General features: G+C 42.1%; 5 protein-coding genes across 5 annotated transcripts in view; 2 read left to right on the forward strand and 3 right to left on the reverse strand.

Moving 5' to 3' along the window:
* Positions 1-2246, forward strand: part of LOC127596831 (neuronal acetylcholine receptor subunit alpha-2-like) — a 15651-nt gene extending 13405 nt beyond the window's left edge. Inside the window, exon 7 of the mRNA XM_052059776.1 lies at positions 90-2246. Within this exon, the coding sequence (XP_051915736.1) occupies positions 90-215 (126 nt within the window). The 3' untranslated portion in view covers positions 216-2246. The remainder of the gene's footprint in view (positions 1-89) is intronic.
* A 5977-nt stretch (positions 2247-8223) lies between these two features.
* Positions 8224-15017, reverse strand: zgpat (zinc finger, CCCH-type with G patch domain). Its single transcript, XM_052059797.1, has 7 exons — positions 14877-15017; positions 13691-14334; positions 13019-13152; positions 12442-12600; positions 12190-12309; positions 9829-10246; positions 8224-8541 (listed from the first exon to the last, which is right to left on the reverse strand). Exons 2-7 carry the CDS (start codon positions 14287-14289, stop codon positions 8403-8405), a joined length of 1569 nt encoding a protein of 522 aa, XP_051915757.1. The 5' UTR covers positions 14290-14334; positions 14877-15017; the 3' UTR covers positions 8224-8402.
* A 238-nt stretch (positions 15018-15255) lies between these two features.
* On the forward strand, positions 15256-27861 carry tti1 (TELO2 interacting protein 1). The gene is made up of 14 exons (XM_052059725.1): positions 15256-15406; positions 15832-16576; positions 16723-17060; positions 17145-17427; positions 17932-18103; positions 18184-18452; positions 18691-19080; positions 20125-20284; positions 20597-20764; positions 21121-21272; positions 21854-21994; positions 22257-22461; positions 27041-27128; positions 27381-27861. Exons 2-14 carry the CDS (start codon positions 15851-15853, stop codon positions 27580-27582), a joined length of 3294 nt encoding a protein of 1097 aa, XP_051915685.1. The 5' UTR covers positions 15256-15406; positions 15832-15850; the 3' UTR covers positions 27583-27861.
* Positions 27862-30465: 2604 nt separating this feature from the next.
* Positions 30466-60168, reverse strand: LOC127596863 (V-set and transmembrane domain-containing protein 2-like protein). The gene is made up of 4 exons (XM_052059829.1): positions 59801-60168; positions 37788-37957; positions 36226-36270; positions 30466-32940 (listed from the first exon to the last, which is right to left on the reverse strand). The coding sequence occupies exons 1-4, from the start codon at positions 59904-59906 to the stop codon at positions 32536-32538; spliced, it is 726 nt and encodes a 241-aa protein (XP_051915789.1). The 5' UTR covers positions 59907-60168; the 3' UTR covers positions 30466-32535.
* A 3060-nt stretch (positions 60169-63228) lies between these two features.
* The window catches only part of ctnnbl1 (catenin, beta like 1), a 29995-nt gene continuing 21630 nt past the window's right edge, over positions 63229-71593 (reverse strand). Inside the window, exons 14-16 of the mRNA XM_052059796.1 lie at positions 69022-69159; positions 67759-67831; positions 63229-63885 (exon numbers count right to left, since the gene is read on the reverse strand). Coding sequence (XP_051915756.1) covers positions 63797-63885; positions 67759-67831; positions 69022-69159 — 300 coding nt within the window. The 3' untranslated portion in view covers positions 63229-63796. The remainder of the gene's footprint in view (positions 63886-67758; positions 67832-69021; positions 69160-71593) is intronic.

Below are 71593 nucleotides of genomic sequence, written 5' to 3' on the forward strand. Positions count from 1 at the left end.
AGGGCAAAAACTGACAGCTGACTAACAGGATGTTGGTGTCTCGGAATAAGTGTTCAATGTCCCTTTTTGCTGTTTTCCCTGTCTATTAGGTGAAAGAGGACTGGAAGTATGTCGCCATGGTCATCGACAGAATATTCCTCTGGATGTTTGTACTTGTGTGTATACTTGGATCAGTGGGACTCTTTCTCCCTCCTTGGCTGGCTGGAATGATCTGAAATCTCCCCGCCCAAGAAAAGGGAAGACAGTTATTTAACCTGTTTTATTTATTTATTTATTTGTTTATTGTATTTTTGACCAAGAAGCTTCAAGTGTTGTGTCCCAGATTAACATTGAGTCTATGGACAAGGTTGAGGCGCCTATAATCAATTCCTGAGAGCACATAAATACTTTATAAGGTAGTGAAAACACCCCTTTGTACTTCTCTGTTTTGACATTGAGCTTTGCATCTCTAACTACTACTGCCTCTGTCACTTGAATGTCACTCGGCAGGGTGCAGACCTCCTCCAAGGTTGAACATTGCTAATTTTGATCACCTTCATGGAGGCACACTTACTTGTATCTGCCTAAATGTATCATTAGGATTGGTACGTTATTCACTGAGAAGTCAAGGTAGCTATTGAAATCGCTTGCATTTACAGATGGGAAAAACAGTATTAGTCAACTTTTCTCTATATTTTTAGGTGCTAAATCTGCCCTCATTTTTCATAATATTAATAATAATAATAAATAATACTTTTACAAGCTTTTATAGGTCAAACAAAAATGTAAAAAATGAAAATATCTCAAAATCAAGATGTGCTAGAAAAAAAAAGTAAAGACTTTTTTTTAGACAAGCGTCAGTCAACAAATACGTTGGGGAAAATTAATTAAATTAAAATTAATTAAAATTTGCTGTGGAGCAGTGTCATCAATCAATAATTGTACAGTTAGAATTCTGGCCCATGATGAAAATGTCAATGAATCTTGAAGCAATTTGGTTGCAACGAGGAGTGCTAGGGCTCAAGAAGATCTTGACAAGCTATGCTACTGTAACTTCCCCAGACAGCGTAATTATTCTCGGGACAACACCAGCACTCAAATAGATAATCAGAATATTCAGAGTGGTAGTTGCCATTCTATTCAAAGTATTTGAAATATTCTTTCATTGATTCATTTTCCTCCACGGTCGATCAAAGAAGTCGATTTAAATGCCCATAGCCACATGCTACGGTCACAAAAAGCGAAATAAAACAACCTTGAATCTGCAACATTATCCCCAAAACTTTTATTGAAATTTAAGTTAAAAATGTGTAAAAATAAATAAATTAAAAAGTTACACATGAAAACAATAATAATAATAATAACCAATAAAACACAAATGAAAGCGATCTACCATACCAACAATCCCATCGTGTTATGGTTTGCACAGTAAAGCACTCTACTAATAATTGATTGAACATCATATTTCTTTGGATACTGATCATTCAAAAAATGTAACATACATTCGGATTTTGTAATAGTGATGTGTGAGTGTGTTTGCTTTTGTGTACATGTGTGATCGTGTGTGTGTGTGTGTGTGTGTGTGTGTGTGTGTGTGTGTGTGTGTGTGTGTGTGTGTGTGTGTGTGTGAGATAGAGAGATGCAATGTTGTTGCCTTGTTAGCAGTTGACTTAACACGTCTGTTAGATTTGTTTCAATCGTTTTAGTTTGACCTTTCACAGCCCTTGCGGTAAATAAGGAGGAATGCTGCACTGGCCCACTGTAGATGTGATGAAATAAAAAGCTGGATGAGTTTTTCCTCACATGCCACTTGTGCTACTTGCCAAATGACAATGTTGAAACCGATTTTCTTTCACTCCAAAGCCTCCACTGGATCAAAATACTGCATGAAACGATGTATGAACAGTTTTGAGATTTAAAGTGTGAGTAGAAGCCTCACAAGTCAGCTCCAAATGAAAAATACCGCCGATAATATCCCAGCACAGTTGATCAAGTTTGTTTAGCCGTCTAGTGAAGAGCCAAGGATGAGGACAAAATGTGTTATTCAAGAAACCAATCTTAAGAACCTTCGCTAAATTGCAGGAAACACCACGGATTGTGACTGGGATGTTGTTTCTATAACCTTGAAGTCTTGATGGAATGTTTACAGATTGAAATATTCAATGTACAAGAATTTGACAGAAAATGAATTTCTTGTCATATGGATACTTGGAAACCTTGTGTTGTAGATTCAAATCTCACATCAACACTCTTCAGCTTTACACGCATACTGACCCGTATCTTATTTTGTTTTCAATGTCAATTACCTCCCGAGGTTGACTTATTCCCGAGGTTGTGGTAACACTTACCGAAGAGGTTGTTCTTCTCACTCCACCATGCCATGCTGTCTCTCTGAAGTCAACAACTGTTTTGCCATTAGCGAACTTGACCACCAAGTTCAAATAATGTGTGGACACACAATGGTGGCTGTATATGGAATACGGTAGGGTGCTCAAGACGCACCCTTGAGGAACTACCATGCTCAGCGTCAGGGGAGCGGAGACGATGACCATTTATCTACATACAATATGTTTAATAGTCAGTATCTCTTGCGGATGTACGGACATGCGGATGATTTTTATTTATTTTTTGGGTGAAGTCATTAAATAGAATATTGAGTCAGAGGTACTCCAGTCAGTGCTCCAACATCGATGGTCAAGTATTGGTTAGTATAAGGGTTTCTACAGTATAATTGCGACATGACATTTGTGGTAATAAGGTTAGTCAGGTACCAAATGCATGGCACCACCGATATACAGTGAGTGCATTTCAAATCACTGGATTTGAAAATATGTCCGCTTCATGTGCCACACGTGTGGCTCAGCACACTAATTGGTGAGTGTAACTTGGAAGTAACTAAGTGCCGATTCCAGGAGTGAAAACACAATCCGGGCTTTGAATTGTAATTATATTTATTTATTTTTTGATGGCTCAAGGGCAATATCTATTTCACACTAGTTTATTAGACACTGAGCTCAATAAGAGACCACTCCCTAGCTCAGCTCCGACTTGTGATGGTAATGAAAGCCATTTTTTGTATTGCCACACTCCGCAGCACAAGGTCGGAGTGAGTAACGGCAACAACATGAAGTAGATTTTGCAGACACTTCGTAGCTTGACACAAATTGACAGAATAAAAATGCACAAAATGAGAATAAATTAATTAAAAAAACAGTATGTGCTATCCCTGAAGGTATTGCATTATACATTAGACAAAAGGCCACCTGCTATTATACGTATGATCAAAGAAAGTGATTCATTTCAGGGTGCTTCTATAATTGAAAAGCTAAACCATCCTGACGATAAGATCAGAGGTCAGTTAAGTTTCTTTCTGATCACAGTGTGGGTTATTTTCATTTTTTTTCTTCTGTCTAAACTGATAGAAGTTTGTTGATCGTAATTAAACTGCCGTTATTAATTTACATACGAGATAATCTGCATTAATAATCTTGGCTAATGCAAATTCTTCAAAATAAGATCAGATCTTTTGACATATTCCTTGTCAAATCTATTGTGACAGTATGGCAAGATATGCAAATGTGACATGGCATGCGAGTAATAATGTAAAAACAAAAGCGGTGCTGTGCAACCTTGTAGAACCATTAGCACAGCAGCAGACTTTAAGGTTTGCGGATTTCCATCACTTAAAGTCCCATTTGTCAGAAAAATGTCCCCAACTTCCTTTTCTTTCTCTTCCAAATGTTCAATGCTCAGTTTTTTTTAATAGTGTATGAATGCATGAAATATGTTGAGATTTACTGTACCTTTCAAAATTTTAAAAAGCTGTTATTGACTAACAATTCTTCAAATTTAGTCATTTTAGGCATATTTTTTGTGAAGATATCAAAAAGATAGCAGTACCAAGTGGTGATGAAGTCACTTCATTTTATGGGCTCTGGTTACTGTGAGTCATTCTCTAAAGTGATATGGTTCACTTGAGTCACTTATGCCAGTGAAATTCGGTTCAGGTCAACGCATTTGTGCAAAAACGCAGCAGCACTTTCTGTCAAGAACAGTTCAAGAGGTAAGACAGAAATGCAAGACTCAGTGCGACAAAAACACACGATTGAATTGAATAACCAGCTTGGTTTGAGGACAACAGTTGCCGGTCAGTGAAGGCAAAAGTATCAAATACGTGAGGCAAAAAGGCAAGGTCAATAAACAATCAGGGTCAGAGCTTAGCTGAGTCAACAGCAAATGCTAGAAAGTGATGGCAAGATACGTTGTACAATGAACGGGTGATAGGACAGAATGACACACGAGGTTCTAAATGGAGGTGGGGAGGAGGGAGCACGATCAGTTGCAGGTGAGCACAAGCAGGGGCAGGAATCACACACACACACACAGGCTTGACTACATATATACTGTATATATATCGTATTTGCCGCAATATAACGCGCTTGAGAGTAGAAGGCGCACCTTCAAAGAATGGCCTCTTTTAAAACGTTTCATATATCGGGAGCACTGCATTATAAGGTGCATAGAATAGAAGCTACAATAGTGGCTGAGGCTGCATTATGCATCCACTAGATGGAGCTACGCTAAAGGGAATACAAGGGAATACATACTTTATTTATATCGTACTTTCACAACCGCTGCAGCTGTAACAATGTGCTTTGCAGAATATTTAAAATAGGACGACCAAGAAATCAAAATATTTACCCATATATAAGGCGCATCGGATTATAAGGCGCATTGGCAGCTTTTGAGAAAAATGTAATGTTTTTAGGTATATACTAGCTGGTTCGCCGCCCTCCGGGCGGCTCATCAGCTAGTTCCTGCGGAAGGCTGGTAAGGTGGGCCATCGGCCCACAAAAGTGTTGTTGCTTGGTTTAACTTTTTGTTCATCTTCATTGCTTATCGCGAAAATAAAGAGATGTTTAGCTCTACTAAATAACTAACAATTTCATTGCATTGCTTGTGGGTAGACAACATTTTTTCGCTAAGATGCCCGCGCGATCGTAGTGAGCCACTGCCTGAGCGGCGCAGTGGCGCAGCGGTGAAGTAGGTACGTTTTGAAAAGGGACAGACGGAAGGACAGACCGCGTGCGGGACGACGCGCAATATATATATATATAGATATATATATATCCCTGCTGGTTTTATTTGTAATACTTCAGTGGTAATTTTTTTTTTTGGTCCGGAAGAAAACTCTTTTGGAAAATTTTGGAACTCTTTCACGCTCCCAAGACTTTATCTTTATTTTATTGGCAGCTCACACATCAGCATGCTGCTCAACCAACAATGTGACCACCACACCCCCACCCCCCACTTCCCTCCATTGAAACAGATTCTATTTAACGGCATGTGGCGTTTTCACTTGATCGCCCGCCACGGTGACCTTCCCTCTGTCCTCAACTACCAAACTATTGTATTGTGTTTCCACTGGCTCAGCAGAGAAGCTATTGATTTTTTTTATGGTGAAAATACAGATGGGAGACAAGGGCAATTCTGCAAAAATATGGAAACGCAGCAGTTAACAAGGGGAGATGCTCGCTGCGCCGCAAAGTTCTTCATTGATTTTGGCGCAGACAGAGTCTAATTGATTCGGGCACGTAATTTGTGGTATGCCTAACGATAGACTGAAATAATATTAAACAGCATTTGTGATTAATAGGTGTAGCAAATTAGCTCAATGAATAAATTAGAAATGCTCCAAGCATTTTTGGTGCTACTCGTACTCGTTTAATTGACAAAAAAAAAATATTCTGTACTTGTAATACATTTCAGTTTATATTTAGTTGACTTTGACTAATAGGAGGTGAATCAGTACTTTTACCAGAGCTTTTTGGTGTTATGTTATGCAAGCATCCGTACATTTACATCTGTAGAGTGTCACCCCCCCCCCCCCCCCCCACCCTTTTCACCTCTGCTGCTCCACAGCACAAGTAGACAGCTCGATCTGTCACAAACATTCATAGCCTAACCCTTTCGCTCAAGACCCTTTGGCTAAACAGCTTCTGGTGAATTCCCAGAGTAAAACATCTGTCAAGGTGGCCTCCGAATCAATGGGTCCATCACACCTCCTTAATCACATAATCCAGGACCCAATCAGTGCTGATTGGCGGCCAAGGCTTTCCTAATAGGCCGCTCCCAATCCATATGCGAGGCGCATGTCTGCAGATGGTGTGCAGAGCATGTCGACTCACACTCACACACAAAAAAATGGTCCAATCTGGCTTGGAAGGGGAAAGCTTCAGAGAGATCAGGCTCCAAAATGACTTAAAGCATGGTGCCCAGAGTCCAGCTCCCTTGGGATATCATTATATGGAACCACACTGCATTTGTGCCACCTTCTATGGTCTGGCAAAGATTCTCCAGACCCCAAGTGTTGCTTGGGTAGAGTCTTTGTGAGCCTTTGTAAGGTAGATGAAAAAAAAAAAAAGAACAGCACATACAGTAAGTTTTTTTTCGAAAACCTCAACTTAGTTCTGCTGAAATTGCAGACTAGAAAAACACCATACTTGCGTTTGGGTTTTAGTTTCTGTCCACAGGTATTTGCTGAGATCATAAAGGCATTATAATCCCATCTGTCCATGTGGAGCCAGATCGAGAAACTAATTGGATGGCGCCTCATGTCGTTGATCTTGACCTTTCCTCGGTTGCAGTGGGGGCAGGTGTTTTTTGAAATAAGTGAAAGCACGGTTTTGGTTGGTCATCATAAACTCTATCAATTTTCCTCTGTTAATTACTCGCTAGCAGCCCGTGAGAATCCCCGCTACGGCCCAAGATGGCAACCCGGTATATAACAAATGGAAGAATTGAGCCGACAACACAGACAACGTTGTTGGTAGCCTTCTATTAAAAGTAGAAAAAGCCACAATGATGACTGAAGTACTTGGACAGTAGACAAACTGGAGACTTCTTGCACTGAAAAAAAGAGTTTTTGTTGAAATGAAGTGGCTGCACTTAATAATTACTAAAGTAGACAGTACTTCTTTAGAGTCTCCAGTTGGAGACTTCTTGCACTGAAAAAAGAGTTTTTGTTGAAATGAAGTGGTTCCACTTAATAATTACTAAAGTAGACAGTACTTCTTTAGAGGGTATCTGGAACCAGATGATTTGATTTTGTGTAACTACTTGACCGAATAAAATGGGAGTAAAATTCAACACTGCATTTTTTTCAGTGTGGCAAGTCAAATCAGACATTCCTGAAGAGCCCCGGATTGTATTGAAAGATTGTGGCATGGAACTGAAATGTGCACTATAGAGAAGGCACCTTTCAAATGATCATTTTTCTCCAGGTCATTTTTTTTAAATACAATATCTGCTGGAGCGCAACAAATTTAGCCTGCTTTTCATTAGTTACTTTCTTTTATTTTATTCTATGATTCATTTTGTCCATTTAATGTTATCTCAGTGACAAAAGTGTTTTTTTTTTCTTTCTTTAACAGTAGAGTGGTTACATTTCATTTTCATCCTCCAATAACCGAGTAAAGCGGACATGAAATGACCTTTTAAAAAATATAATACCCAATAATTGTCCGGATAGTGCACAGTAAAAATATAGTGGCACTGAAAACCTCGACACACACAAATTTAATTACCGGTAGTTTAAAATATAGGGATTATGCCTTTTTTTAATCAGTATAGACCAGGTGTCACCAACATTTTTGAGGGTGAGAGCAACTTCATGTGTACCGATTGTGTGAAGGGCTACCAAATTGATACAAGTCTGAAATAACATATTTGTCCAAAATACCTTCAATAATATGAGGATGTGTTATTTTTAATACTTGATGATTTAAATTGTCAGACTTTGATCGTGTTTCGAAATGTCTCACAGTACTGCCAATGTTTGCATTTTTAAATCATAATTTCTACTAGCAAATCACAATGTCCAGGCACTGGCGGGCTACTCAAGTGGTCTTCACGGGCTACCTGGTGCCCGCGGGCACCATGTTGGTGACCACTGGTATAGACTGACCATTTGCTAGCTAAAATTGAACAAATTAGTTTTTTTAGCTTTCTTTTTCTACCCGCAATGAGAATGCTGTAAAGCGATGTGGGCAAATTCTAAATCCTTCTACACACGCATTACTTTTTGTATTTGTGAGTTATAGCTACAGGAAGGAATTAGTCATAAATATCTTGTGTTGCACCTGTACTGTAAAATTGAAACTGGAAGCCACGATGCTAGAAGCATTCAAAATAATTCCATTCAAATTCTGACAATCTAGAAGGAGGGGAACTGCTTTTGCAAGGAACATTCTCCAAATCATGATTTTAGTGAAGAAATTAAAAACACACGACAAACAAAAATGAGCATCTGATACTTTCTGTACACACCAAAATCCAGCAAATAGTGACAGAAAGCAAACGAGCTCTCATTTTGCTGTTCTGTTTGGTTTACGATACAACTCCTAAAAAAAGTTGAAGAGAGCTTAGAACTCGGTCATCTTCTTGTGTGTGTTCGCTTTGTTTTGTTCTCTCTGGATGCACAGCTCCTGGGCCTTCTGCTGGGCCAGCAGCCGACGAGCGTCCGACAGCTTCTGTTCCAGCTGCTTCACTCTGGACGCGTCCCTTTTTTGTTTTTTCCCAGGACAGAGACAACAAACAGATTAGGAGGTGGGGAGAGAGACATGCTGGTTTTCCGGGCTGCACTTTCCCCAATGAGTTGGCCGCAAGCGCCAAGTCTCACCTTGAATCCCTGCATCTCATTTTCACTTTTACCACAGCCCTGAATTCCAATGAATCATCACTTCAAAATAACAAATGGGATGCATTGCATTGAGATTAGGGATGAGTAGCATCACCGATTTGCTCCATGTACAGCACTTTGTATGCAGCGATGGCTGTTTGAAAGTGCTCTATAAATACTATTGAATTGACTTGACAACAATCATAATCAGTCATCAGTTAATCACGTCTTGAGCCAACCGAGGCCCGGTTGGAGTGTGTTCCGTAGCTTATTAAAGCTTTTCATGTTTAAGACAATTCCATTCGTCTGGCATCAGAACTAAGTAATTAATGTCAACACAAAAAGGTTTGCGTTTGCTTATAGGTGCCACAAGATGAGCCATGCACTTATATTGTAGTAGGCAAAGCTAACCAAATGAAGATCACTTCAACAAACATCCTTGGCACCAAGATGCCACCAGATGATGCCAATGTAAGATGTTTTCCGTACAATAAGGCGCACCTAAAAGCATTCAATTTTCTCAAAAGCCGACGGTGCGCCCTCTAATCCGATGCACCTTCTATATGGATCAATCTTCTGATTTCTTGGATGTAGTATTTTAAATGTTCTGTAAAATGCTTTGTTATAGCTGTAGTGGTTGTAAAAGCTCTATCGAAATAAAGCTGTATTGTATTGTATTTCCTTTAACATAGATCCACCTAGTGGATGCATAACGCAACTGCAGCCATGATTGTAGCTTCCATTCTATGTGCAACATTTTTATGAAAACTGTTTTAAAAAAGGTGCGCCTTATACTCCGAAGCGCCTTATAGTGCGGAAAATCCGGTGATATTTTCATAATTGATACTGATGGTCAAACCTTTGCATCATCATTATCAATCATGATGCCGCCATCTAGCTGTGGATTTCCTGAAGCTTGCTTGTAAGTCACATATTTCCTTGCAACCCCCCCCCCCACCCCCCCAAAAAAAACCTGAGTCAGCAACAACTCGTACGTCAGGGCACTCTTAAGTCAAGGCCCCTCTTGGATTACATCTTTGGATGTGGAACGCAAATTTGTACCACATTTGAAAATTTCCAAATCCAACTTTGCCCTGAAATGTTTATTCGTAAAACATGGAGGAAAATTCCCAGAAAGTATCGCAATTTCCAAACCCAGCAATACTGACCTGCCCGTTTGCCTGCTGAGCGACTGTGTCAGGTTCTGGATCTCCCTCTCAGTCTGTGACACCTTCTCGGCAATCTGGAACAGCTTCACATTCAGACTCCTCTTGGTGTTCTTTCCACCCTTGTAGGCCTCCACCCCGTTAAATGAGGACGACCCAGCGGCCGTTGCCGCCCCCTCCTCGGAAGCGGCACGCTCCTTGGCGCCGAGCTTGCAGTTAAGAAAGTCAAAGACAGTTCTGCGCTCACCGTTGGCCTCCCGCGGCTTCCGCCGACGCTTTGGTCGGCCTGTTTTCACGCCATCGTTTGGTTTGCTCTGAGCGCGTCTCAGAGTTAACTCGGCACAGTGGTCCAGTGATTTCCCTTTGGGTACGAGCACCGCCATGACGGGCTCCACTCGACCTTCCTGCGTTTTCCCCAAACCTGCGAAAACAAGCGAGACGGACTTGCGGTGAAAGTTCGGTTTATGGTTTCGATTTGTATTCATGTCTGCTTCAATACGTCGAGACGCTCAAAAGATAAATCATGTTCCAATTTAGATTGAGGTGGATGATAAAGCGGGGCACTGTTTTAGGCGTGGCTTCTTTGTGATTGATATGTTGCAACCGCACCGATGTGGGAACGCATATCAATGGCACTGGAAACAGAGAAATAACCAATATCCGCATCTCATCTCGAAACCGCCGACCCTGTCATGTTCTGTTTTCAATTTCAAATTGATGGCTCAACACCGCCTACGAACATCAGGGTGGAAACATCCTGGACAAAGAACGGGTTGTAATTCACATTTCTGGCTCTAATCGGATACACAACCTCCTTGACTTTGTCTTGGTCATGTTACCTTACATTAGATGGGGGAATAAAATAAAATAAAAATTGGCTGATGCGGGCAGCCCGGTAGTCCAGTGGTTAGCACGTCGGCATCACAGTGCACAGGTACCGGGTTCGATTCCAGCTCCGGCCTCCCTGTGTGGAGTTTGCATGTTCTCCTCGGGCCTGCGTGGGTTTTCTCCGGGTGCTCCGGTTTCCTCCCACATTCCAAAAACATGCGTGGCAGGCTGATTGAACACTCTAAATTGTCCCTAAGTGTGAGTGCGAATGGTTGTTGGTTTCTGTGTGCCCTGCGATTGGCTGGCAACCGATTCAGGGTGTCCCCCGCCTACTGCCCGAAGACAGGTGGGATAGGCTCCAGCACCCCCCGCGACCCTAGTCAGGATCAAGCGGCTCGGAAGATGAATGAATGATGAATGAAAAATTGGCTGATGCCTTATGTCGCAACTTTGACCTTTACTTAATAGCAACAACAGCTGGTGGTTTTTTGAGATAAATGGTTACAGGCTTGTGACATTGATCAATTATCAATTGTATTACCTTAACTCGCTGAAACTATTTGTCCCCCTACGGTCCAATTTGGCTAAAAACTGAAACAAACGAGGAATATTTGGATGTTGCAGTGGGACCTCGAAGGTCATATATCTTCTGTGCTGGGAATCTAGTTGACCACCGATTTGTTTGAATTAAAAATATAATAAGAATAATTCCCATGGAAAATATAAATAATGTGTTCCAAGGTCAAACTGGCTTCATTAAAAATGTACTCACTATACAGACATTGTTGTAAGTAACACTAAGTCCAACGTAACATGTAGTGTCAAGGTCAGATTTTTAACACTCTTTTTTTTGTAAATCGAGCGTAAAAAGAACCTAACCACGTGACATATGGCGACACTGAAGTTTTATTGCTGTGAACGAGAATCCGCTTACGTCGCTCCACTTGTAGAACGTTCACATTTTGAGCTGTGGCTTAAGAGCCGTGGAAAATTTAGCCTTCAATAAATAACATTAGCTTGCAATAAAGGAGAATATGGTTATGGTGTTTCCATGATAACCTTGGATCGCTTGCTTGAGAAATTTTAGTGGACCGTTCCATTTTGTTTTGTTACTAAAATTATCTGTCCCCCCCCCCCACCCCCCACCCCTCAAGACTTGATGGTATAACACTCAGACTTGTGTTAGCATGTACATTGATGGCTTAGCGTCGTTAGCTTTAGACCATGACATGTCAGTTAACACAATGAACAGGAGGGCGAACCCTGAAGCAGAAATCTCATTGCAAATGCTTCGGTCTCTCGCAGGAATTTGTGTTCTTCATTTAGTGAGATTGATTGATTTATGTGCGAAATTGATAGCCTGAAACAAAAACTTCGGGATTGAATTCAGCTTCTTCCGAGTGTGACATGTGAAAATGTCTTTTCCTGTGGCTAGATAAACATTCCTTTTCCATTCTTCCTCCAAGCAAACGCCGAGTAGCACGGGTACATCAAAATTATTCAAAATCGTAGTGTATCAAGTCGATTTTCACCCACCTTTGCCATATTCATAGCCCATCTTGAGCATTAGCTTGGATCCGATGCCTCTTGTGTGAGCCTCCCAACCTCCAAAAACGGAAGCGTTGTTTGCAGTCGATTCACCGCCGGAGCCCAAAACTGTTGGGAAAGAGATTTCAATCAAACACAAAAACCCACACCAGAAATGTCTGAAAAATAGGAACAATGCACTTTGACAAAACTGTGCACCGCCAAGACAAAGGTCTTGTGTAAAATCTGATTGAAAATGACCTTTCGCATACGCTGCATCATATTCGGCATCGTCCTGGTCCGAGTCAGAGGAGAGTGGGTCTTCTTCTCTCAGCGGTGGAATGATGCAGTCGGCTTCAACGACAGCATCTTTGAGCAGCAGTGAGTCAAACTTCACCGTGTAGAAACCGTTGTCGATGTCTACACGAGGGAAACAACAAGCATGCAAGGTGATTCTGTATCTGCTGAAAATTTTTGCCAGTGTTTAAAGGTCAACTCAAATTCATCTTTTGACGTTAACCCTTTCAGGGACAACATATCACGTTATCCGGTTACAGGATATGATTATTGGTGCATGAAAGGGTTAAGGTGCATTTAAGTTCATCCAGAAATGTCACAGAGAAGTCCAATATCTCGACCTTTTTTTAAGTACTCACTATGAATACATCCAGTCGATTTACTGTGCATACTTGTTAATTTGGACCCCTGATGTAGTGTCAATCAAAACCGAGCTCGATCATTTTTAGCCAAGGGACCTTTTTTTTTTTACACAGCTCTTGATGTCATTGGCTTGTGAGGCTTTAAGCTTAACTTGTAAACTCTTAAACGAGCCCAGTACCTGTGATTCTGGCCGGGTACCAGATGCCATCCTCATGTCGAGTCAAGCAGGACGAGCCTTCCTCAAGGTTACTGAGGTCAAAGTCCTGGAAGTCTCTGAGCTCTGACACGTATACCACTTCACCATGGGAAAACCTTTGCGGACCGTGAATAAAGAAACAAGGCAGGGATTCTACAGCTGTGATATTAAGCATTGGGAATTTTTGATTTCATAGTAAACCAATGTAAAAGAATGTTCCCACTTGGCCAATTCAATTTTTACAATAATAATAATAACCATCATCACCGTTAAATATAGTTATCAAGCTGATTTGATGTTGATAACAACATGGTTTTGCTTCCACCTGCTGGACAGTATTTGCAAGCACAAAATGATTGAACTGAATTAGAAATATATAATAAACAACTCAATAAATAAGTAAATAGATACACACACACACACACACACAGTGAGATAGAGAGAGAGAGGGAGAGAGAGAGGGAGAGAGAGAGAGAGAGACTTCAGGATTACTCACAGAGAAATTAAGAAATTATTAAAATCAGATAGTGGTAGCACAACAAGCGGGAAAATTGTAGGTCAACACCTTTTCGGACCTTCTTAGGCTCACCGGAAATTCTGATTGCAAATGCATAAATACACAATGATGAAAGTCGAGGTAAAAAAAAAAGGCACCTGCAGTTATCCTGGAAGCGACATTTGTCCTCGAGATAAAATGGACATGGTTTCATGGACTTCTGCGTGGGATAAATGTACAAAACTCGAACTTGTGCCTCCTCTCCATCTGGTTCCTCTGCCCCGACCACCATGGCATTGTGGTACTCCAGAGTCCCCCACGACGTCCTGTAAGGTGCTCTTACTTTGGTACCACTCAGTGTGTCTACCTCATCCCCGTCCTCTTCTTCACATTCATCTTCTACAAAATCATCAGTGTCCTGTTCTTGTTCCTTCAAATCAGAGCTATTCCCCGAAAACTCCCCAACTTCATTGTAGAAAGCAGCAAACTCAGATTCCAAAACGCCATTTGTGTCAGCCGGAGGCTTTTGCGCATTGCCCGGCACTCCACTAGTGTCCTCCAGGGAAGCCAGAAGCAGACTCTTTCTGAAAGACAGCAGGCTGGCCTTGGTGAGTTCTATCAGTTGACACAGGTCCTCTTTCAGTTTGAGCAGGTCACTCTGCTGGGAGGGGTCCAGGCCAGCAGCCAGAGTGGCATCCACTTGCTGCAGCTGAGCTTCATATGTAGAGATGGCGCCCTCCAGGGTTTCCTCATCCATAGTGTCACTCCAGGCTGGGCCGAACAGGAAAGAAAGGCATCCAGCCTTTGGGGAAAGTGTGCAAGAGAAATGCAACGAGTTACAACCACATGTCGGCAAGTTCCAGCCATCCTTCCATTTTACAAACCACTTGCTTATCTTCACAAGGGTATCAGTAATAAACCGTCCTTGAATCGGATTGGCACCCCATGTATTGCGATACGTTTCGAATAATATTTTATTGGAGAGACGCGCACCCCTGGATAATACATACAGTATAATAATAATAATAATAATAAGTTACTTGACAATATCCAAGCATTGGGGAGAATGATGTACACTAGTAGAGTGGTGAAATAGCGCAATCTGTCCGACTCGACTGTACAGTATTTACATGGTCATTGCAATTCCCATGCGGAGCGAACTCATTTCATTCAGTTGCATTCATATTTTTTGCACACTGAATCTTTCTATTTCGAAGTCAGCTACGACAGGATTTTAGCAAATTCGATAAGCGCAGCAGTAAATGACATAGGACTTAGTGTGGCTAAAATATTAGCCACCTTCAAGCTAGCTCTTAGAATTGGTCATCATCTGACTGGCATTACCTTCGTTATCTGGCTAATTATTTGAAACCAATGTCGCGACTGGAAGGGCGAAGACAACCCAAAAGATGTGCCGTACAACTGAAATGCTTTTCACAAGACCAAGACAGTAGAGAAGTTACCGGCTGTATCAAAATATATTTCCTAAATAGTACTTCCGTTCTATACTTTTCAAAGTAAAAATATTAATGGCTGAGATAAGATTGTTAAATAATTTTCTTTTGCACAGTAATATTTACTCTACTTAAATTTTTTACATTAATTACTTGTCATTTTTATTGGATTTTTGAACGACATTATGATTTTAGATTGAAATTGATGTCCCTTTATTTTTTAAGATAATCAGAAGTAGATCCTCTTAACCATCTGAGCTATACTTCATATTCGTCTCACATAAAATGAGTCATCGTCGCAAGAAAAGAACGTCATCTAACATTGGTTTTATGTCAGCTGGTTGCCAGTTCGCTTTTCTTGTGAAACATTTTATGCATTTTGCGCCGTAATGCGGGTTTTCTGAATTAATCAAATTGAAGGTATGTTTTCAGTCTTTTTCTTTTTTTTATGACGCTAACACAGCATCTCGATAGAAAGTTGCTACATATCTCGATTTGATTTCTCCGATACTGGACGTCAACAACGTGGTTCCTACTTAAGCATATACTGTAGTACAGTATATTGTACTGTATAACGTTTATGAACATTGGACTCTGCGTTTTTAATGCGAATGCAGTTTTTAAAGTCTCATGCTCTTCTCAGTACACATATTGCTCGTTCACAGTTATCAACTACCGTTTTAAGTGACACCAACTGTTATTCGTGAGATTGTCAGACGGACTGTATAATAATTTTGGAGGTGACCCTGGTGAGGACAAGCAGTTTGGATTAGAATGAATTCGTGAAATATTGAAGTTATTCTATATTTGTAACGAGTCCTCTCGTTTTTCTTCCTGCTTCACAGAGAACGGGCCGCAGCTGCGATGCCGCCAAACACGGCCCTTATAAGCGATCCAAAGATCGCTTTTGCCTACCTGCGTCCAGCTTGTGTCAGGCTGACCCGTGTGCCGACTTTCAACCATGTTGAGACATTGAGTGCACAGTTAAAGGAGGTCAACTCTGCTACCCTGCAGCAGCTCCAAGAGTATGTCCTCTTCCCTCTCCGCTTTGTGCTCAAAGTGCCCGGATCCAAGAAGGAAAAAGTGGTGCAAGCTGTGGTTGAAGCTATGAGTCACATCCTCGATAATACCTGCGTTCAGAGCTGGCAGACCCTCCATGAACTCTTCTCAGAGCTCTGCCTCTGCCTTTGTTCACCAGACAATCCTGGGAAACCTGCAGATACATCAGAAGAGCTGAAATTAATAGTGCTGAGATGCCTGAATGCCTTGTTTCATGCTGCATTTGAAGATATTGTATTCAAATTTTTCGAAACCACAATGCTGCCTGAGCTGGGAACTGCCGTTTCACTACTTCTGGCTTTGGCTGAAAAGGAGAAATCCAGAGATGTTCAAATAGCATCCTTGAAAGTCCTTCAGGTGTTGACTCTGCAGTGTGACTGCAATGCGGATCATGTAGTACCCTCCTCACAGGAGCGGGAAGCTGTAGGCAATGCCCTGGCTTCATTCTTACCCGGAGTTACAATGACCGTGACCCGAATCATTACAGGAGACGTCAGACAAGGTCATGGAGTCACAGTTAGGGCTGTAAAGGTACCATAAGTTCTTGTTCTTCTTAATACTAATCGTCAAGTCTACAAAGGCAACTTTTTTAGCCATTTTTTTTCTGGACTGAAGTTTAACGATTGATGGTGTATTTTAACAAAACACGTCTCATTTCACGCTATTTGTCATTTGAGGTTTGGTCCAGGACTGTCGGTCTCGTCCTGGAAGATGCTCAGCTTCAGTCCAGTGAGCCAGTTAAGTCTCCCTCCGTGGACCTGGGGAGGATTGGCCAGCTGATGGTTCATCGCACACCGGACTGGGTGAAAACCACGTCAGGAAAGCTCTGCTTGCTCCTGAAGAAGATCATCTCGAGCACGGTGGCACATCAGCACTGGAGAGTTCGACTAGAGGTAGTGGAGCTGGCAGAGTACCTGCTGGACAGGTGCAGTCAAGCTTTGGGCGAGTGTGTTGGGCTGCTTCTGGAGTCGCTGGTCGGAGCCATTAATGATGAAGAGCCCCGAGTCAGAGAGAGGTTTGTTTTGATTGGAAATGGGGGAGCGGGGCGGGCTCAGCAAATTGTATTTGCTTATTCCTGGCAGCCTCTCTCCTTTTTTAGGTGTGAAGTTGCACTCAGAAAGGCTTCCCAGAAAAATCAGATGTGTGTCAACGCCAAGGATCTCAGTTGTAAAAACGGCTCTCAAACCTTCACTGACGTCCTGTCAGAGAATCTCCACTCTTTGGCCACTTCACTGCCCAGACTGATGCGCACCTCCGATGACCAGAAGAAGTTGTTTGTCCTGAATGTCTTTCTGGGTTATTTAAAGCTCCTCGGACCACTGGTCTCTGTGGTGCTGAACTCAGCGGTGCATCTTGAGAGGATTTCCAAAGCTCTGATGCAGGTAACTGCCGGATATTTCATACCGGATGAAAGGATATAACGTGGGTGGAACCTGTCTCCAAATTACACCGCGTTCTAAATGATTATGCAAACGATCATGTTTTTTCAGATGACGAATGATAAATATTTATAAATGGTATGTGTAGATGGCACTCGGCATAGTTTTCAAGTCATCAGCTGTAATTATTTGACTTTTTTTCTTTTGAAACAAGCCTCCCAATGATAACAGTATTTTTTTTTTTTTCAAAAATAGAAAACCACTGTTCCAAATTGTTCCTACAGCATTAGGAGCTGTATTTGTATTGTAGGAAATGTGAGAAAATGCGCTCAAGTAATGACTCCATTAAAATGTAGTCCAATTCTAAAGTGTCTTCAATACCCAGATTTTCCCTGCTGTCATCGCACAAACACCGTCGCCAATGTGAAAACGGTACAGGCGATTGTACTCGTATACAGAAACGCAAGATTCCTACCGAGCTGTACAAATAAATTGCTGTTTCCACAGGTACTGGAGTTGGACGTCACCGATGTCCGTATTGTCGAAGAACGAGGTCACAATGCCCCAATAGAACCAAGCTCAGGTTCCCAGCACTCGGCTCACATCCGGAGGAAGCATTTTCTGTTCTTTACAGATGAGAAAATCTTTTCTGTGCTGACGGAGATCTGTCAGTTATTAGGTATGAGGGTTATTCTGTCGCCGCCACCCGTCAGTCGACATGCAAACCCATGGTGTCATTTTCCTGTGTTGGACTTGTAGGTTACTATGGCAACATTTTTCTGCTGACGGACTTCTTCTTGGATCTGTACCGCCAGTCCTCGGCGTACAGGAAGCAGGCCGCCATGGTTCTCAATGAAATCATCCGAGGAGCTGCCGGCATCACAGAGGGTGAAGGCGGGGGACTTCCTCGCTCCCCGGAAGACCTAAAGGCAGTTGTGATGGTGGTCATGGAGGAATACGTCAGTCTGAACAACTGGCATTTGATCACAGTCAATAAGGAAACTGACCAAAGTGGACAGGACCAACAGGTAAGGAGGCAGACGCCTTTCCATACAGACATATTATTTTCTTTTTTGTTGTTGTTTTTTTTTTTTTTTACCCATACAGAAAGGTAAGCGTACCCCTCTTGGTGCATGTGTATTGCTTTGCCTGAGGAATCTCAAATTCATGGAGTTGTGTTGCAGGTGCCGGCCAATAAATAAATAAAATAAATTTAAAAAACCAAACCACAGTCATGCATCACGATTGCCCATTTTCCATCCGTAGCTGCTGAAGCCGCCCATCCTCCTTCCCATATCCAACAGTCGTGCCAACCCTCTCCAAGTCATCTCTTCCGCCTGTGCCCCCTCGCCCACCTCAACCGTCCGCCAGCTCAATAGTAACATCTGGCAGCTGTGCATCCAGCTGGAGGGTGTGGCCTGCTTCGCCCAGGCCCTTGGACACGACTTCCGTCCCCTGCTAATGACATCACTGTACCCCGTGCTTGAGAAAGCGGGCGAGGAAACACTTTTGATCCGTCAAGCAGCTCTGGACTCCATGTGGGACATCAGCAAGGCCTGTGGCTACTTGTCCCTAAAGGACCTGATTAATGAGAACTCGGACTATCTGCTCAATGACATCTCACTTAACTTGCAGAGGCTCAGCCAGCATCCGCAGGTAAGTCGGAACGTATTTTTGCCCTTCAAGTTTTTTTTCTCCCTTACGACCACCGCTAGTAACACAGAACTGGTCGTCGTTTTTGGCGTTATTGTGAACAGTCTGGACTGAAGGTCTTTAGAGCAATAGAACACTACAAGGCCCACCTAAAAGCATTCAATTTTCTCAAAAGCCAACACTGCGCCTTCTATATGGATCAATATTCTGATTTCTTGGACGAATTAATAAAAAATTTCTATAAAGTGCTTTTTTACAACTGCAGCTGTTTTGAAAGCTCTATTTAAATAAAGCTGCATTGTATTGTATTCCCTTTAGCGTAGCTCCATCTAGTGGATGCAGATCGCAATGTCAACTACCATTGTAGCTTTTGTATGCGTCTTGTAATGCAGTGCACCCTAGATATGAAAACAGTTTGAAGATAGGCCATTTATTGAAGGTGCACCTTATCGTACGGAAAATACCGTATTGGCCCAAATATAAGACAATGTTTTTTGCATTGAAATAAGACTGAAAATGTGGGTGTCGTCTGATGTTCGAGGTCTAGACATTATACACATTCACGACGTTAGATGGCGCCAGATGTCATTGAAGCGCATGTTAAACTTGACTCAGGCCAAAAATCACGAAGAATAAAAATAAAAATAGTGTTAGCACGAAGAAAAAAAATAAAAAATGGCAAAAAGAAAGAAACGAGAAGAAAATAATAGAAGAGATAACAGAAAATGGAGATACATAGCGACAATCTGGAGAAAAGTGGGTCGAAGATCGCCCAGGTTAACCGGCAGCTGAGGAGAAGTTATGAGTTATTTAGATTTGAATGAGGCAAAATCACATGCCTTTTCTCTGAAATATATTGTTATAATCATTTGTTTCAGATGTACTGTCATGATTTTCTGTATAAAAATTTATTTGGTGTTCAATAAGTCTTTTTTTTCAAACTTGAGTCTTGAAAAAGAGGGGGTGTCGTCTTATAATCAGGGCCATCTTATATTCACAGCAATACCGTACTATTTTTTTTTTCCGTTACTTTGTCCTGTTGTCCAGGCTCCACGTGTGCTGACTGTGATGTTCACTCACTCCGACGGCACTTTGCTGCCTCTCGTGCGAGACATCATCCAGGACGTGCTCACAGCTCTCGACCTCAGTTACGATCACACAGCCTCTGTCTTCTCCTCGGTTCTGCTCGCACTCATGAAGGCGCTCGGTGAGCTCTCACATGTGATGTCACCCTACTGTTAACAAAAGGGTCATCTTGTCGTTACACCAGAGTAATGGATAAAAATGATAAAAATATCTTTCACAACCTTTTAGCCATCTTTGCATCAAAAAAATGATCTGTAAATTGGTGAGTGTGTCATGAAATTAAAAGGGGCACTATATGAATATATGTCATGAATTTTAAATACCATACTTAAAATGACATATGGAATGAAACATTTTGTCATCCAAAGAAAGACAAAGCTGTTTTCAGCACGCTACCTCATCTAATTTAAATTCCTGTGTGCTTTTCCTCCAGCGAGGTGGTTTCCTTTGACTTCTAGCAAAACCAAAGAGTCTGCACGGTCCAAGCGAGCCCCCGCTGGCCAAGAAGTCTTCAACATCCGCCAGTTCCTGCTGGACTACCGTAAACAGAAAGAGCTGGCAGAAGGCATCGGAATAGAGGAAGATGACCCTCAAGACCTGGGTATGAATCTGCAGCTACAAAACTAGCGCCAATGTTTCGAATGTGTTTGGACCCCTTTCGCGCAAAAGTGCAAAGCAGACCTAAGTAGGCAAGTTTTTCCTGGCTCACTGTTATGTGTGCAAGTTACCAATGGGGGTATGGAGGATTTTCTTATCTTCCGAAGTTGTATCAGTGCCAGTGTATAAGCAGAACTTTTTACCAAGCGAAAAGTTGCTCCTAATTTAAAAATGGCGTGCCGCAGTAAGTAAATAAATTCATAGTAAACTCATCCCTCGACAGAAATGTTAGACCTCTGATGCACTAAATTCTCGCGTGAAAGCACTTACGAAGTGACATATGACTGATTGCCTTTCCAGAGATTCCCCCGCCAACGGATTTTGAAGAGGACGAGGATTCTGATGACTGTGATGTGAAAGCCGAACTGCCCGCCCACCTCAGCATTACCAAAGATGTTATGGAGCGCTGCATTCATCTGCTGTCCGACTCAAATCTCTGCCTCCGACTCAAGGTACTGTGGATTGTACATACCGTATATATTTTTTCCTTTGACTTTTGATTACCGCTCGTAAACATATAACGCATTTTCCACACTGAAAGGCGCACTGGATTGTGAGGCGCACCATCAATGAATGACCTATTTTGTAATTTTTTTTCCACATATTGGACATACCGCTTTATTAGACGCAATCTACAATGCATCCACGAGATGGAGCTGCGCTCAAGGAAATGCCAACAGAACACTCACTACACTACACACTGTTATATAGCAAGCATCAGATGTCAGTAAAACCTAATAAAGTAGCGTCACAGTTCACGTAAGCTATAACATTGACTCGCTAACGTTGAACTCTCTTGCCGCTGCTTTATTTCCGCGTTCAATTGCGAAACCGATAAGTTTGAACTCTGCATTGTAAGCATGTCTCGAGCAAGTAGCCACTTACAGAATATTCACCCTGAATCTGAGGAATATTTTTCCAGGCGTCAAGCCCGTCAGTTCCCACGCCACCAAATCACATGTGACAACTTGACATAAAGCCAAACAGGCGACATTTTTGAGATGTACAGCTTCACCTTGCGTTTTCCCCTCAGATGCTGGATGTACTGGAGCTGTGCATTAGCGTGCTAAGTGAGAGGGAAAACGAATTGCTACCCATGGCCCATCGCTGCTGGCCCGCTCTCATGAAGAGACTGACTGCCGACGACCCGCTCGCCGTGCTCAGAGCCTTTAGGGTACGTAAAGAAGTCATCACGCTCGCTGTGTGTGATTATGCAGCGTGTGTTTCACATCTGCAAATAACCTTCACATTTCACCTTTGCAATTCATCATTAAGGTGAAAACAGTCTGTGGAGATTTTTTGTTTTTTTGCATCAAGTCCAAACAATCCAAATCTGCACAAACGCAATTCTTCATATTCGTTCAAGTCATTAAGCCTCATGACAGAATCATCATTTGGACCAGCACCAAATGGAACAGCCATGTGTTTTCTTCCAGGTTTTGTGTACTTTGGGTCGCACTTGTGGCGACTTCCTGAGGAGGAGGGTCTCCAAGGAGATTTTGCCGAAGCTGACCTCCTCTTTGACTAAACAGGCTCCCATTAGCGCCAAAGCAGGACCCGTCTACACTCACACGCTGGCATACAAACTGCAGCTGGCGGTACTTGAGGGACTGGGTTCTCTGTGCCAGAGCTTGGACCTGGGTGAGTGAAAAGAACCACACACAGATTTACACATAATCCCGGGGCGTGCTTCAGGAACAGTGCACAATTTCAAGCTTTGACACAGTTTCTTTAGCGGCATAAATTGCAAGGCTACAATTGAATAATGAGAGTATCTGGGTAAGAATAACAATATGAATAATTATTGTTATTAACCCTTTCAGGGACAGCGGTTACTACAGTGGACAATTTATCACGTTATCAGGTTACAGCACAAGTGTCAAAGTCGAGGGCCGTCAAGTTCCATGATGCTTGCTAAAGTCTGAACCAAAATTTCAAATTGTCATATGTATTCCACAATAGCATTCATTATTCTTGACTTCTTATTTTAAAACTAATTATTCATCAATTTGTTGTGTGCTGTGTATGTAATATGTGGAAGTGATTAAACAATTTTATGGTTTCCCAAAATTCATAACAGCCCTCCGAGGCAAACCGTAATTACAATGTGGCCCGCGACAAAAATGAGTTTGACACGCCTGGGTTACAGGTTATCATTATTGGTGCATGAAAGAAAGGGTTATATTAAAAATATAAAAATAAAGAAAAAACGTAGTGCCTATACACACACACACACACACACACACATATGTAGTTACACCACCAGATGTCAGACTTGCAGCACAGTGGAAAATATTTCTCTCTAGAACATCCACAGTAAGGAATCTGAATTCACCCAGTGCACAAATAAAAGCTGATGCTATTATATTGGTGCCTGTCTCCAGATGCGCAAAATAGCTGAATAAACAATGCAATTGAATTCAAAATAATTCAGGAAAATTGTGATTTTTGTTCCAACGTTGCATGTCAACACTGTTCCTTAAAAACAATTGAATATGTTTGTATATATATGTATAAAGGATTAGCTTTATTTTGAAAGGTCAAACTCGACACCAACCTATTTATCAATTACGACTGTGACAGGGTGAAACACATAATGGTGGATACAAATGAAAAGTGTGTTTGTGTGGTGGTGGGGGTTGAAGTTGACATCAATGCAACAGATCATGAAAATCCCAGCGTGGCACTTGTAATGTTTGTGATAGCTGTTGAATTTACATAAATGGATAAAACCCACTTGTCACATCCTTGTATGAACCTTTTCATGCGCCCTGTAACCTGATAGCATGATCAGCTGTCCACTGTAGTACCCGCTGTCCCTGAAAAGTGCAAATGTGACCAAGTCATCTTCATATTACATCATCATGTTTCACAATACTCAGTGGACTGTGTTAAAAAACAAAACAAACAAGCACACATTTGTATCCCTTAATTAAAGGAACAGTTGCAAGCAATTGTCTTTCAAGGTCAATTTTGTGCAAGTATAATGAGAGCTGCACCAAAGTCAATCAGCGACATTTTTTTTTCTTTTTTGACTTAATAAAGCCATATTTTCTACTACAGAGGTACCGGGTTCGATTCCAGCTCTGGCCTCCCTGTGTGGAGTTTGCATGTTCTCCCCGGGCCTGCGTGGGTTTTCTCCGGGTGCTCCGGTTTCTTCCCATATTCCAAAAACATGCGTGGCAGGTTGATTGAACACTCTAAATTGTCTCTAGGTGTGAGTGCGAATGGTTGTTCGTTTCTGTGTGCCCTGCGATTGGCTGGCAACCGATTCAGGGTGTCCCCCGCCTACTGCCCGAAGACAGCTGGAATAGGCTCCAGCACCCCCCGCGACCCTAGTGAGGATCAAGCGGCTCGGAAGATGAATGAATGAAATGAATAGTATGTTAACCCAAATAGCTTTAAGGTTTGAGAACTTGAGGATTTTTTTAAAATTATGTCTAATTTGATTTGATGCTGGTGAAATCATTGTTTTCAAAAAGTTAAAAAATAATAATTTACGTTACGTTTAATTTCGTTGATACCCATTGTTTTACACAAATCAACACATACCACGTTGAAACTTCAAATCAATGTCACGTTTTTGTCGTAAGTGCCCAGTCAGTGCCTCAAAAAGATTTTCACTCATCCTGTCAGCACTTCATACAGTGTGCCACATTATTGGTCAGGTCACCAAACAGCAATCTTAAGCCCATTTAGATGCCAAATCATGGTTGGAGAAATTGTAAATCAGACACACTGTTGGTGCTACCTTGTTGACGCAATTCAAAATGGCATTGGGATATACTGTATTAAAAAAAAAAATTGCATTGCATTCACATATTTCCATTCTTGGCATCCCGGTGGTCCAGTGGTTAGCGTGTCGACTTCACAGCGCAGAGGTTCAATTCCAGCGCCGGCCTCCCTGTGTGGATTTTGCATGTTCTCCCCGGGCATGCGTGGGTTTTCTCCGGGTACTCCGGTTTCCTCCCACATTCCAAAAGCATGGATATTAAGTTGATTGAACACTCTAAAACTGTCCCTAGGTGTGAGTGTGAGCGCAGATGGTTGTTTGTCTCTGTGTGCCCTGCGATTGGCTGGCAACTGATTCAGGGTGTCCCCCTGCCTACTGCCCGAAGACGGCTGGGATAGGCTCCAGCACCCCCCGCGACCCTTGTGAAAGAGGATCCGCAATGGATGGATATTTCCAATCTCTTTTTATAACACCACAAGATGGCACCAAAGTCCTGTCTTAATAGGAAAGCAGCAATTGAAGTCAAGGAAGCATTGTTGAAATGGTCCAAGATTTTTGTATGTTGGGGCAGAGCCAAGTTTATGTTGGGTTGTGAGTGGAAATTACGGACAGTCTTCGCCACATGTGCACACCCGGTGCAATTTTCCTCCCTAAATCCAATCATTTGCACACCATTAATTTTTAAGGGTAATGTGAGATGAGTTTTAGACGATATTTAAACCAGTTTGCCATCATCCATATTTATGATTTCAATTAATAATCAATTCAGTTACTCCCAGTCTTTTGCTATTTGCCGCAGGGCTCAAAGAGGGGGGCTGGGGGGTTACTGTACTGGATTACCTCCACCCCCACCATCCCCCACCACCCCACCCCCAATAGCACAAGGAGAGACTTTCTCGGCGAGGTGGTGAGCATGTGACTGAGCGACAGAGGAGAGAAACAGTCTGCGGCCGCATGCCGCCTCACTCATGTGAATACCGATTTGGCTCCGGCTTGCCTTTGGGACGCCTGCAGCAAGCCAATTAGGAAGCCTCAGTCATACAGCGAGCTGCGGACAGGAGCAAAATGATGAAACGCCGCCCCCGGTCATTCGGCTTCGGCTTCAACTGCCACCTTTTCTTCATTTGCCACAGAGCTACGAAGGGTACCTGAGTATTTGTGAGCTCCTCGCGCTTGAATGCCAAGCATCCACAAAGGAAGTGGTCATGAGTGCAAGCAGCAGCCGATAGAAGAGAAGAAGAGGGAATGGGGAAGTGGCAACTGAATAATACCATTGAACTCGGAAATGTGCCCCCGCTTCTTTTCTTCTTGACACGCCGGCGAGTGTGGGGAAATCGACATGTTTTGAAATGAAGCTTGAAAGGAGCCCATTTTGCACCTAAGGGAATGGCTAAGTGTCTCTCGGAGGCACGACATGCGGAGGTTGGAGGGGGGGAGGAGAGGTGGTTGGCTGTCAGAATGAAGAAAGCGAGATGAGTTTGAAGAAAGGCAACATGGGAGGAAAAGAAAAGTGGGCATTTGGCAGGCTTGTGACAGTCCAGTTGGGGTGAGGTAAAATGGCTCGGCGGACTTGAAAGTGCAGCAGGAAGCCGGTGAGATGTGAAAGGGGGTCGGTCAGGTTTTTCCACACCAACCCGACCCTTTTTCACTGCTTCGAAAAAGGAAAGGGAAGCAGATGAAAGCGTGATAAGCACAAGCACCCCACTGTGAGTCTTGCTCCCTCAGCCAGCCCTGCTAAGGCCCTAAAAAATGCAACGTCTCCACAATCCTCCTCTTTATCTCATCGCCGTCTTGGAGGGATGGCAACAGGGATTTCATTATTAGAAACTTTTTGTTTTTTTACAGCGCATGACGTATTATTGACGAGGAAGAATTGCTCGCTGGTATTCCGTTCATACCCGTGTTGTATCGAGCTGAATAATTCAGCCCGCGAGCAGTTTTGCCACGATGGACGTGGATGGAGCGCATCTTCCCATTGCATGTTGCATTCTTCTTCTTTAGGTGGCAAAACGGTACTAAATGGATGGATGGATGAATTAAAACCTCCTCTTCTGCAGCCATGTACTGCACTTCATTTTGCCCCATTGCTTCAAGATATAATTAACCGGCGATCAGTTAGTGGAACGTCTAAAGTCCAACAGAATCTCGTCAGTGACGCGAGTTTACAAGTTGTTTGAATTCCAAAAAACACCTTTCCCACCCATATTTGCAAAATAATGAACTCCACGATAAAGCAATCGCCAGCGTCTCCACCGCATGGTCTTGCATTCAAACAATCCCGATTGGCATTAAGTCACTACAAAATGAAATTAAAGCAAAATAAAGAAAAACTACTGATGGCCGTCTAAACTAAGCAAAAGTGCAGTCGTGTCTTCAATTTTTTTTTCCAGGTTCAAGTTTTTCCAAATATGTACAATACTTTCTGATAGTTTTTTTTTTTAATCTTGATCTTTGTCCTATTTTATTTGCTGGCCTGTGTATTTCCAGCTGAAGCGGACTTGGATGTTGTTTGTGAAGCATGCCTGCCCTACCTGAGCTGCAAACAACCCATCCGACTGCAAGAGGCTTGCTTGAGGTATAACCAAACATCAGTGTATTGCCAGTGTCGAATCATTCGTTTTTGCAAGGAGAGCGATTCAGTTGTAAGTGGGGCAAGTAAAATGTTAAGTTACCTAAGTGTATACTTGAGCTAATCATGACATTCAAAGGTCTTGGTCCCTCATCACGTCAACAGTACTTTATTGACAGCAATTATTACTTTTCTGAAAAAACAAATGTTGCCGAATGCATCCCAGATTGAATTTTATGGGGTTTTTTTCCTCCGCAGCGTTTTCCACCACTTGACCCAGGTGGACCCCGATGCTTTCTGGTTGATGTTAAATGAGCTCCACTGCCCGTCCTCCTTCGTCCCACCCCACCCCGACCTGCAGCCCGTGTGGCTGAGCGGGATGGGACGCCCCAGGGACGAGTACTCGGATAATGTGCTCAAACTGCTGAGGGAGGAATATGGCCAAACGGGTGACGAGTAGAGCCGATTGTGACCAAAGTACTCCCAGGGAACAGTTCAGTGCAGAAGATCGACGCGTGTACAGATGTTGTAGACATTTTTACCCAAGCTATAATTTTATATAACTTTCCAGGTAACCGTGTAATGTTCGGACTCTGGCACAGGAGTTATTTTGTTCTCACTTTTGCCCTGTAATCCGCCCACTTCATCACGACTACAATTAAGAAAACTAACTTGCATACAGAATGTTTGTTTCAGTCAAACTTGAATACAGCACATGAGGAATAAATGTTTTGTCTCATGAAGATTTGTTGGCAATGTTTTTAGAATAGGCACTGGTCGACAATTAACTGTATGCATGAATTGTTAAAACGTTATTTTGACAAAAACTTATAAATAGTATTTCTCACGACCACCATATCCACTGCTCTGAGTGTATAGTGTCCATCAAAAATTATTGAAGAGCCTTGTCAAGACCAAACTATCAAATGTAATACCGACGAAGTTGTGAGGCTACGAGTGTCCTTCTTCAGGGCCTGCTGGAAATGACCAAGATCCTTTAAAACAGTGGTTCTTTACCTGATTAGAGGTACCGAACCCAACCAATTAATGCACATTTACCGAACCCTTCGTGAGTGACAAATAAATACAGTGTGTGTGTGTATTTTATATATATGTGGTTTTTTTTTACAAATTTAAGATATTAAAAAAACGCATTTATTAAAAACAAAAAAGTAAATATAATTTCAAGAGGTAAGTACAGTACTTTTTTTTAGTTTACGACATACTATCACGACAGTCACAGGTTGACGACGAAGCGAAGTAAATTTCCCACAGCACTGATTGGACAAGCAATGTCACGTGATCATCTGTAGCCAGTGATGGCCAATCGGGCGTGTCATTACTAATTAACCTCATTGAGTCGCGTGTGTCTTACCCTCCACGGCAGGGACTCCGTCGAACCATCTGAGACCAACTCACCGAACCCAGTTTAAGAACCACTGCTTTAAAATGATACAAAATAATATTTCTTCATTAATCAGATATGTGCAGGTGTTACAAAAAAATCGCAAATGACTGAATGACAAGATGTTCCGGTAAAAAGTAACGCATTCCCCAAATAGAAATTCACTTATTCAACATTCTTTGACCTGACTGAATGTATCATCTTGTATTTCAAATCAATTACCTTCTTGTTACAACCATGATTGAATGATGACTTGCAGACGGTCCGCGACTCAATGCCTTTTCATAGAGTCACAGGCTTTCATGCTCAGAAGTGTCATGGGCCCACCAAGCAGGTAGTATATCCAACAAGGGGAAGAATGTGGTGGTAGTCTGTGAAAGGCTTTTTTGCTGCTGTTATTCACAGGCAGCCGACATATCACCCATCACAGTTGTTATTGCTCTTAAGCCTTCGCCATTCAGGTTGTGTTTCAATAAAGGAGGCCCAGTCGCTCTCTATTATCGCATCACCTCTCTGGTCGGGTGGCGTTGGGGGGGGTGGGATGGGGTACCCCAAGCCTCCCACCTTCAGTGTGTCGTAATGAATGTACGAGACCTCCGCTGTGAGGAAACAAGGACGACACCTTTTCCATTTAGGTGGCCCGACTTAATGTAACGCAAATGTGGCACGCCGTCTCTTTATCTCATTGTGTGCCGCGGCTATTTATCCCCCTGCCAGCGCCTGACAACAGCCCCATTAGTCATCAGCGTTGACGCAGGTGGGTGGGGGGGCCTCAGATACGCATGCACCTGCAAAGGGTGCTGCTGCCTTAATACCCTCACAGCATTTTCATGACACATTATAATGTTATATATGTGGTATAGAAAAAAGTGAAGGATGCAAATAAATAAACTGGGTTTATACATTCTAATCAAGACAGTCCTTTTACACACACTGTACTACATTTGGTGCGGACAGGTGTCGACCTCACAGTGCAGAGGTACCGGGTTCAATTCCAGCTCAAGCCTTCCTTTGTGGAGTTTGCATGTTCTCCCCGGGCCTACGTGGGTTTTCTCTGGGTACTCCGGTTTCCTCCCACATTACAAAAAACATGCATGGCAGGCTGACCGAACACTCTAAATTGTCCCTAGGTGTGAGTGTGAGCGCGGATGGTTGTTCGTATCTGTGTGCTCTGCGATTGGCTGGCAACCGGTTCAGGGTGTCCCCCGCCTACTGCCCGAAGACGGCTGGGATAGGCTCCAGCAACCCTCGCAACCCTTGTGATAGGCGGGTCTGAAAATGGTGGAGTGATCCCTCGCTGCTTCGCAGTTCGTTTATCGCGGGTTCAGTGCATCGTGGATTTTTTCAAACATTAAAAAAAAAATATATATATATATATATATATATATATATATATATATATATATATATATATATATATATATACACACACACACAGTATAGATACTGTTTATATACTTTTGCGGACCTTTACATTCTTATTTTTTTTAAACCTGTTTGTTAATTGGACACTACTTCGCGGATTTTCGTTTATCGCTGGTGGTTTTGGTCCCCATTAACCGCGATACATTTTTTATTTATTTTAAAGGGCGGGGCAATTGACATCTGGAGCACCAACTCCATCTTATGTAGGTGTCTTACCACACAGTTCGTTTAGAATTAGTCCTGCTCCATGCTCCATGGCAGTGAGTTCATTTTGCATTAAAGTGTTTTTGCTGTTGAATAAACGCAGCAGAGCAATGACTTTTTGTCTCCACTTTGCTCAAGTAGCAATGTATTTAAAGCTAGCTACTCTAAGCCTCTCCCTACAAAGAAAGAAAAATAAACAAAGTCATTACGTTCGTACAATTTGTCCAGCTCCATGTAAATGTTTTTCAATGTGTGTTGTTTAAAATGCTGCAACATTTCCCTTCGGGCAACAATGACACAATACAGTAATTGATGTTTGTAGGCTATTTATTTTCTGTGAGGCATACATGTTAGCATGAGCTCAAACTGTGCGCATAGCAATTTTACATGTTCCTTCTTATTTCCTGGACTAGCCTTCATATCATAACAACCGGTGGAAAGAGTCCAAAAGAGTGTTCTTCAGGGACTGTTGTTGAGCAAAACCTTCCACAAGGTCTTTGAGGCGAAATAGGCTGCGCGCTTACTCATCCGCATCGTCGCAAAATATTCTCTGTCTCGTTGGATCCCTTTGGAGCAAAGTCGAGACCTGTGTGGGCTGATGACCAGGCTCCATTCAAGCATGTACACGAATAAGATTATTACTAGTGGTTACAAAAATGGCAGAGATGAAATGAAGTCTCTTAAGCCGTTACCAACGTTCCCAAACTGCTCAGAATCGTGAGCCAATCTTTTGGCCGTTGGCAGACAGGTACATACTAAGATAGGTTATCTCAAAATGTCATTCATCTGTCTGTACAGCACCTTTGGAAAAGCTGAGAAATAAAAACAACAAGAAAAAAATCCAACTGAAACAAGTAACGCAGGCGATCAAATACAACAAGATAGTTTTAACAACCAAACAATATTTGGAGAGGGAGGAAAGCAAATGCGCCATCTTTGTATGTTTTTTTTGAAAAGGCTTTTAAGAAAACAACCGAACATGCATTCGCTTCATGTTATACAGTGTCATTATTTACAAAGTAGTTTCGAGGCTTACCGCCCAAAGGATTGAGGCTTTTTTTCATGGCTGATGAGCAATAGAAGAATGTCGTTGTCATTATTATGAAAATACAAGGCTGAATATACCAATATTGTACCTTTTTTTCTAAGAAAGTCTCCTAAACAAAAGAGCACATTCATAATTTTGTATGTACAGTATATATTTAGTAGGTGAGATCCAGTAGTTACAGTAAATGTAAACAAATGCGTTGCTGCCAAATCACTATCGCTTGTTGACTTTGTTCGCAGGATTATGCAAAACTAACAGCACCAAACTTTTTCGTGGGGCGGCAGATGGGTCAACAAAGTAGACGCATTGGAGATTAAATTATCCCTCAGCGCGAGTGGTTGTTTTTCTAGAAGTAGCTTGCGATGTATTTTGCATCACGCTCAAAATTCAGCTGGGAGGGGCTCCAGCTCACCTGCAACCTTTGTGAGGACAGAAAATGGGCAGGTAGGAGGACGTTTAGCCTGTACCAACTATGAATTTTGCGAGATGTTGTTTTGATGACGCTTTTCCTCAAAAATTGTTTCGAGAGGCAAGGAAAAACTTGTTACATGTTAATGTAAATACAGTGAATAGCAGTCCACAGAATACACTGTAAAAAATGGGGGAGGGGCTAAAACAATAATTTAAGTTGGACAACTTTTAAATGATAAATCATTGTTTGCTAGCACAACAAAGCAACAACAAGCGGAGTTTAAAAAAAAAAAACATTAGTTCTTTAAACTATTTCTTTGTTGCAAAATGCGGGGAAAACACTTGCACAATTTAAAATGTTTTGTTGAATTGTCCAAATTTTTCGATTTGTTGCCTTGAAATTTTCATTCCCCCCCCCCCCCACACCACCCTACTGTGATTACACTGTTTTTTTTTAAACAGTGTCATCAGAATGTCACCCCCCGTTCTTGTACAATGTTTTACATTAATCCGCAATGAACCAAGACGTCTGCTAACTAACATGGATTTTCATCATTGGTGAAATGTTCTGTCGGCACATGTTTGCACTCTACTGAATGCAAGTCTGTTTTTTTGTTTGTTTTGTTTTTGCGGGTTTTTTTGTTCAATGGATTGAAAGTGCAGGTTTGTGTCCACTTCATGCAAGGTAAAATGAACTCAAATTGGTCATTTTAGAAAAAGGGCACGTCAGACACAAAACAAAACTGATTTAAAAAGGAAAGCTACACATTCCCGGCACAGAGCCCTCAGCAAGCCGAGGTTATCATTTAATGCGAATGAGATTGTGGATTTGGCACTGTTTGGAAAGTGTAGCTTTTATACGCATCATACATTGCAATCTAATGTGCTTTATTTTATTTTATTTTTCAGATTCAATCAGATTACAGCACGCAGCTGGGCTCATTGGAGCAGTCATTGTTGCTATGGTTACTGTCCACATCCCGCTTCCTCAGCTTTCTGCCGCCGCTGGGATGGCTGTGCTGCGAGGCAGAGGAAAGTCGCTTGCCGTGCTCCTGGGAGCGCCCCTCATTTTGGGGGTGGCTGTGAGCATGCTTGAACCCCGAATTGCCTTTGGTGTCATCCAGCACCTGGAAGTTGTCATACTGGTTACTGGTGATGATGTCGCTCTCGGCTACTACCTGCAGGTAGGCGCGCACGCGGTGGTGGCGCGCCCCTTCTCCGTCACTGAAGTCGATGACTCGACATTCGTAAGTGCCCTCGTCGGATGACTTGACGCGGGAGAGGCGGAGCTTGTGGGAGATGTTACTTCCCACAACCTTCACTACCTGGTAACGGATGACAACAAAAAGCACGGTGAGTGAGGTGAGGAAAATCATGCTGCGCGGTATCCAAAATGCAACTTGAAAGTGTCTGTAAAGTGAATAGAAATATACTGTACATTGTAAATTTGACATACCACATAGAAGAATGTTAACAACCCTACAAAATTTGAATGATGAAAAAAATCAGCAACTACTGTCCATGAAAGGAGTCTTCAAAAGCGTGAAGAATCAAGCCTTTCACGCCGCTCTCAATCTCTGTTGGTGTGTACACTGAATGTGTACACTGTCAACCAGCAATCAAAAATCTACAGTGATCACTCGCCACTGAGCGTTTCAATTTATGCGGCTTCGGAGTTTCGCTTTTTGTTTTGTTTTTTCAAAAAGTAATTAAAAAAAAAATAACAGCCATAATGCGAAAAGACACGTTCAGAATCACTCCTAGGGACGATTTAGAGTGTTCCATTAACCTGCCACGCATGTTTTCAGAATGTGGAAGGACCCGGAGAAAACCCACACAGACAAAGGGAGAGCATGCAAACTCCACACAGGAAGGCCGGAGCCGGAATCGAACCCTGCACCAGTGGACCACCGGGCCGCCCATGTAATAAGAAATATTTTTTGAATCTTGTAAAGTATGTTTTGCCATTCACGGTCTGTGTCTCCATGGGCGTCGCCATTGTTGGGTGACATCAGGCGGATATTTTTTTTCCCTCTGATTCCGAGTTTTGAGTGGTGTTCTTTTCCTGGTCCGACGCAAGTTCACAGCACGTATCTCACGATTAAACATTCTCCACATGCGCATTAGGAAAAGGCGTGCGTGCACGTCTGTGAGCGTGTGCGCGGCTTTAGTGTAATTTCATTGCGGCAAATGAAACTATCCTCTCATTACAACACATCTGAAGTTAATATTCTCAGATGATGGCTCGCACAAGCATCGCCTTCCTGCTCATCTTGAAACGGGAGACGCAACATTATGACCATTAGCACAATGTAATGAGCTCTGTCTCAAAAACTGCTCGTCACACCTTTTGAATATATTCATCTAAGTACACGTTTCCAGCGCTGTATACTGCGCTGCATCAAAATGAGAGCAGCATTTTGTATTTTTGGACTTGGGACAGGCTCCAGCTCACTCGCTCCACGAATGAGGACAAGCGTGATGGAAAATGGATGAATCGATCGTATGATTCGTTGATTATTTGAAGTGAAGACCTCAGTCAAGGCTGGTAAAAAAAATAAAATAAAATAAAAAGTGAAACGAATGAAACGAGGGCTGTTTGTTTACGAAACAGGTCATCATCACGAGACATTGTCGTGTGTCACTCATTTAAATTATCCAATTGAACTTCATTGTTCCGAGGAGTCTTATTTATTTATTTCTACCAATGTATTTTAGGTCATTTTTAGGTCAATTTTATTCCGTCTAAGCGTTTGCGGATAGAGCCGATTTTATTTTGTGAGGCCACTTGAGGAAATAAAATGGATTAAATTCAACACGCCGGGCTTTTTCAGTGCGGGCAGAGTAATTAAATGCTTCTTCCTCTCGCTGGCAAGGAGGCACAATTAAAACTGTTGCAGTTCATACAGTAAGTACTGGCTTATTGCTATAGTCTATCAATTTTGTGTTCAACTCAACAAGCCCAGATTTCACACGAAGTAATTACAATCGGGTCTTATTGAGATCATAATTATTTTGGTATGTACTGGAGCTGCAGTGAGATTTTTCTACTGCAAAATATGTACGCACATATGGTATGCTATTTTGTGTTGATGAAAAGATAGAATAAGGTTATACAGCAGTACATCTACTTGGTTCTGGAAGAGATTTCTTAACTAGAAAACTTTGTAAGTAGAGATGCGTTTTCCATGTAAATTGCTTAATGTGTTCCAAAGTGGTTTTGCCTGGCGTTTTGTAAAGAACTGATCCAAGGACGTTTGCTTTTTCGGTTTTTAACAATCCTTCGAAAATGTCTAAGGCAAACATCAGCATCGTGAGCGATCGCCCGACTGGTGAACACTTTTTCTGGGGGGATTCACATTTGCGTATCAGAACGCCTCATGGCTCGAGGGGCGATTGACGAGGACGCAGCATCGACACATCTCTATGTATCTACACACAACGACATATACGGTAAAGGTCCCTCTTAGCCAATGGGATATCAAGAAGATGACAGGTCATAGCCAATGGCAAAGCAGCTATAAGCATGTTGCGTTCAGGAAACTCAGAGCTGTGTGTAGCAGCCCATTCTGTATTTTTATCTTTCGTATCTTTATCTCGAGGCAATATTTTCCTGTTGAGACGTTTCGTAACTTGAAAATTTCGTATGAAGAGACGTTCGTAAGTCCAGGTACCACTGTACTTCATTGCAACCTTGAAGTTATTTAACATTTACAATGGGAAAACTGTCAAATCATTAAGGAAACAGACCGACTGTGTTGCAGCTCTGTCCTGATTTTGTGGTCAGCAAGATGGATGCAGCACAACCTATTTTTACTTTTTGTTTATTATTATTATTTTTTAGCATGTACATCGCAGATTTCCAAATCGGGATCTCACCTGTACTAAAGTAAACTGAATACTGTGCGGAGTAAACGGGACTAAAGAGTGAACACTCGCGTGCACGTGGATCATCTAAAACTGTCGCATGGCTCATTATCCACCAGGCGACATCTTTCACTTGGCGTCTGCGCCTATGGATATGGGACACCAAGCTTGTAACGAGTCTCCAAGCTGCACACACACACACACACACATACACAGTCACAGCTCATTGCTCAATGGGCCTTTATTTCTTATATGTATGCATTGATTCACATCCATAACAAATGCAAAACTCATTTGCCTATCCTTTGAAAACATATCACGGAGGAAGATATGGAGGCGTTTGTGGAATAAATGTATGGAAGGGATACGAGCTACTTAAAAATCTTGAAACTCAGATCAGAAACGCAGAAACCGATTTCTATTTTTTTGGTCGTAATCCTACAAAGTGTATGCGTCCTTGTGACTGCTGTGGAAAAGAGGTCATTAAGGCAAGTGGAGCCTTTTACCTTTAATCGAAAAGAAAATCCACATTTGAACCTGATATGGCGCTACCGGCTCCTTTCTCAATGCCAAGTTACCGTGGAAACCAGGAGGAACAGAAGAACATATACCGGTACTTTGGGATAAGCAACACTGGCTTACAGAACGAGAAATGTAAATGCAATCAGAATGGGGCTGGCGCCTCATGTAATCATCGAAGATTCTTAATAGCAGGTTTCAGAGCATAGCGACGATTAACTCACGCTTATCTTTGTAGCATCCTTTGGCATCTCCTCCTCCGGAGATACCTGCGTAAAATAGGAAGAGTCAGGATTACTTCCCAATTTCGATGGGAAAAGAAGTGAGAGTTTTTTTTTTTTTTTCAGAAAACGAACCATGAAATGAACCGAGGGATTAAGAGGGTGGTGGAAGCATCACAGTGCACTGGATTGCCATATACAGCGCAATGCAACCGTGTGCTCTTAGGAACTGTTGTCACCTCAGGACCCGCATTTCAGCTCAAATATAGCCTTTGAAAACATCATATTTTAAACATAACCACAAATGCTTGCATGTTCTAAGTGCATTTCAGGAAGCCTTATCAAGGAACCGAAGATGAACATGACAACGGCATTTACAAAAAAAGAATATGGTACAAGCTGAATATTACAATTGGACAAAATACGGCCAAAATAAATTCACTTGTATCTTGGCAATGATGTCTTCTTTTTAGGAAAGTCCCTCACTTTACTGTAGAGCTCAGTTTGCTAGAGCTAATGTGTGCTTCTATCATAAAAAAAAAACACTTCTTATTCATTAGCACAGGTCCCAGCCTCCTGGGACCTGTGCGTCCACGTGTGTGGACATGACGTCTTTGGCTTTCAAGACTATAATGTTAAATTTTGGACTATAAGGGCCTGGCGTCCACTTACGAGGACGTTTCATCAAGTAAAATAATTATTTGTTTTCTTTGTCAAATAATATGACAATTTAATTGAGGTTCTAATTTAGGGAAGCACGGTGAAGTGACTTCTACTGTTGCTATTCTAGATATTGCTATGCAAAGCATTTCACAATTTTAACTAATTCGCTGAATGTACGTGGACAGGACAGTCATGCAAGAGTTCGGGGTCCAAGGAGTAGACAAGCCAATGGGGGAAAAAAAAAACAGCACTAGCTGAGGGTGCCAGTATTTTCTGACTCATGACATATCCTCAAGTGAACTATGCAGATGTTCAAATAATTTCATTCTTAATCTAAAAAAAAAAAAAATTGATTACGCATGCTCATTTGACTACATTTCCTTGAAATGAATAACCAATCAATTATTCGATGATGTTTGAAACTACAACGGATGGAAAAATATTGCGCTGAATATTCTGATTTCCTGTTTCAACCCAGTGTTATAAATAGCTTTCGATATCGGCTTTTGCTGCCGTTCTTCTTCTTTAGACGGCGAGACTGAATCTACAGCGCCTCTGCCGTTTGCAGTTCAGTTCTGCACTAAATAGGAAAGTCCATGGAGTCATCACGTCCGCACAACAGAAGTCTGAACGATTTCTTAACGCTTTTATCAAAAGTGCCATTAATATGGTCAAATGTGTCATTTGCAAACATATGGTCATGTGTGTTTGTTTGCACATGCGGTACTTTGACTACACTGACGAGTGCAGCATCAACATGACTCTGAAACTGTTAAACGTTTTGTTGTTGTTGTTGTTATCTTAACCCATTCATGCATCTATAATGCTAACCTGTAACCTGATAACATGACAGGCTGTCCACTGTCGTAACCGTCGTCCCTTAAAGGGTTCAACGATGTTACCTCATTGGTTTTCCACGGCTGTCTGTCTGTCCAGTCCATATGGTTCCGGATGTACCACCACTGGATCTCGAGAGAGTAGGAGGGCATGCCGGCCCCCCTGAACGAGCAGGCCATCTCCACATCTTGACCCCTCTGAGCGGTCGTATCATGAGGCACCTCCGTGAACATGGCTGGACACACAAGTTGGTTAGTTACTAGAGCGCCGCTTTGGTGTCATTTGATTTACAATACAATATACTGTAAATGTGATCATCATTAGCAGGTCCCCCAAAATCTAAGTTAGAATATCCTCAACACCACCAATTGTGTTGTCTGCTCTGACTGTTTTTTTTACTGTTAAGTGTTAAAAAACCCATACAAACCCTGGGAGAACAATCAAATGTCACACAAGAGGGCCCGAGCCAAGATTCAAACCTGGAACCTCAGAATGACTAGGCAGATTTGCTCAGCCGGACTCCACCATGCTACTTTAGAAAAACATCAGAAAAGAATGGGTATTTTTTTTTCAACTTGTGAAAAAAGTTAGGTGTGTGTGCGTGTATACATCTGGCACAACCCTTTAAAAATTCCTCAATGTTGCTGTATGAAATGATTTCCCTGTTGAATTAAACAAAAAAACAAAAAAAAACAACTTAATCCCAAGCATCAATGTAACACCTGCTCACAACATGCTGACACGGCTTAAAATATTTGTCTCCACAACCGAAACGTGTTGCTGATGCTGATGCTTCGTGCCAATGACTACAAAAACAAGCTATCAATGTTTTTTTTTTGTTTTTTTTACACAATGAACACACTGTTTTTGTCTATATTTCAAGAAGGATAAATGCAACACCATTTTACAAGCATAACTGTTGATGGCTGTGCAAGGCCGCACCTGTCATCTCTTCCAAATCAACATCTGATTGACATTACCAGGTGGTGTAAAACAACAGGACTACAACAGAAATAAATAAAAGTAGATTGTAAAATCATTTTGGAGATTCAACAGAAGGCATTGCAGAGCCGAGCACCTTGATAGCACATCCAATCAGATCTCTCAAATGTCAACCCGTTCCTGCTCACAGCCATGAGCGGGCCAATTCGCATGGTGTCCAGGGATTGGTAAATAAATACTGTCGTGTACGATTATCCCGCATTAGTTTGAAATTTCATCCGTCAACAGATGTGCTCTAATATGATCCATCAAGCATCTGTCTGTCTAAAGACTTTCTCATTCTAACCCTCCAAAACTGGAGTCTATTGATGTTATTCGTGGCACAGAAGCAGTCGTTCGGGATGCAGAAAGTGGCATGCGACTGCATCTGTCAGATTAAACGCTGTTGTCTTTGTTCAGGAAAGTCGAGGGGTGGAGCATGTGCCAGAGATGCACTATTCATAGAGTCAAAGCGCATGTAAATAAGAAGCCAACTGTGTACGAAGTCGCAAGAGAATCAACAGTCCTAGACTGATACGAAGCCTGAATAGTAAACAACATGCTGTGGATATAGCTGACAGAGGAACAAAAGAAAGCATAGATCTATTTTTACCAGTCATTATACTTATACCCCAGTATACAAATATCAACAACATCGCATCTTCAGAGATATATTTATTTATTCATTCGTTTATCTGGGCATGTATGACACTGTGTCGGCCCACCATATCCCTTGCAGTTAATGGCCCGCCCGGGCTATTTAAAATTTAATGAATAAATTCGATGAAATCAGTAGGTTCCTGCTTTTGACGCCAAATATTGGATTTTATATTCATATTGTGTTTTATTGTAATATACTTCACATCTTGTATTTTATACACTGCGTAAAACACATTACATGCAAAACAACTAACTATTGAGAAGCACTTGCTTAAACTCTTAAATAATGCAGTATAATATGAAATGATCATTGGAACCTATTGTATTATATCATGGATAACTGCACATGGGGCTACATGAAACTCCTCTACAACGAAACCTATATGGGCGAAAATACCCCCTAGTGTGAAAACATCTTCATTCATTAACACCATTCCACTTTCCTGCCCCCCATACAGCAACAAAAAAACCTGTTGCCTTATACGAAATCTTTTTCTCTGCTCTTGCCTCGCGACGATCCACGACAACGAAGTTCCAATTTCTTTCCCTTCTTTTCTTTCTACACTGACGGTAGGGGAGTGTCATGTAAGTATATGCTCATACTTATGCAATATTGGAATAAAAATAAAGAGTACACATACGTTTGTGTGTGTGTGTGTGTGTGTGTTTACATCTGAGATCAAATTTGCTACAGTGAAAAAAACCCGGTTGTGAAAAATTTCTTGCTGCAAACATGATTTCATTGTAGAGGAGTTTCACTGTTGTACCAATTCTGACAAGGCCACCACAACTGAGCTCACAGGGCCACAACTCAAAACAGCTTAATATTGGACCCCGCCTATGCCGCCAACACTTAAACAAAGTCCATCCATCCATCCATTTTCTGCCACTTTTTGGTTGGGTCGCTGGGGCCACAGCTTTAGCAGGGAAACCCAGACTTCCCTCTACCCAGCCACTTGTTCCAGCTCTTCCCGTGGGATCCCGAGGCGTTCCCAGGTGTGTCCTAAGTCATCCCCACAGCCTAATGCCAGTGAGACATGCCCGGAACACCTCACCAGGGAGGCGCCCGGAAGGCATCCTAATTAGATGCCTGAGCCACCTCATCTGGCTGCTCTTGACGTGGAGAAGAAGCGGTTTCAGTCTCAGCCCCTCCCGGGTCACCGAGCTTCTCACCTTAACCAGGGTGATTAGTTATTTATAACATGGCAGTACTTTACAGTTTTTAAATGAAAACCATGGTGGGTTGTAATTGGGAGAGTTTACTTATACACATTCATTTTTTCGGTTGAATTGTTGCTCTGTTTTAAATACATCGAACCGAATGAGTGGTTATTTTTGTGTTAGGTTGAAGGTGACCAAAAACGTCACTCTTCTTAATTCGCAATAACAATATTTGAATTTATGATTCGGCAAGATATCACCTAAAATTTCCCAAATTGCCCACTGAGATGAATCAAATTAACTGCTGAATGATCAATGAGCAAATCCCTCTTTAAACCCAAAAAGCCACAACAACGTGCCAGTGAAATTGCTCCCGGCACTTAGAATCTATCTTCTCCACAATTAACTGTGAAGCCGGCAATCCAAAATCCATGTGCTGTACATTTGAGGGCAGCCCGAATGCTTTGATTCATACTCAGAGCGGGGCAACGATAGCCATCAGCAGTCTATTCAAATTCAACAAAGAAAAATCTAACCAGAAACAGATGGGTCTTCTCATTGTGGCTTGTTTTCTTAATCTTATGTTCAGTCAATCATCTACCTAAGTCCTCAATTGGCTTTTGTATTATTTTCATGTGAAATATAAACGTAACCGTTTCAGCGACTACAGTTGCTCCAATGGACAGCTTATCATGTTGTCAGGTCACGGGGTACATGAAAGGGTAAATTAACAAACAATACATATCTGATTAAATACAAATTACGAAAGTGCATTAAAGACCACCCAAAAAAATTACAATAGTAATCAGAGATGTCACAGTGACCTTGAAAAAATAATCTAGTGACTTTACTGATTATCTGATGTTAAAAGTAACTATGATACGCAATATGTAATGCAAGTTACTTTGCAGACAACCCAGACTCAACATAAAAAAAACAATCAGTTGCCAACGTTTTAATACATAAATGTTGAAGAATAAAACCCGTGACCAGCAAGGATAAGCGGTGTATAAAAATGATGGGTAATGAACTTAATTCTCACAAAATTAAGAATAAAGCCCTGTTTAAAGCCCTGGATTATCCCTAGTCCGTCGCATGGCACACGTAGACAACCATTCACACTTACCGCATTTTAAGGCGCACATAAAAGAATTACATTTTCTCAAAAGCCGACAGTGCTCCTTATAATCCGATGCGAATTTTATATGGGTCAAAATTCTGATTTCATGGACATAGTATTTTAAATGTTCTGTGAAGCGCTTTGTGTAAACTGCAGCGGTTCTGAAGGCTCAATATGAATAAAGCTGTATTGTATTGTATTGTATTCTATTCCCTTAGCGTAGCTCCATCTAGTGGATGCATAATATAACTGCAGTCACTATTGTCGCTTCTATTCTAAGTGTCTTAGAATAGAATACAATGTGGTGCATCCTATATATGAAAACGGTTTTAAAATATGCCATTCATTCATGGTGCGCCTTATACTCCAAAGCGCCCGATAGTGCGGAATATACGGGGGATTCACATTTATGGACAATTTACAGTCTTCTCAGAAACAAATATGAGTGGGTTTTTTTTTCTATGTGGTAGAAAACCGGATGACCACACAAGCATGGGCCGACCAACCTCTACACAGTTACGTCAGCACAGAGATTGAAATCTCAAACCACAGAATTGCAAAGTTAATTGCTCACCACTTCACTTCAAAAACTGCACTTCTGCTTTTTAGTATTAATAACCTATCATGTATCTTTTTGGAAACTGAAAATTGCCAAGAACAGAATCATTTAAGCATTTCAACAACTCAATGACAATAATAGCATCAGAATGAATGCTGGCCTCCTAGCGTTAATCCTGCCAGAAATCTCCACTATCACATTGATTCAAGGTTATTCCGAGGCAACTGGAGGCGATGTAATGTTGTATCTCTTCCTAAAAAGTCTTCTCTAATGTCCAGACTGCCACCGAAGAGAACTTATCAGGCGCCCTCAAGCGTTGTCGTTATCTCCAAGACAAACCGAAGAAGGCACGCAGACTGATCAATGCTCGAAAGCGTCCGAGTTGACTCATTTAGCAAAGAAGGAAGGAAGGGGTGGGTCGCAGGAATTAACACAGGAGAAAGGGTCATTAGGCTGAGATGATGTGAAGAAAATAAATGGATTCTGATTCTGGGGAAGTATTGCATTGTTACTCCAAACACCAAAAAGAAAAGAGAAAACGGCAGCCTACATATCCCGGACTCAGCGTAGAACTGCAGAACATCCTCCCAAAATGACTACATTTTTTCATATATTTACCCATTTTCACGTGCCTGTCATTTAAATGAGTGGCGTTCGTTATTTTGATTGAAAATGAAAAAAAAAAACCACCAAGCACCCTTACTGTACAGGTACAGTGTATGTGCCTAGGTACTTCAATCCACATTCTCATCAGAAATAATTAGCCGCTAACGAGTCTCTCTCACGGCCTCATAATAAGCTTTGCGGTCGAGTAATGAGCCTTGGCACAGTATGACGGGAAACAGCTGCCACACCTTACTCAGGGAACCTGCCGGAAAACTCCACAAATGTCCAAAGAGAAGCCAGTCTCAGTGAGCGGAATGTGCTCATTTACATTTGTTAATGAGCAAGCAGTGTTGGACCACACAGCTGAAAGTTTGATCTTCAAGCTCAATATTTCACGATTTTAATCAACTGTGAAAATAACACAACCCCCATCACGTGTCCTAAGATCAGTCAGGAAATGTGTGTATCCATTTCACTTTCATGTTTTTTTTTAATACAGTAGACTTTTGGGATAATCGGGATCAACCATATTTTTCCCACCCACCCTGATGTTTGGATTGTTGATGTCAGATGTCTTTTAAATTGATGAATTTCTCACTGTGAAGCATTAAGAGCATAGTAATTTATTCTCTTCAATAACTGAAGAGGAATACCCATCTATCCATTATTCGGGCTGCTTATCCTCACTGGAGCCTATCCTAGCCGTCTTCGGGCAGTAGACGGGTTACACCGTGAGCCGGTTGCCGGCCAGTCACATGGCACACATAGTCAAACAAACATTTGCGCTCACAGTCATGCCTCGGGACAATTGAGAGTGATCCATCAACCTATCATGAATGTTTTGGAATGTGGGAGGAAACAGGAGTACCCAGAGAAAACCCACGCAGGCTTGGGGTGAACATGCAAACGCCACGCAGGAAGACCAGGTCCAGATTCCAACCCACAACTTCTGCACCGTGAGGCATACGTGATAACCAGTTGACCACCTTGTCACTTCGGGAAAGCGGAGTACCCGGAGAAAACCCATGCAGGCACGGGGAGAACATGCAAACTCCACGCAGGAAGACCAGGGCCAGATTCAAACCCACAATTTCTGCACCGTGAGGCATACGTGCTAACTAGTTGACCACTGTGTCACTTCATCAAATGTCTTTTACACAGAACCCCATTCAGCTGCCATTATATCAGTGTGGACTAAAACGACTTGACATTACAAGACCCCTACCGAGCACCTGGAAAAACCGAATGAATTGACTTTTCGGCGCCTTCACAAAGGGGCATTTCTCTCTCCTCATTTAGCCAATATGCACTACGTGTTCTGTAGCATATAACTTTCACCTCGCTGCTGGCAGAGAGCAACCTAAACATACCGCCAAACAGCCAGTTGATGAATTTGGAGATGTGGAGTACCTCGAGGGCCACGGCAATCGATAAAGCTATCTCCAAGATGAATCTCTAGATCAGCACAAGAGCAAACACAGTGCAGACTCAGCCTTCTACTCAATCAAATATTCTCGAAAATACCAAACTATAATTATGGTCTATTAATGAAGGACAGTATTTACAACATATCATCATCGAAAGAAAACAAGAATGAATAAAGAGGACAGGTAGCAGATCAACTAATTTTAAGCAAACATAAAATTATTGTGGGATTTAATGTAAACAGTGTCGGGCAAACAACTTAAAAATGTAGTGAGCCAAGTTTCTTAACTCTAACCCTTTCAGGGACAGTGGTTACTACAGTGGTTATCAGGAGCAGGGTACATGAAAGGGTTAAATGAAGCTTTACTCCACTAAAGCTACAAGAAGAAATAGCTAGAAATGTGACAAGACAATGTGATCTTAAGTGCCGAAATACCATGTGCAGATAATTAATTTTAAAAACAAAAGATAAAGTGGTACTTTTCAGCTTCATCCTCTTGTTCATTTTTTCCTAGCACTCCATTTCAATATTCCGTACACATTGACACACCATTTTATTAGATTGCCATCAAATCATTTTGCTAGCAAGTGTTATGTTAGCTGGCAATTGTGTTGTGTTAAAAATGGGAAATATGAACAAATCAACAAACGGCCAACAAAATACTGTGACACCCGACACCTTGATTTTTGGTTCATGTCTTGTTCGAACCTCATCACAATAAAGTGTCGCCTTTATGTTCTACATCCGTGCATCCAAGTTGGTGAAATTCAAGGCAGCTTGCAAAGATGACAAAATGGAGCATCTTTCCACCGGCTTTAATGTCCAGGGTCGACCATCCAGTGGAGGAGAAGGAGGAGATAAGAAGAGCCCTATCAGCGCTGAGCATCTAATCTGCCTAGCCTCTCTAATGCACCCCGTATGTCCTCTCCTGCACCAACACAGGAGCAGTGATTGGACTTTGACGGCGACACAGGCTGAAAGCCAACAACTGGAATTTACTACGTAAAGGTGAGCCCTCCCTGCTGGGCCTGACTCACGACAAGAACTAAAGAGACCGAGTTAGGGGAGGAAAAAAACAGATAAATCAGCTCGAGCATGTTTCCTTCTTTATGCATCAATCAGTTCCCCGCTGCCGGCTTGCATATGGATTGTAAACAAATATTAGCATTCTGTGCCATGTTTTAAAAAAAAACAAGAAGGGCTGGATCAGGCTTCGGTATTCGCTCGTTCCTACCGACTGCTGTCAGGCTGATGAATAAAAAATAACAATCATAATAATAATAATTAAATGATGTGAAGGAAAATTGTAAATAGTACTGCGATTTATCCATGTTGTGTTCATATTGCATTTAATTGAAAGATGTTTGTTGTTTTTTTCTCTTTCTTCTTTCTACATACATTCTTGCTGCTGGAGGCTGTAAATTTCCCCAGTGTGGGACGAATAAAGGATATCTTATATATATTTTCTTTGACAACACACTTCCACAAGTAAATGGGTAGTACTTGTGGGGACTTGTGGGGATATGTACATTTGCAATGCAACTCGCACTGGTAAGGCTTGTACCAAGTCAATCAGGAATCACCGTTATCGTTTTTTCCTCTCCTCCATCAAGACACTCTAGATCTGTGTTTTCGGACGAAGAATTGTTTAGGATTGCAAACAAAAAGAAAGACGACCTCTCGCAAGAAGATTAGCGTTTCATCATTTTTCTTACACCCGAGGGCGAACGTACAACGGCGAGAGGTATCGTTTTGTTTTCTTTTATATTTTTGTTGATGTTTTGGTTTAACAGGATTACTCAGGAAACAAACTAAATCCGATTTCCATGAATTGCTGTGGAGGTACAACATCAAAATGAAGGGAGGGCAGCGGAGGGGGAAGTCTGCAGAGGATTGTCTAATCTCTATTTGGGTACTCAGGACTACCGTACAAGTGAAATTAGGTTGGTTACCTCTGTAGAAATACTTCAATCTCAATTGAAGATTTAGTTCTACACTCTGGACTTTTGGCTAAAGCACACCTCGGGCCTTATTTTGGTAGTCAGGAGCCTGTTCCCCCGGCGTAAAATCAGGCACATTTCTATTTTCATGTCAGAACAAGTGTAGATTAGTGTGTTTGTGAAATTGAGTCGACACGCTATGCCTCACTCGGCGTTCCAGTTAACGCGGCTGCTGGGCCCCCGGCGCATCTCCCAATTCGGTGACGTAAAGTAGATGCAGTCGTGCGTGCAAGGGAATCTCCAATTGCCCACGTCCAGTGTGTGCAGCTGATCATCCACAAAGGGAGATTTTGGAGTTTACCTGCCCACATTATGCCCGGACCCCAGCAAGTGTATTCATATTTCCACAATATCACAGCGTGTGCTCCAACCACCCTGAATTTAATGCAAAACTCTTGTGAGCTCACCTTATGGTGAAGGCACAGTGTGGTTCATGTATGAAAAAAAAAAAAACAACAACAACAACATGGGGTGCTGCTACTTCTAGAATTGAGCGCTGCTAAAACTGCACAGGGCAGTGACCTTTACAGGAAAAGACAGCTGAAAATAAGCTTTCCCATTTGGACCAACTCCCTTGCCGCTGGCCAACACAAGCCTTCCTTCCCGCCTCCCCAGCCACCTTTTTTCCCCCTTTTTCCTTATTCTTTTCCTCCCTGAGGATTACTGCTGTGCAGAAGTGAGGCTCTCATGGGGCGAGCTGATGACAAGTATAAACGAATGAACTGGCTTACTGCATACTCTCTATCGTAAAAAAAAAAGGATATACGCACTAGGCGGGAAGTACATATCCCTACACTCTCACGAAAGCTCACACTCGCACACACACGTACACTCTCAAACACTAACAGATGTACAGGACAGACACAGGGGATTTAACCAGCAGCACTACCTGACACTTCCTTTCCTTTGTGCATCTATTCAGGCTGACATTGATGTATGGATGGAGATTACAGGGCAGACTGACACGGAGCTTTGTCCCACAATTAATGTCATCATACATACGTGAACATAAGCAATCACCACATATATGGGATGAAACAGAGCAAAGGGAGCGGCGTAAAGGGCTTTTGACTAAAAGAATGAAATGCATGGAGTTTCTCTGTGAAATAACGGAAGGAGAAATATTCCATTCGTGTCAAACTGCTGCCATCTCAGTTCCTAAGCGTACAAGCAATGAGAACCCAAGAACCGTTTATTTTTTTGGAAAATTCAGAATTTTACATTAAATGCCTGCTGTGTGTGTGGTGTTCACTGAACACCAAGATATATTCATTCATTCATCTTCCGAGCCACTTGATCCTCACTAGGGTCGCGGGGGGGTGCTGGAGCCTATCCCAGCTGTCTTCGGGCTGTAGGCGGGGGACAACCTGAATCGGTTGCCAGCCAATCGCAGGGCACACAGAAACTAACAACCATTCGCACTCACACTCACACCTAGAGACAATTTAGAGTGTTCAATCAGCCTGCCACGCATGTTTTTGGAATATGGGAGGAAACCGGAGCACCTGGAGAAAACCCACGCAGGCCCGGGGAGAACATGCAAACTCCAAACAGGGAGGCCGGAGCTGGAATCGAACCCGGAAGATGTGCTTCTCTGCACTGTGAAGCCGACGTGCTAACCACTGGACTACCGGGCCACCAAGATATACGTTTTTTCAAATATTTAATGCTTCAATCCTAATTTAGTATTAGGGACAAATTTGACCCATTGGGTTTTAAGGGTAGAATCAGAATCAGAATCAGAATCATCTTTATTGGCCAAGTATGTGGAACACACAAGGAATTTGTCTCCGGTATAACACGCTGCATTAGTATCATGGTAAACAACAAAATCATTGAACCATTTTAGAGTAACCAGTAGTTTTGTAGTACCATTTTGTAGTACAAGAAGAGTGACGACATCAGCAGTTGAGTAGCAGAATTTATAGGGGTCAAATTTGGACCCATGGGTTCTCCAGGGTTAAATCACAGTCCCATATTTTTAACTGTAACGTAGGTACTGTACGTCAGTCCCATGTGGTGTAAAAGTGCCATTAGAATTTATAGCGCATGGCCTACTTTGCAAAACTTCCCCAAAACATCCAAAAACAACTGTACTTTCCAACGAGTGGCGCCCTTGTCGGCGTCAGCTCCCGCTGATCTTTTCATCTTCTCAGTGGCTGCCAGACTAGTGACACCTCCGCCTAATTCCCATCAGTGAAGAGAAAGTAAAGACAAGAATAAGAACAGGAAGGTAAAAGAGGTGGGGGTGCGGCTGTAAGATTAAAATAAATGTTTTAAAAAATGAGTGGGAAGAGTGTCACTTCTAATGGGGACACGGGACATCACTGAGCTTTTGCACAGGAATAACTTTGAAACGCGTTCATGTGGCATTTAATCAGAGGAGACGTGGGGAGTAAGATGTGCTTCATCTGTCAGCGATTTTAGTTGTGTCAGCGCTGTGTTTGTATTTCTGAAAACGAAAACGAGTGGGGGGGCCAGGGGGGGTCTAATGAGCTCGACACGCTGCACCGCTCAGCCCAACAGAAAGACATCACATCATCGCAGGGCCTCATTAGGGTACAGCAGCGCTTTATCTAGAAATAATGACTCACACTGATTGCTCATATTTATGGGAAATGTGTACCACAATACACTATGGACTGATTTCCATCAGGTTATTTTGGGTATGGCCATGTATAGTGTAACTTGAAGAGTTGAGAGCTCCCATATGGTCATCCAATTAAAAAAAATTTGAAAGCCTCTGAACTTGAGAGGCTATCTTTTTCAAATACGAGGCAACTCCATGCGCCGGAATGCCCAGAAAGCGGCAACACGGCCCCAAACACGGTAGACTGGTTTTCCGTTTTCACACCGAGCGCATGGGTGCCTGTCTGTGAAAATAGGGCCCATAACGTAACAGCTATATGTAGCTTTCTTCGTTTCACAAATGTGAATAACTGTATCATTGTGGGCAATCGATAATATTCATTGTGTCATTTTCATCGGCGCATGTGACATTGTGGAGCCTACCGAATGAGTAAACGCAAGATAAACTCTGTTGTGGTCAGATTTTGCTGTTAGCGGGTTATCAGTTAACATGCATGGGAGGGTGGACACTCGCCATGCTCGTAGATTGGTTCGTCTGCCATAAACGCCTTTTCACAATGTAATCCAGAACTCGGAAGACCTTGTTGGCTACAGTCAAGCTTTGGCCAACACCAGCATGGCATTTCTAAACCAAAACACACACTAAGACAACAAAAGAAGCACCGGCTATGCAGTGAAAGTGATGAGATGCCATTACACAAGCTAGAGTAGCGATGGGGTTTAAAACGGGTTGAGCTGACACTACTTAGACCGATTCCCAAACTTTAAAGATCATTTGAGGCACTGTTTTTGCAGCCTTGTACCAATACAGAGACACTCGCATACACGGACCACACAAGCAACAAACGGGCTTTCCAAGTAGCAGTGAAGGTTATTACAACAGTTACATGTTGACATATAGCGCCAAAATAGGAGCCAAAATTCCTTTGTGGGGACTCGCCACAGCTAAGTGTGTATTTGGTACTGTTGCTGTCATGATTTATTTTGCTGGGTTATGATGTCAATCTATGATGTCATTTAGCAATCGGTGAATTAAAGACATTCCGCCTGTTGAAAAAATGTGCATAAAATGCAAAATATCGGCCGTTACAATCCAGCCATTCAGATCTGTGTAAAGTCTAATACATCGCTTGATGGAAATGATTAATTGATTGATTAATTGCATTGCTAATATTGTAGCCAGATCCTTCCCTGTGTCGCGGTGAGTTCAATTCTCGTTCATTTGAATCATTTTCCCTTGTGGTGACAGTACAAAAGGCAATAGAAAAAGGGGAAAAAAACTCCAAACAAACAAACCAAAAAAACCCACGTGGCTCCTTTAGATTAACATTAGATTCAACCGCATGGCAAAACACAATTTATTTTTATTCTATTTATATTTATTAACATTACTCCAGTGTATTTCCAGGTTTTATTCTTCTCAAAGATGGCTAAGACCCCATTAGTTGGACATCAATGACTTGTGCTGAGCTAAAGAATTAAATCCATCAAGCCTTTAGACGTCTCATTATTGTGTCCCGGGAATGCATGTGCACACCAGCGATTTGACTCGAGTTCTGTTAATTGAACGTGCAGCCAGTGGACACATTCGAATAGACAGTCCGTGTCTTTTGTCCACACCCACTGGGTAGGCAATAGCCTCTCTGGTGCAATTAGGCTCGGTCACTGCAGAGATGTTATAATAGAAGCGCCTGGCTTGGGGCAGCACACGCTCTATAATTGAGGCATTGGTGTTTATGAACAATAAAAAAGTGAGATCTCTTAAGGCTTGCTTTGCTGACTTTTTTTACTGCTTGTTTCCACCACTTATATTAACCTAATGAGCTTGGGGGGGAGATTGAATCCAAATAAAATGTTGCATTTGTGGATTTTCATGACACATGCTGCAAACAATTTTTTCGGGGGATGGGGGGTAAATGTGACATGATTTTATATAACGCTGAAGTTGGTCTTTGGGGGAGGATGTTGTTAATAAAAGTTACACCTTGCTGATGCGGTGTAACCTTCTCACACTCTCCAGAATGGAGTCATCTAAATGTAAATGTTCTACTTTCATATCAGTCACATGAAAGTAGCAGTCGGAATCCAATGCGTGAAAGTGAGCAGGGAGTAAGGTTGCCTCCTTTTTATATGCACGTAAATTGACAGGAAAAGGCTCGGAGATTGGTGCTTAACCCTTTCATGCACCCTGGAACCTGAGATCATGTTTACCTGTCCACTGTAGTAACCGCCGTGCCTGAAAGAATTCATCCATCCATCCATTTTCTGATCCGCTTTATCCTCACAAGGATCGCGGAGCATGCTGGAGTCTTTCCCAGATGTTCTCGGGCAGTAGGCGGGGGACACCCTGAACCGGTTGCCAGCCAATCGCAAGGCACACAGAGACGAGCAATGAACTGCTCTCACACTCAACACCTAGGGACAATTTAGAGTGTTCAATCAGCCTGCCAGGCATGTTTTTGGAATGTGGGAGGAAACCCGAGTACCCGTAGAAAACCCACGCAGGTACGGGAGAACATGTAAACTCCACACAGGAAGGCCGGAGCTGCGATCGGACCCGGCACCTCTGCACTGTGAGGTAGACGCACTAACCACTTGAGCAACAGGCCACAAAATAGTCGGTTGAAATATAATTTTTCCACTAAAGTATAGAAACACCCAATTTCTAATTAAGCAAGTTTACAAAGTATTTTGACTTTACTTGACCTTTCAGGCAAACTCCAAACAGAAAGCCAGTAGCTGAGATTGACACTTGGAACTTCTGTGAGCCTCCTCCTATACGCTGTGCTGTGTCTGGAAAACAATCCAAAACAAACAAGTGTGGCTCTTCACAATGAAACTGGACTCATTTCAATGGCGGCCTGCTGGAGCCCAGGAGCTCTTTCAGGCAGTTAATGACTGATCCCGAAACCCATGAACGCATCACGCAACATCGCCAGTCCTCCTCTTCCTCCCTCCTCGCTCAGTGTGACTGCCAACACGCAAATCCTGCCAAGTGGCTTCCCAGGAGAAGTGTGACTCGAAATCTGAATGACCGAGCGCGTTCGCTTTGATGCAACATTAACAGTAATGTGTCTCATGGAAGATAAGCACAACTCTCCCAGACGAGAATCCCCCAGCAAAGCTTTGCGCTCTCTGTACTGCGGTTGGGATTTCAATGATCGAGCAATCGCGATCTTAAAACACGGTCTGCCAAAATATTTTTATTGTTTTGTTTTGTTTTGTTTTTACTGTTACTGATGCAATAATAAGAAAGGCCAATGTGCTAAGGACAACCGCAAACGTTCCAATAAACTACATACTCGATAATACATAAGACACCTCCCATAACCAAGTCTGAAGCGAACTAAACTAAATCTTGAGAGTTATTTGATCATATCTCATGCACGCGCACACACACACACACACACACACACACACACACACACACACACACACACACACACACACACAGTCCACAGAGCTTCAAGTCACAGAGATGATTTTCAGTCTTGGAGGGATGCCTCAAAGCAAGTACCGCTTTGGATTACCAATCTCAAAGCCGCCTGCAATCATTTCTCGCCTAAACTACATCACCCCACTCTCTCTCGCTCCCGCAAACACACACACGCACAGACACATATACAAGTAAAGGACATTTGCAGTATGAGGCCCTCTGAAAGAAGACAGAGGAAGGAGTCCTTGACTGCAGGTTGCACCTCCAGCTTGTTTGTGCCGTTTTAAAAGGAAGCCTTCTGATTGGAGGGGAGGCGAGGAGAGGATCTCGGGTTTTATTACACACAACATAAGGACGGTGAGTGAGGTGGCCGGGCTTTAATGAGGGAGGATGCTGAGAGTGGAGCCTTGACGAGAGCCCCTGTAATGTTTCCATTTTTGGTCAAGGGTTTGGGTGGATCAATGAGGCCCCAGTTCCTTCAAGCAGGAAATTTAGTTTGATAGGCCATTGTTGGTTCTTATATTGTTAAAAGTCAAGAAGGGTACCAAAATAACCAGGGATCAGTACCTAGCCCCGTTACGAAAGTGGCCAGGCGGTAAATTTTAAAAATACCGTATATAAAATAAAATAGCAGAATCGATGAGGTCCACCCTTGAACGGTCCGGGAGAAATTTGTGAATGCTATTTTGTACATTCTACCTCTTTGGTCTTGTTTGTAACTAACAAGAAAATAAATATGTTCGTCAAAGATGCAGGTTAGCAGGTCCGCCTCACAGTGCAGAAGTCATTCGTTCCAATCTTGACCCCAGCCTTCTTGTGTAGAATTTTCCTGATCCCTCCATGCTGAGGTGGGTTTCATCAAGGTACTTAGCTCCCTTCCACAAGTCCAAAACCTGAATGTTTCACTATGAATTGCCACTATAGACAATTTCACGATAAGATTATAAATTGCCCATAGATCTGAATTTCACTGCGCATGCATGTAAGCTCAATGAGGACAAAAAATGGATGGCTACTGTTCATGAAATAATATATAATTATAAGAACATGGATCAATATAAAATGTTGAAGTGGCTGGCACATTGTCATAGTTTTGCATCACTTGACGAAGGTCCAAAAAATTCATAAACCCAAGATTCATAAGAATATGTTGTTCTTTTTTATTGTAATATTAATATAATAACGTTCTTTATTTTTTATGCTCACATTATGACACTGATTGTTTGTTTTTTCAGTGTGGTGCCATTACTCAGCAACCAATTACACTGTGCAGTTGTACCCACTAGTTCAGGGGTCGGCAACCTGCGGCTCTGGAGATGCATGCGGCTCTTAGCGCCGCCCTAGTGGCTCCTCTGGAGCTTTTTCAAAAATTCTTAAAAAAGATGGGGGAGGGAATTTTTTGTTTAATATGGTTTCTGTAGGAGGACAAACATGATACAAACATTCGTAATGTTTTCCAATACTGTAAAAATGTGTAGAATAAATATTAAATTTCAACATTTCTGTCAACAAGGATTTGCGTCATAGCCTGCGACACACGTTTCTATTAGCTGAGCGGGATGCCTGGCAGGTGGCTGTTGTTGTTGTTGTTGTTGTTTTTAAGGCGTTTTATGTACAATTCACCCAGGGTACAGGGTAGAATGGGAATCCGGAGGGCTGAGAGAAGCATTTTTAAACGGTACCCGTGAGCTACGATAGTTAACAGGCTACAAAAAAATGCGTCCCAAGCTTCGTTCGTCTCAGCGGCCGTTATGGCTGTTGCTCATTTTGTGTGTAAGTTTGTGCGTTTGCGTGGGTGTGCGGTAACGAGTTGATTGAAGGTTGGTTGATCGAAAAAAAAGCAATTTAGTCATTTTGCTAATATAGCGAATATAGATACAGGCAGCATGTGTTGCCTTCATTATAAGGCTTTTTTTGCGGCTCCAGACATTTTTTTTCTGGTCCAACATGGCTTCAAATCAACATTTTGGGTTGCCAACCCCTGCACTCGATGAATAAATGGCGATACAATACACTTTCCATCCACCGTCGTCTCAACTTATTACGGTCGTGGGTGACCCAGGGGCTTATGCCCGCTCACTTCGGATGAGAGGCGGTACATTCACTTTGTTATCGAATTGTTCCGATTGTCTTTAATTCAGCCCAACTTTGTACCAGGGAGGAGTTAGATGTACCGTTTATCTAATTGTGAAGGCAAAAGCCAACGCCGCGTAATGTTTATTCAATGCTATTGGGATGTGCGCCCATATTAATGGATTTAGTGGAGCGTATGCTTGTCGCTTTAACGACTTGGTGATGCTCCAGCACAAACCTGCACTACTTTACGCCCCTGCGGAAAGGAAGAGGTAGGGGGGGAGGGGTGATGCCAAGCCTACACAAGCCACGCACACACACCCACAAGCTGCTGAATATTTGCCAGCAATGCGTGAGCCATTGTTAAATGTTAAACAGTTGAACAGAATGCTTGAAAGTATGCCCCGATTGTATCTTAATTTCTGAGACATCCTTTCTTTGGAAAGAGGGGGCGGGGGGGATTTCTTTTGTCCACAGTGGAAAACAAAAATGACACTGCTCGTTCATTGAATATAATGTATGTTTTCAAATACTGTACAGGAATGTGTCACACTTTGAATGTTGATTCATTCAAACCTGACCCAGTGGTCTTTTTTTTTTTACATCCATATCATGTTGTACATACTGTATATGCACGATGCATCTATCCATCCATTCATTGTCTATAACCGTTAACCTGTTCAGGGTTGCGGGAAGCCGCATCCCAGCTGACATCGGACAGACTAAAGCACCGAATGGTCGCCAGTCAATCAATCACAGGGCACATACAGTAGAGAGACAGACAATTCAACTCACATTTAAACTTTTTTTGAGTGGGAACTGAGCCCACATGGCCTGCACAGGAGTCAGGCGACGATAGATCTATTTCATTTATGTTCTGAAATCTTTATAATAAATTCTAATTATTTTTTGGTTGTCTGTTTGATTTATAATACTGTGATTGGAAGAAAAAAGACGACTTGAAAGGCACATCACACATGAGCGATATGCTGGAGTGGTTGGTGACCCAGTTTTGTTTAATTATGAAAACACAACTGTTTGAAAATTGACAGTCCGGTAGTTCAACTTAATCGGAGTTATTTATGTTCAATGTCAACTAGGTTCCGTCTAATATAAAGACCGAAACAGTTTGTGTGTATATCTTTAGCCTAATAGTGAGTCATATTTGCACGCTTTCGAAAAGAAAGAAAAAAAAACTGTTTTTAGCGAGCACATTACAATTTTTTTGGAGTGGACGTCAAGACAAAACACATTTTCAGATGTCATCGTGAAAATAAAATGAGACTTTTGGTGTCCCATCTCACTTGGTTTCCCTCGAGAAGTTTTAAATTCCTTACGGCTCATTTAGCCTTCACTCATTAATTAAGACAATTGATTGGTTGGAATAATGAGCTGGCTGGATAAGCGCAACCTAATGAGACGATAATTGAAAAGTATCAGTGGCTGGAACGACTCTGAGGCAGATAAAGGCAGGACATTGTCGCAGTCGCAATACGGCTTCAGACCAAATGTTTTGCTTTCCTTTTATTCCATTGATTGTTCCTTCTTCTTTACTTCAGATTCACTGTGTGGGGGAAACGGTAAGATAAATTCTTACTCATTCCCTGAGTATAAATGCGAGTGCATTTGTGCATGTAATTTATTTCCCCACTTTAATTATTATCATAATCTTCAATTATACCTCAGAACCTCTAAAGTCATGTATCTTTAACCCTTTCAGTGACGGTGATCACGACAGTGGACAGCTTACCATGTCATCAGGTTAAAGGGTGCACGAAAGGGTTAAGGTCATACTATTTTCACAAAATGTTGATGAAATCTGCCTCTAAAACCAGAGTTTGATTTGCTATTATACGTGATGTAAGTAACAGTAAATATTAAGTACTGTAAGTAACGGTATCATATCACCTCAGTTTAGCAAGCATCAAAACATGTTCTTTTGGGGCTTTTTTTCTGCAAAACTTATGAAATAAGAAGGAGCAGCCTGAACAAGCAGAAAAAGGATGCGAGTAGAGAAGGAGGTGGTCGTGACACACGGGTAGAAGAGAGAGTAGATGAATCAGTGGCCTCATCTTTTCTTGTATGCTATCCGATATCAACTTAATCCTTTCATGCACCCTGTAACATGATAACATGATAAGCTGTCCACTGAAGTAACTGCTGTCCCTGAAAGGGTTAAACACAAGACGGATCATGTGATCAGTGCATATAGTGTTGCCAGAAAGGTAGTAATGTAAACTTGTTTCACTCCTGCAGCAAAAAAAAACGCAAAGTCCGCGAGCACCAAGGCACTGCCATGAACCACATGAAAAGCCTGTGGGGCTCTTCTTTAAAAAAAAAAATCTCATCAGTGATAGGACACTGTGATTTCCTAGGACCTTTTGTAGAAGTGATTATTTGAAAATGTAAACACTTTATGATTGATGATTTATAAATGAAGTGCAGCACACAGACATTTATTTGTTTCCTACCATTTTAAGTCAGTGTTGATAATATTGGTGAGAATCAATCATACGATAAGCGCCTTCACATAGACGAATGTCAATACTCAACAAAGAACGTCCTGAATTAACAATGACAAATAATTAGAGGGGTGGCCCGGTGGTTGAGTGGTGAGCGCATCGACCTCACAGTGCTGAGGTACGGGACGGGGTTCAATTCCAGCTCTGGCCTCCATGTGTGGGGTACTCCAGTTTCCTCCCACATTCGAAAAACATTCATGGCAAGCTGATTGAACACTCCAAATTGTCCCGAGGTGTGAGTGTGAGCGCGAATGGTTGTTCATCTCTGTGTGCTCTGCGATTGGCTAGCAACCGGTTCAGGGTGTCTCCCGCCTACTGCCCGGAGACGGCTGGGATAGGCTCCAGCACCCCTCGCGACCCTTGTGAGGATAAGCGGATCTGAAAATGGATGGATGAATGAAAGAAAAAAATAATTCGAGGTAATTTGAGCCAAATGGCTATGTCAGAAATGTTTGTGGAAATGGTTTTAGCTCTTCACACGAATCCGCACCAAAGTAGCGCCCAGTTTCAAAACGTTAGGTGACCTCTGATCTGTCCTTTTCCCTCCTTCAATAATTTTCAACTGTCATCTTATCCCTTAGACTAAAAATTAAATTACCGGCAGTTATGCACTAAATCGTAAAGAATCCATTTGCCAACTTCTTTGATTAGGAATGACAGACAGAGAGCTACAATATGGAGCAAGACTTTGCATACTGTTTTCAACATACCCAAGAATCTACCCTACACCTACTTTTTTTTTACTCCACCAACAGGACAAAACTAAAACAAATGCATCCTCACACATCCATTTCCCGCACTGTGCCGAAATAGCTCCGGCAACAAGGACATTATTCACTTTGAAAGCCGGGTTCCTTTATGTTATGGATGCATCGGCGCCCCTTGAGATATTACTCACATCACTGCCAATGATGAATACATTAGATATTTTTAACCTAAACAGAAACAATGTCCTTTAAAAGCACACTGTGTGATTGGAACGGAAATCTAGAATAAAAACGTGGAAACAAATTTGTGGGGCCAAGCTGCAATCCTTCGGTAAGGTCATCAAGATCTGAAACGTACTGTCCGCTTAGCCCTCTTCAGCTTTAATCGGTCAAAAGGGTAGCATTGCCATTTTCTGTCTACTCTTGAACTGTAACTTTTATTCTGACCAGAGTGGAGTGAAGCCGTCAAACTCCAATATCAACACATAAGCAAAATTTCAAGCCGATTCTGGCTAAGATCAATGACAAGCAGTTGGTGGGCGTCTGCACTGTGCCCTATGATGCCACTTTGGGATGGATTTTGATTTAATTTGTTTTTGCTTGTCTATAAGAAAAGAGGATCGTTTGGACAATGTTCTCATCTGAATTATGACTTCTTCAACATGCAAGGGAACACTTTACTATCTGTGGTTGCAAAAGATGTGCAAAGGAGGAGCTCAGAACCAGAGGGCAGGATGCTCAGGCAGAGCTCTACTGACAGAGAATACTAACTTCCATCTTGTGTCAGCACTCTGCACCGCCTGGAGAAGAGGAGGGCGGAACAAAAACAATGCTGACCATCACTGGAGAACAACACTGCCTCAACAGACACATTTCACACATAGGAGATTGTGACATCACTAAAATGCAACGAAATTCATGCATATTCTGACATCTGGACATAACTTCTGGAGAATGCAAATGACCTTCCAATACAGGAAGCAAAACACCTTACATTGCCAAAATAATGATGATAATCAACAGAGGTGAACAAGAATGACCGTTACAAATTCGATCAGCAACAAACGCTATGTGATATTTCATTCGCCCGACACAGGGGCTCGAAAGTTCAAGGTTCGAGACACACTCTGGACCTCAAAAACAAGAAGAAACACCTGCAGACTAAAAATTGACCCAGGAATACGCAGGTTGGACTGATTATTGGAGAGACACCTGATCGCATCATGAGCACTAATGAGGTGCTTGAGCAGCTGACTCTCTTACATATGTATTTTAAACACAAGTAAATAAAATTGGATTCATACAGTAGAAACCACCTGCATGAATTTGGGTCTTAATTTTTGTGAGTATTTCTCCTTGAAAAATCCTTGTTAGTCATTTCATCACTGCCTAGAATGGATAATCTGATGGAAATTAAAAGATTACAACATATTGGAATATATTTTCTATCCTACTTATCTTCACTAGAGTTGCAGGTGATCTGCATGCAGCCTAGCCCAGCTGACTTTCTGTAAGAAGCTTTGTGGGGAAAATATAAATATGAAATAATGCTACGCTCCAAATATAATGTCTTTTGTTTCCAGAAAACATGAAAAATGGAATCAAATTCTGATGAAATAATATTTTCTAAATAATTTCATTTCCGGGGTAGAGATGAATGATTTGCTAAAGTAAAGAAAAAGCCAATACCAGGCCTGCATACCTGAGAAATGTTAAAGGCAAAAAAATATATATTATTAATAACGTTGGATAAAATATGACCTATGCCGTTATTTTATGAGGCCACACATCATACAAAAAGGTGATCTTTTGTACAATACACTTTACCTCTAATAATAGTTATTTCTCCAGGTGCAAATGTTAAAACGGTGGCGTGAGTGTGGAATGTGCAATTAAAATTGCAGTTTCCAGATTCCTTTCGGAATGAGTTGGTTGAGAATACGCGTGTTGTTAAATGGATACTTTTCTGACATGGTCATTCGAAACCGAACCGTTGTGGAGGCGGACTTTTTTTTAACGGTATAGCTGTATTCAATCCTAAAACTTGTGTATTTCTTCTGAATGTTTTGCCGATAAACTCCTTTTTTTAATTATACACTTTATTTTAAATAACAAAAGAAAAGCCTCTTAGTTGACCCACCACTACCCTGTCGTGTGTTTAACGCGTTGGAGTGAACGGCATCGCCGGAGCAAGCTCGCAAGCACATTACGACGGTACGGGTGTGTTCGCGCGCCTACCGTGTCCGCTGATGTGGTTCTCCGCGTGTCCGTGTCCCGTGTGCCGGGTGGACACGCACAGTCCCACGTAGTGCAAAGTCCCCAGCAGTACCCTGAAGGTTCCCATCGCGCTTCTTCTTCTTCTTCTCGTGTTTTGTGTCTTGTGTCTCGTGCTCACATGAGGCGGAGGTTCCGCCAGTGTTCTTCTCTCCACCTGATGCGTTAAATCCACGGGGAGGGAAGAAGTGAGGGACGGAGGGGAGGGGAGATTGTGCTTGAAAGTGGCGTGAAAGTGGACGTGGGCGAGATGTGTGAAGCTGACGCAACCGTCTGGCAGCTCAGTCGGGGCGGGAATGACTGACTGACTGGTCGCTGCCTTCCCCCGCGCATGGGTCTATTTTCTGCGGAAGGAGACGTCACCGGGTGCTGGGGCTTTGTATGGGGGAGCGTCAGCATTCATTAGTACGGGGGGGGGGGGGGAATTAATAACTTACCCTACTGGTGGGAAAGAACGAAATTGAAATACTTAAGTCAATTTGTCAGTTTCGGTGATGAAAAAAAAATCATTTCGACCAACTTAAATAAATCACTCAAATTCATTACCACAAAATGCATTACAGACAGTGCTCCGTGTCAATGCTGAAGGGGGGGGGGGGGGGCATCCTCAGCATCGCCGTTCCCTGTTGCTGTCCATGGTCGTTACTGTTGCTGTCCATGGTCCTGAAAAAACACATTGGCCTATTCAACTATGAAGCTACATTTCCGTCGAGACTTCGTGTTTTTTCTGAAACTGCTTTGCTTCGTATACACTTAATCGGGCAGCCCGGTAGTCCAGTGGTTAGCACGTCGGCTTCACGGTGCAGAGGTACCGGGTTTGATTCCAGCTCCGGTATCCCTGTGTGGAGTTTGCATGTTCTCCCCGGGCCTGTTTCCTCCCACATTTCAAAAAACATGCATGGCAGGCTGATTGGAAGCTCTAAATTGTCCCTAGGTGTGAGTGTGGGCGTGGATGATCGTCTCTGTGTGCCCTGCGATTGGCTGGCAACTGATTCAGGGTGTCTCCCGCCTACTACCCGGAGACGGCTGGGATAGGCTCCAGCATCCCCTGTGACCCCAGTGAGGATCAAGCGGTTCGGAAAATGGATGGATGGTCTTGTATGCACATCGAGCCTGACGGGGTGTTGTGATGTGTGTGCATGTGCACCTCATTGAGCCAAATGACAAATGGGCCACAAGTGCATTTTGGTTTAACAGTCAATAACAGTATGTATAGTACTGTATGAAAAAAAATCCAGCATGTTAACAATTTGATGGCGAATTTAAGGAGAAAGGCTACTGAAGATATTACAATCTTAAAACAGCTGGGTCAAAAGTAACCCAGAGGTGAAATAGCTCTGTGGTAAGTCCAAAAGGGACCTAGCAAATGCTGTGCAATTAACAGCCAGCACTTTGGGTTGAGGATTTGACCCTGCGGTCTTACACACTGAGCCATTTAGCTTCCACCAACACTTTCAGAGAATGTTACATAACATTTAGCGACAACTTACAACTTACTTTCATACACCCAAAAATGGCAACTAGCTTCATATCCAATTTTTAGCCCAATCTGCTGAGTCAAAATAATTAACTCGGGAGGGAAAGTTTCCCAATTCTCAAAAAAAAAAAACAATCACAGCTACTGAGCGAGTGGGTTGGGTGGCGGGGGCTAGAACACTGCATTTGTGTGTGTGCGTGTGTCTAACCAAGGTTTTAATCCTCTGTTCACTCTCTGTTGGCATTTTGGCTCGGCGATACCAACTCAGCTTTCCAAAGTGATTTTTGAGGAAATTGCCATTTCTAGTTTAAGATAACAAAACAAAATGGAAACACTTGGACCAAGAGTTTTCAGGATTGGTGGGGTTCAGGTCCTCTTTTGACTCAACAGGACCTTTTGCTGTTGGAGTCGCACTAAAAATAAAATACGCCAACAATGTCTCGGCTTTGCATCGTGTTTGCACTCAGCAATTTGGAAAGACAATTATTTGCCCTTCCCTCAGCTGTGAAATTGCTGTTGAACACGATACAGTCATAATCACTGATATGCGACGCACAATGTCCTCCTCTGCCAATACAATATGCAAATCAGGTCCTTTTGCTCAACCCATGTTTTACTGTCAGTAGTTTTTTTTTCCTTAAGTGTGAAAGGATAGCAGATATTGTTGACATTCTGTGACGAAACTCTTCACAATCCTGTATTTCCAAGTCATCTCCTGCATGGAAGCGATGTTTTAATTTACTTACAGCCACCCATCCACACAATTTTTTTTTCCATCGACTTGTCTGATCTCTTCCCATTTAATTTGGCATTTGCAGTTCTTATGCTTCAATCTATTTTCCGTAGCGCTTGTGCTCACGACGGTCACGGGTGAGCTGGAGCGGGTTGCATCCTGGATTGGGTGCCAGCCGGCTGCAGGGCACATCATGTATCGGCAACCAACCATTTCATCACGATAGACAATTTAGAGCACAGGTATAAAACTGCAGTCCTCGTGGGCCGCTATGCTGCATGTTTCAAATTTAAATGATCAGCTCAGCAGCAAGCTCTGCAGGAACCTGATGATAACCATCCCGATCATCTGAATCTGGTGTGTTGAAGAAGGGAAAAATCTAAAAGATGCAGAATGTGGGCTCCGGAGGGCCAGAGTTTGACATCTGTCATTTGTAATGCAGATATGGGGAGATGATGCAAACTCCAACAGAAAGGCCAGAGCTGAGATTTGAACCCTACACCTTAGAACTACGAGGCAGACTAAACACATGGCAACTCTCGAAGTTTGATTGAACAATCCAAATTGTCCCTAGGTGTGTGTGTGAGCGCGGATGGTTGTTTGGTCTCTGTGTGCCCTGCGATTGGCTGGCAACCAATCCAGGGTGTCCCCCACCTACTGCCCGAAGACGGCTGGGATAGTCTCCAGCATGCCGCGCAATCCTTGTGTGGATAAAGCGGATCAGAAAATGGATGGATGGTTGGGTTAACTGTAGCTCATGTAACTACCAATCACAGATCACCTGTTTTCCGAGCTTGGTCATGTGACATTCACAAGTTGAGCTCTAATTGGTCCTTATCTGAGCCCTGAGCAACTGTGATGTCATTTTCTGTCCACAGCAAGTGGCAAAATGGCCACCCCGAGATGACTAAAAACGGGTGGATTTTACTGCTTAACTAATCTTCCACAAACGCACTATGAATCCGAATGCCGTGCTTGGACTAGTGGGGTTGAATCAAACATATTAAGGAAAATTTAGAAGGGTGACTTCTCCTCTAAAATATATATATTTTTTAAAGGTGGGAACATAAAACAGCTTCAGGTACAAATTTGTTGTTCCCATTTGTGCAAGCTTAGGAAGAAGAATTAATCAAGTCAGATTCACCATGGCATTCTCCAAATAAAGCAAACACGCCATCAGGATTTTATTACCAAATATTTTATTAGAATATATTTTCAGCTTCAATCTAAAAAAACAAAGGTTTGTTCCAAAAAAAAGAAAAGAAAACCCCCCCGGAGAAACCAAGAGATTGCCGCTAAGCGGGTATTTCCAGACACATTTTCACAGAGACTTTAACAGTTTTGCTTGACATAGTCTACAATAACAAAATTACACAAAATAATTCGAATGGGAATTCCACTCCGTGCATGTCAAAATAACACAAGTATTGAGTGGTACGATTAACTCCACGACGCCCCATAAACGGCAATCTGTTGTTAAATTGGCGTAATCGCTAACGTTATTTTGGCCTAACTGAATATGAAAAATAATAATAATTAAAATACACCCATCAATCCAAAAAGATGGAGGGTTTTCACTGCAGCAATGCTTGGAACATAAATGGGGGGGAGGAAAAACCATTTTAAAAGCAATATCTTGCGAAAAACTAGATAAATGCCATTTGTCAAGGGCACAAGTAGCCCCAAATGCAACAAAATTGTGTGTGTGTGTGTGTGTGTCTCATACCGATGAAGAAAAAAAAAAGCCCCATTAAAAGTTTTCTAAAAGGTCCATGATCCTCTTGCGTTCTGCCTCTTTGAACTCATCACTCTTGCCATCACCGATGCTCTCTGCGTACTCTACAAATAAGACACAGACAGGTGATAGGCCTCCCAGAGGCGGACATCTTGTGGATGATGACAACCGTACATGAATGACACAGACATTCAGCTCTGCGAGAAGCACCGAAGAGACATTCAAACCTCATTTATGGATGATTTGGTAAGCAACCCAAGTTTTGCTTGCGGATTAAGGAAAGAATAAAGCACACTGCAAAACTACTTGAAAGAAAGGGAGTTGTTTGAAAGAAGGACGAAGGCCAAACATATTCAATTGCGTATACTCGACTCGAGGTGTTAAGGTCGTTCACACATTTTGCAGCTGGAAATGTAAAACAAGCTTTCTTATCATGGCGGCTAAAAACAGAAAAAGCACAGAAACAAGTCCTTCTGGCCTCTGAACGGTGATAGTCCAGATGTATTCTATTGTGTGTGTGAGAGAGAGAGACTGCCGAGCAAAAAGAGAAGGTTGCAGCAGCTGCAGCCACAGTGGGGTCTCCGCTATCTTTTGAGGCAGGAATTACACATCACGCCCCAGGAAGAACAAAAGAAAGAAAAAAAAAATAAGAAGGAAACTAGAGTAGAACGGAAAGAATTAAGAGAACTTAACTGGAAGACTCAGCAGTTTTTGAGACAAAACAGCATGTTGTGATGACAATTAAGGAGGATTTAATACAGACGTATTGAATGTTTGAAGGTTTATCAGTCAGTTGAAGGCGTGAATGTGTGAAGTCGACCCAATGACAAACTAGTTAAGCCGGTTGATAAAAGTGACACATCCACCAAATACAAAGGTAAAAACTAGCGACTATGGCAATATTCTGTCACAATGGTGGGGTATAATACAAAAGTGTGCAGCACTTAAAGCTCAGGAATTTGTAATGATGTGGCTATGCTAGAGAACTAAATTACAGTATTTTTTTTAAAGAACTTGATTTCCTGCAAACTCCTAAAATCAACCTTAGAAATCTGACGAGTAATTCAGATTTGACATTTTCATTTATCATCCGTGTTATTTATTTTGAGCCAAGAAGAGGTGAGCTGAAGTTGAGCAATTCTAACACACCGCACAAAACAAAGGACACCTTGACACAGGTTGCCAGCTCATTTTTGGAGCTAAGTTTAGGAAACCATCTGGTGGGCTTTTATCAGCAGTGATGGCAACGCAAAGTGGCCTCTGGCCAAATGGAATGGATCCCTTTCCATTATTCCCTACAAGAAAAAAAAAAATCCAAATCATCGATCAACCTGCATCTCGCAATCGATTGTGGTTGACCTTGTCCATTCGATAGGGTTTCGTCCAATTTATGTCCTTGGAATCCACTTTATTCATGCCAACCTTCTAACATCAATCCCTGAAGGAATCTTTCACACGATCGCAAATCTTTCTGTATGCTTATTCCGAGAACACAACCTGTGACATGAGCTACAAACCTTGAGCCTTCTCAAATAGAAAACATCTTCTGACTCTCATTTAGTGAGCTCAAGCCAAAAATGTACACACCCACATCCAGTAAGTGCTTAACCGTCTTGTACGGTAAATGGAACTCAGAGGGCCAAACATGCGGATGTTTAAAATCCATTACCAAACTGAGGCCATGTGCATTTTTACAAGAACACAACATGGACATGAATGCAAGTACCGTATTTTCCGCACTATAAGGCGCTCCGGAGTATAAGGCACACCTTTAATGAATCGCCTATTTTAAAACTGCTTTCATATGTAGGGCACACCGCATTATAAGGAGCATAGAATAGAAGCCACAATAGTGGCTGTGCTTGCGAGATGCATCCACTAGATGGAGCTCTGCGAAAGGCTTTCACAACCACTGCAGGTGTAACAGTGCTTCACAGAACATTTAAAATACTTCATCCAAGAAATCAGAATGTTGATCCTTAAAGAAGACGCATCGGATCAAAAGGCGCGCTGTCGGCTTTTGAGAATATTGAATGCTTTCAGGGGAGCATTATAATGCGGAAAATACGGTACTATATTCGTCCCGAGAATGAAAAATAAATAAATGAAAAAGATTTCAATGTATACCGGACATATTGTTCCTGACAGGTTTGATAATATAAAAGGAATGAAGTGTGACAACAATCAAGGACACATAAATATATGCGCTGCTCAGAGGAAAAATTGCTGCATAGATGCAATCAGAAGCAAAAGCAACACATTTCCCCACACAATTACAATTGGCGAGTTGACACGTTGGCACCGGCACGCGTGACGGATGGCTCGATCTACCCTGCTACACGCTCCAGGGCCAGAGGGGGTGTGAGTGGAGCCTCTTCAGCTTTATCACACAATGATATAGGAACGACAGATGACACAGTGGGGGAAAAAAAAAACCCAACATGGCTGCTGGCATAAGGCCCGTTTACGTTTCCCTTTTACACACTGCAGTCCGTTGATTGTTTCACTGAGAAGAGTCGCAGCCCGGGAAGAAGACAAGTCTCCTGTCCTACTGAGTTAGTGCTTCTATGCCCTTACATATTTTACAGAGTGTTTTCGCCCATCAATAGCTAAGAAGACTAGCCGTGCTTATTTCCTCCCCGATATAATTTGTGTGCCGGAGGAGCCAAATCCGGAATGAGTCCAACTTTCATTGTGAGGAAATTCTGTGTTCGGAATGAGCGGCTGCACGAGGTATACCTGGCTGAGCTATTTAAATGAATTGCTTTTGATATCCACTACAGACAGAGGGACACCAAAGACACAATTTGTTGAGAATACTGGCAAGAGTTTGTTGGCACAGTATTTAATCAGCAATGCGGTGAAAATAAGAGGAAATGTGAATATTTATCGTGCGCTCCTAAATTTTAACTTGCTCCTAGTACTATGCTTCTAACATCATTTTGTCTTTGACAAAAATCTAAAATGAAAACCAGTTGAGTCAAGTCAAGTCAAGTCAACAGTATTTATAGAGCACTTTCAAACAGCCATCGCTGCATACAAAGTGCTGTACATGGAGCGATTTAACATATACAATAAACAGTAAGACGAATCAGTAATAAGTAATAAGTAATAAGGCGGTAGAAAGCACCAAGCAGTAAAACCAATAGCAAATCTAAGTCATGCCGAGTCAAACGCCAAAGAATACAAGTGAGTCGTTCATGATTAGGCGGAAATGTGTTTTTTGTGTGTTCACATTGTAGTTACGGTTTCCCTTGGAGTGCCGTTATGAATTTTGGGAAACCATATAAATGTTTAATCACCTCCACATACTACATGCACAGCACAGAACAAATTAATGGATAACTAGTTTTAAAATGAGAAGTCAAGAACAACGACTGTTATTGTGGATTACATATGACAATTTGAAATTTTGGTTACGACTTTAGCAAACATCTTGAAAACTTGAAATGCTTTTTTTTCTTTTTTTGCTTTCGTGGGCCAAATAAAATGATGTGGCAGGCTAGATCTGGACCCCGGGCCTTGACTTTGACACCTCAGTCCTAATGTTTGAATGAACGAAGTTATTTGATAGCTGCAGCCCTGGTGTGTGCTTGTGCTCAGACATCAGGACGGGGGCAAATACTTTTTCTTGGCTCTCTACTGTATGCTGTGGTTGATTCAAAATCATTTTCCAGTTTATTCAGATTTTTATTTGATTACAAAAAGGAATCAAATCACTTTAATAAGCCTATTACTATTTTGTATTCTAGTCAATGAAAGCATTAAAAAAAGAACAAGTTTGACTCAATTTGCCATGTCATTTATTCACCGGACTATGCTAAATTAAATGCAGTGTGGAAAATGTGCAAACGAAGAAAATCTTGGTCAACTCAAGGAAAAGAGCTAAAAAACAAAACTCTTTGAAATTGACGATTTATGACCACTTTCTTTTGGTTGTACTGCAGGTGACTTATTGAGCTCATTTAATGACTCACCTCTCATGATGTGGCGCACAACTTTGACAGAGCCCCCTCTTAAGTTGAGAATTTGATGGACCCTCTGCTGCAGCTGAAGTCAGACAGACAGACCATTAGGTGTGAAACCTCAAAAATACAATTTACCGAACGTGAAGATCATCACTTGAAAAGGCAGCACTGAAATATAAATAAGAGGCAAGTCGAGGTACTTGAGCTAAATTCAACCTTAGGAGTGTATGGAAAATCCACTTCAAATTCTATGGAGCGTCTGTCCACCCACCAACTGTGAGTTTACAGACTCAATCAATCAATCCACCAACCGACCGCGTTGGTATCTGGTGATCTGATAGATCAGGAGTTCACAAAGCTTCTGGGAACGGGGGGCATGCATTTTTTTACAAGGACCCCTTCCTAATTGGAACTACTTTGTGTGCTTCTACTTGCCATAAGATTTTTTTTTTTAAATCAACATAACAACCTAAATATTAACACTTTCAGGGACAGCGGTTACTACTGTGGACAGCTTCTCGTGATATCAGGTTACAGTAATTCTTTGAAGAAACATGCTATGTAGAGACCCGGGAACTGTTCGGAATAGTGAAAAACAAAGGCATATCTTTCTTACCATATTTTCCGCACTAAAAGGGGCACCTAAAATCCTTCCATTTTCTTAAAAACTCACAGTGCGCTTTAAAATCCGATAAGCCTTGTGTGTGGTCATTAAGGTAATATTTCGACCTCAAAATGGCTCCTTTAATAAATTCAAACTTAAGGCGATCATTTTCGCAGTTGAACACGGAAATAGAGCAGCAGCAAGAGAGTTCAACGTGAATGAGTCAATGTTATAACTTGATGTTGCTTAAGTGAACTGTGTCACTGCTTTATTAAATACGTTTTACTGACATCTGATTGTTCTGTCGGCGTTTCCATGAGTGTCGCTCCATCTAGTGGATGCATTGTAGATTGTGGCTTATAACGTGGTGCGCCCAATGTATGAAATAAAATGAGAAAATAGGCCATTCATTGAAGGTGCGCCTCATAATCCAGTGCACCTTTTAGTGTGGAAAATAAGGTAAGAGCTTTCATGTACTCTGACGACTACAAATCCAGTATGTGGCATTAGTCGCTCCAACACAGCGGAAAATTCAAGACAGCAGTATCAGTTTCACAAGTCTGGAAACTGCTCTGTTTGAGAACCTTTATTTGTCAATAAAATTGTTTCAAATGCACGTTTTCTTTTTACGTGGACGGGAAAGCAACACGTCTCAAAGACGTTTGTACCTGTGATAGTCCCGAGTTGCTGATCTCCACCATGATGTAGCAGATGGACTGAAGAACAAACAGTCCGGCGTCCAGTCGACGGAGGTAAAATTCATCCTCCATGTTGTCGTCAAGGATTTCGCCACGGCGAACCATCTCCTAAACACACACACACATCCGTCTTGAAAAACTACAATGGCACTCATCATGCAAACCTCAACCGAGGCCAAACATCAGGTGCAATAATAAGCACACCTCTGTAGAGACCCGCCTGATGCGTGAAATGTAATTATTCAAAAATGAATTCAATTTGTTTTCCAAGTTTTGCTCTGACCACGGCCCATGCTGTTTTCAATCCAAGAAAATCATTCCACAAGGCACTGCAACGTGCAGATCATCTTTCCAAATTCAGAATAAAAATCCCCGCACTGCACGAGCGGTTTGTTTATTCCTATTGGCGACCACTGACAAACCAGTAGGAATGAATACACAACGGCACCCACGGGGATCCCCGCAAGGCAAATAAATTACATTGAACGGGCTTTTCTTGTTCCCTCAGCACAACAAAGCGCCTGAAAACAAAAGAGACACACTGAAAAACTGCAGTGTTTTAAATTGTCGTCTTTGTTTTGCAATGCTTCTGCAAATCCATTGTCATCACTGAGCAGACACGTGAGTCCATTGATTTTCGCTGCTCAACGGCACACGGGACGTTCACGCTCGCGCACGAGCGCACTTGCATCGTTATCCATTTTAACAATCCTTTCAGTATGCCAATAACACGGTGCTGCCAATACACATACAGGCAACATTAATCACCATTAGAGATTAAGGAGCAGACGATGACAGGGAGAGGGGGGGAATTGGTGCGGAAGCCAACTGGAGCGCCATGCAAACAAATCCATTTTAACTCTCTAAGACGAGAGTGAGAGTGAAAATGAACTTCGAGTGTTTTCTTTTGTCCGGCGTCACGTAGACCTGATTTCTTGGTTCTTATACACGCGAAACATAAACGTTAAAGGTGGATGAAAACTAAATTAGCACGGCCTGACCCCGTGTGAGGATAAAACCTCTTAAATCATGGATGTGTAAAGTTGCTGGCGAGTATGCGCTGGGCATAGAAATCCAAATTGTGATTTTTTTTTTATAGTCCGACAGGGCTTTTTTTTCTGTGAAAACAACTTAACAAGGCAAACGCAGTAAATCAGGAAAAAGGGCAACTTTTCAAAGCTCTCCTGATAAAAACAAATAGCCTGCAGCGAGGAGCTTAATGGCGTCACACGTGACATTTGCATCCCTCGGATTTAATCAGCCTTGTCCTGAAAGATCGATGACAGCGCAGAACCCAATTATGGCCTTGCAGTTCAGCTCATTAACACGACTCAATCAATTGGCGAAAGCGCAAGAGAAATATTCATTGGGGGCACACGCTGGAATGAAAAACAATATAGCTACTGTTCTGAAAGAGTCATCCCATGCGCTCTTATCATTCAAAGCTTTTTTTGTACCCTGCTCAAAAAGTCACTATAAAATTTGAACTTGTTATTGCTTTTTCTTAATTTTTTTTTCAATGTACTTAATTTCTTTTTATATACCGATGACAATTACCATACAGTGAAACTGCAATGAAACCTACATTGGTAAAAAAAATACCCCCTAGTGTGAAAAATCTTCATGCATTAAACACCATTCCCACTTTCCTGCCACCCCACAATGAAAAAAACCCTGTTGCATTATACGAAATCTTTTTCTCTGCTCTTGCCTCGCGACGAGATTCACTACAACGAAGTCTAATCCAACAGCGACCTCTACTGCTTCATTCGGAAATGGCAACAGCAACCACTACACTGGTTTAAAAAGAAATGTGGAGACTTTTTTTTAATCCACTGTACAAACCGTGTATTTGCCGATATTGTATTCTATATTTGTCTCTCTACTTTTGCTCGAGACCACTCAACCTGTCCTGTCTCATCGTCTGCGATACCCCTATGCAAACTTAATGTGGTGCTGTCAGCATTTTGCAAAACCCCTCTTGGACAGTGTGTGTGAGGCAAGCGATGCTCTTGATTAGGCTTTGAGGGGGGCGGGCGAGGGGGTTATATAACCTCATTAAAGACCCACATAGAGAAGCTGATGAAAAAATATTGCGGCTGCTTTCACACTATATTCCCAGACCTTCAGAAAGGACTCACCGAAGAGGGCCATTGAGATTTGTACATTAAAAGTCCATCTTTAAATGGTGACAAATGAGTAAAATCGCTTGTATAAATAATGTTCCCCTCGAAAAGACACCCGCCATCTGCAGTTGAGTAAATAAATTCCCCCCCGCCCCCGCCACTTGAAGAAAGACAGTAAAATGCTTGAAAAAAAATGAAGAAACGGGGAAAAGGAAGGTCAGTGAAATATACGGTAAACGAAGTCGTAAAGTAGCTTTAAATTGAAAATTATGTAATACTGACGGGGATAAGGACAGTTCAGAGATAGCATGGCAGAAAAATAAGTAGCATATTTCGGGATGGGTGCTGGAAGTGTTGTCTGGAAGTGACTTTTTCTTTGCTATCTTCTGAGAAACCAGTGGAAATCAAGGCTGCAA

Source organism: Hippocampus zosterae, chromosome 2, assembly GCF_025434085.1.
Source record: "Hippocampus zosterae strain Florida chromosome 2, ASM2543408v3, whole genome shotgun sequence".
NCBI classification, from domain to species: Eukaryota; Metazoa; Chordata; class Actinopteri; order Syngnathiformes; family Syngnathidae; genus Hippocampus; species Hippocampus zosterae.

Excerpts from the sequence above, each read along its gene's own strand:
- zgpat (XM_052059797.1), bottom strand. The coding sequence starts at position 14,289 with ATGGATGAGGAAACCCTGGAGGGCGCCATCTCTACATATGAAGCTCAG. Across the intron at positions 13,153-13,690 it reads CGCTTCCAGGATAACTGCAG|GTTTTCCCATGGTGAAGTGG; the intron begins GTGCCTTTTTTT and ends CGGTCCGCAAAG. Across the intron at positions 8,542-9,828 it reads CTCAGCAGGCAAACGGGCAG|GGACGCGTCCAGAGTGAAGC; the intron begins GTCAGTATTGCT and ends AAAACAAAAAAG.
- tti1 (XM_052059725.1), top strand. The coding sequence starts at position 15,851 with ATGCCGCCAAACACGGCCCTTATAAGCGATCCAAAGATCGCTTTTGCC. Across the intron at positions 18,104-18,183 it reads GGAGATCTGTCAGTTATTAG|GTTACTATGGCAACATTTTT; the intron begins GTATGAGGGTTA and ends TTGGACTTGTAG. Across the intron at positions 20,285-20,596 it reads CGCACTCATGAAGGCGCTCG|CGAGGTGGTTTCCTTTGACT; the intron begins GTGAGCTCTCAC and ends CTTTTCCTCCAG.
- LOC127596863 (XM_052059829.1), bottom strand. The coding sequence starts at position 59,906 with ATGGGAACCTTCAGGGTACTGCTGGGGACTTTGCACTACGTGGGACTG. Across the intron at positions 36,271-37,787 it reads AGCCGTGGAAAACCAATGAG|GTATCTCCGGAGGAGGAGAT; the intron begins GTAACATCGTTG and ends TATTTTACGCAG. Across the intron at positions 32,941-36,225 it reads AGGATGCTACAAAGATAAGC|GTAGTGAAGGTTGTGGGAAG; the intron begins GTGAGTTAATCG and ends ATCCGTTACCAG.